The sequence below is a fragment of the Coregonus lavaretus genome, assembly GCF_964263955.1.
Source record: "Coregonus lavaretus genome assembly, contig: HAP1_SCAFFOLD_808, whole genome shotgun sequence".
NCBI lineage: Eukaryota > Metazoa > Chordata > Actinopteri > Salmoniformes > Salmonidae > Coregonus > Coregonus lavaretus.
In genome coordinates, this window is record NW_028162377.1 from 117,756 (window position 1) to 189,844 (window position 72,089).

The 72,089-nt window shown below is 44.8% G+C and overlaps 2 protein-coding genes across 2 annotated transcripts in view; one reads left to right on the forward strand and one right to left on the reverse strand.

The window, feature by feature from the left end:
- The first annotated feature begins 5,788 nt into the window (after positions 1 to 5,788).
- On the forward strand, positions 5,789 to 42,588 carry LOC311119316 (uncharacterized protein). The gene is made up of 9 exons (XM_084194036.1): positions 5,789 to 5,903; positions 17,651 to 17,729; positions 21,753 to 21,884; positions 24,470 to 24,562; positions 25,229 to 25,305; positions 36,562 to 36,622; positions 37,559 to 37,675; positions 40,760 to 41,139; positions 41,580 to 42,588. The coding sequence occupies exons 2-9, from the start codon at positions 17,652 to 17,654 to the stop codon at positions 41,764 to 41,766; spliced, it is 1,125 nt and encodes a 374-aa protein (XP_084050162.1). The 5' UTR covers positions 5,789 to 5,903; position 17,651; the 3' UTR covers positions 41,767 to 42,588.
- A 16,915-nt stretch (positions 42,589 to 59,503) lies between these two features.
- LOC311119314 (epithelial membrane protein 2-like) overlaps positions 59,504 to 72,089 on the reverse strand; it is a 52,338-nt gene continuing 39,752 nt past the window's right edge. Inside the window, exons 4-5 of the mRNA XM_084194034.1 lie at positions 65,198 to 65,338; positions 59,504 to 60,573 (exon numbers count right to left, since the gene is read on the reverse strand). Coding sequence (XP_084050160.1) covers positions 60,404 to 60,573; positions 65,198 to 65,338 — 311 coding nt within the window. The 3' untranslated portion in view covers positions 59,504 to 60,403. The remainder of the gene's footprint in view (positions 60,574 to 65,197; positions 65,339 to 72,089) is intronic.

Sequence of the window (72,089 nt, forward strand, 5' to 3'; positions counted from 1 at the left end):
TCTATATACGATTTGCACCAAATAAATAGTATACTCAGGGAGACAAACCAGGGAAACGTCTTACTTATAAAGCTGAGGGTTCTATACGATCTGCCCCAAATAAATACTATACTCAGGGAGACAAACCAGGGAAACGTCTTACTTATAAAGCTGAGGGTTCTATTTACGATTTGCCCCAAATAAATACTATACTCAGGGAGACAAACCAGGGAAACGTCTTACTTATAAAGCTGAGGGTTCTATATACGATTTGACCCCAAATAAATACTATACTCAGGGAGACAAACCAGGGAAACGTCTTACTTATAAAGCTGAGGGTTCTATACGATTTGCACCAAATAAATACTATACTCAGGGAGACAAACCAGGGAAACGCCTTACTTATAAAGCTGAGGGTTCTATATACGATTTGCCCCAAATAAATACTATACTCAGGGAGACAAACCAGGGAAACGTCTTACTTATAAAGCTGAGGGTTCTATATACGATTTGCCCCAAATAAATACTATACTCAGGGAGACAAACCAGGGAAACGTCTTACTTATAAAGCTGAGGGTTCTATATACGATTTGCACCAAATAAATACTATACTCAGGGAGACAAACCAGGGAAACGTCTTACTTATAAAGCTGAGGGTTCTATATACGATTTGACCCCAAATAAATACTATACTCAGGGAGACAAACCAGGGAAACGTCTTACTTATAAAGCTGAGGGTTCTATACGATTTGCACCAAATAAATACTATTCTCAGGGAGACAAACCAGGGAAACGCCTTACTTATAAAGCTGAGGGTTCTATACGATTTGCCCCGCAAATAAATACTATACTCAGGGAGACAAACCAGGGAAACGTCTTACTTATAAAGCTGAGGGTTCTATATACGATTTGCACCAAATAAATACTATACTCAGGGAGACAAACCAGGGAAACGTCTTACTTATAAAGCTGAGGGTTCTATATACGATTTGCACCAAATAAATACTATACTCAGGGAGACAAACCAGGGAAACGTCTTACTTATAAAGCTGAGGGTTCTATATACGATTTGCACCAAATAAATACTATACTCAGGGAGACAAACCAGGGAAACGTCTTACTTATAAAGCTGAGGGTTCTATATACGATTTGCACCAAATAAATACTATACTCAGGGAGACAAACCAGGGAAACGTCTTACTTATAAAGCTGAGGGTTCTATATACGATTTGCCACAAATATATACTATACTCAGGGAGACAAACCAGGGAAACCTCTTACTTATAAAGCTGAGGGTTCTATATACGATTTGACCCCAAATAAATACTATACTCAGGGAGACAAACCAGGGAAACGTCTTACTTATAAAGCTGAGGGTTCTATATACGATTTGCACCAAATAAATAGTATACTCAGGGAGACAAACCAGGGAAACGTCTTACTTATAAAGCTGAGGGTTCTATACGATCTGCCCCAAATAAATACTATACTCAGGGAGACAAACCAGGGAAACATCTTACTTATAAAGCTGAGGGTTCTATATACGATTTGCCCCAAATAAATACTATACTCAGGGAGACAAACCAGGGAAACGTCTTACTTATAAAGCTGAGGGTTCTATATACGATTTGACCCCAAATAAATACTATACTCAGGGAGACAAACCAGGGAAACTTCTTACTTATAAAGCTGAGGGTTCTATACGATTTGCACCAAATAAATACTATACTCAGGGAGACAAACCAGGGAAACGCCTTACTTATAAAGCTGAGGGTTCTATATACGATTTGCCCCAAATAAATACTATACTCAGGGAGACAAACCAGGGAAACGTCTTACTTATAAAGCTGAGGGTTCTATATACGATTTGCCCCAAATAAATACTATACTCAGGGAGACAAACCAGGGAAACATCTTACTTATAAAGCTGAGGGTTCTATATACGATTTGCCCCAAATAAATACTATACTCAGGGAGACAAACCAGGGAAACGTCTTACTTATAAAGCTGAGGGTTCTATATACGATTTGACCCCAAATAAATACTATACTCAGGGAGACAAACCAGGGAAACGTCTTACTTATAAAGCTGAGGGTTCTATACGATTTGCACCAAATAAATACTATACTCAGGGAGACAAACCAGGGAAACGCCTTACTTATAAAGCTGAGGGTTCTATACGATTTGCCCCGCAAATAAATACTATACTCAGGGAGACAAACCAGGGAAACGTCTTACTTATAAAGCTGAGGGTTCTATATACGATTTGCACCAAATAAATACTATACTCAGGGAGACAAACCAGGGAAACGTCTTACTTATAAAGCTGAGGGTTCTATATACGATTTGCACCAAATAAATACTATACTCAGGGAGACAAACCAGGGAAACGTCTTACTTATAAAGCTGAGGGTTCTATATACGATTTGCACCAAATAAATACTATACTCAGGGAGACAAACCAGGGAAACGTCTTACTTATAAAGCTGAGGGTTCTATATACGATTTGCCACAAATAAATACTATACTCAGGGAGACAAACCAGGGAAACGTCTTACTTATAAAGCTGAGGGTTCTATATACGATTTGCACCAAATAAATACTATACTCAGGTAGACAAACCAGGGAAACGTCTTACTTATAAAGCTGAGGGTTCTATATACGATTTGCACCAAATAAATACTATACTCAGGGAGACAAACCAGGGAAACGTCTTACTTATAAAGCTGAGGGTTCTATATACGATTTGCACCAAATAAATACTATACTCAGGGAGACAAACCAGGGAAACGTCTTACTTATAAAGCTGAGGGTTCTATATAGGATTTGCACCAAATAAATACTATACTCAGGGAGACAAACCAGGGAAACGTCTTACTTATAAAGCTGAGGGTTCTATATACGATTTATACGATATACGATCCCTGCCGGCCATTCCCTCCCCTACCCTGGACGACGCTGGGCCAATTGTGCGCCGCCCCGTGGTATCGGCTTGAAGGGGGATATACACGGCCGTGACTATAACCGAATAGAATTATCTTGAGAGATAATATGGTCGGCATTTGATTGTGAGATATTCTAGGTCGGGTGAACAGAAGGACTCGATTTCCTGTATGTTACTACAATTACACCATGAGTCGTTAATCATGAAACACACACCTTCGCCCTTCTGCTTCCCGGAGAGATATTTATTCCTGTCTGCGCGATGAACTGAGAACCCATCTGGCTGGACCGATTTCGATAGAATATCCCCAGAGAGCCACGTTTCCGTGAAACAGAGTATGTTACAGGCCTTGATGTAAGAAATCCTTGCCCGTAATTCGTCGACTTTGTTAACCAAAGATTGAACATTAGCTAGTAAGATACTTGGAAGTGGTGGGTGGTGTGCGCGCCTCCTAAGTCGAACCAGCAGGCCGCTCCGAGTGCCTCTCCTCCACCGGCGATGTTTTGGGTCAGCCGCTGGAATCAGTTCAGTTGCCCTGGGGAGAGCAAACAAAGGATAATGCTTCGGGAAAGTCGTATTCTTGGTCGTAATGCTGGTGAGTTACCACCGCTCTGATATCCAATAGTTTTTCCCGGCTGTATGTAATGATGCAAAACACTTTCTGAGCTAATAATGTTTAAAAAAAAATACATAAAAAAAACAAAATAGTGCAAAGTTTCCTAAGAGCTAGTCGCGAGGCCGCCATCTTCGTCGGCGCCAGGATATCGATAATAGTAATATTGTTCCTTGCACCCAAACATGAGGGGTGTCTTCGTCATTGTCTTATGCTGAGGGCAGCGTCGTAGCCGTAGGCTAGGCTGTGTCACTGTGCATGGATAGCATACCTGAATAATGAACCAATGATGGGGCTCCATCCTGTCGTCAAGTTATCAAGTTATCAAGTTTTATTAGTCGTAGGCTATGTAGGACTACGGGATACACATTGGTATACATCGTCAAAACGAAATGCTTACTTGTCCCCTTGTGTGTTGGGTTTGATGTGCTTTATCGAAGAAGAAGAAGAAGTCTTGAGCTTCCTTGGCAGTGGAAAACGTGCGTGTTGTGTTCTGGAATGTCAAGATGAGTTTTTTTTACAGGTGGATTAAGCCGCATCTCAAGCTTAGTTTTTGCGTCGCTGGGATCTCACCTCGTCGTAGGTCTCCCTCTGTTTTGGCAGTTCGCCACTCAGGTCTGGGTAGATGCCGATCCTCTTCCCTGCATAGGTCGGACCCCCCCGGATTCCGCTGCAAGGGCGAACAATTCGCCGCTTGACTTCAAAAGCTGTGGCTCCATCCATACAATCGTACAGCGGAGAGCCATTAAGGATTTCTATTGGAGGAGCAGTTTCTGCCTATCTTCTTACTGTGCTGTACTTTGGGCACGTTTGAGCGGATCACTTTTGTCAAGTCGTTGACCCGTCGTTGGGTCACCGGCCTCTTCTAAAGTACGTTGCATTATGTGGATAATAATGATCAGGCTTGCACCCTACGTAACGACTGCGTGAACTTTTTACAAAAAAAAAACAGTGTGATCAAAAGGTCAGGAAGTTTTTTGACTGCAATGAACTGCAAGTTTCTGCAGTCGCTCTTCCCCAGCTTCCTCCTGCAGCCATCGCCTGCATTGTGGGAGGTTCTATTGCCAACCAATCATTACAGTGTTTTTTTGTTTGACCCACACGCGTGGACGTAAACCAAAGACATGACTGAAACAGCGACCAACTTCGCCATGATTCACGTATACACTGGATATCTACAAATGGAATGTGATATTCAGGGGCGGCAGGTAGCTTAGTGGGTAAGAGCGTTGTGCCAGTAACCGAAAGGTCGCTGGTTCTAATCCCCCCGAGCCGACTAGGTGAAAAATCTGTCGATGTGCCCTTGAGCAAGGCACTTAACCCTAATTGCTCCTGTAAGTCGCTCTGGATAAGAGCGTCTGCTAAATGACTAAAATGTAAAATATTTGAGGCTCTCTCACAAACTGAATGTACAGATACATATTTCCAGTTTGTGCGTGTGTGATATGGGGGTTGAAGACACGCTTGTTTTCGACCGTACAAATTAAAAACGTGTACAAACAATGGCAACACCATGTTGCATTGAGCCTTGCTGTTGGAAAAACCACATCAGTGTCCGACTTTCGCAGATGCACATCCCCTTGACTTTACTTCTCGACTTCCGTCTGCGGTCGGCTGCTTCAGCTTCCCCCCCTCAAACGAGCCCTTTGGCTTTACTGTCTTTAAAAAAAAAAATGTATAACCTTTTTTTTTTCTTTTTTTTACAAACAAATATCAACAAACAAAAGAGAAATAGTCACATGCAAACAAACATACATACAAACTATTTACATTTCCAGGAATCCTAAAGAAACAAATCATATTAATTAATAATACAACAAGTTTTAATTGCCTTTTCGTTTTTCATTTTAGTTAAAAGTAGTGCCATATTGTTTAAATTCATTTATAAACTTGAAAAAAGTTAGGTTTTGAATTAGACCATTTGCAAATATGAAATGTACCTAATATTATTAGCAGTTGTATTAAATATACTACATTTTTATCAATGTCAGAATTTCTTAAATAAATCATTATATCAAAACCATTAAATTGTACAACCTGTCCTGTTTTCTTTGTTACAAAGTTCTGTATGTCAATCCCAAAAATTCGACTATAAATACAGGTTAAAAAAAAACTAATGAAGAACTGTCTCCTTCTCCATTCCACAGAAATCAAGCCCACCAAGTCACGCCAGATGTTTGACGAGTTCCCGCGATATTCTTTGAGTTTTACTGATGGGTTAGTTTCCAGTAGCCCCGCCCCATTTCGCTCTTGTTTTCCTCCATTTTGGTAGCTGCTAACGTAGCTAGCTAGTTGAGAAGAAAACCCGCAGAGGAAAAAACATTGAAAACTAAAAGCATCTGCTTCGTTTTTAGAAGATCCAGACAGGTTCGTGTCACGTTTTCTAATCTTTGGAAGTATTTTCTTAATTCATTGGAAATGTTGAGCGATTGTCTGACGTGAATGTGAGATGGGATGTGCCGTAGCTACTTAGCTAGCAAGCTAACGTTCGTTTTGCTGCCTCCTGGTTGCCAAGGTAATGCTAGCGATCTAGACGAGGGAGGATTTTGAGCAAATGTGCATATTCCGAATCTTAGCCAGAATTGTGTTGGGTGTAACGGGTGGTTCAAACTGGTGACTTCACTCGCTCTGATACCTTGAAGCAGTTGTTTCCCCTTGTTCGGCAAGAGCCATGGCGTTTGTGGGGCGATAGGTAACGATACTTCGAGTGTGACTGGTTCGACCTCAAGTTGGGGGCGCATATGGAAAGTAGCAGCTACCTAACTTGCGACTGTTATTAGCTTGCAAGCTAGGTAACAAACGTGGTAGTTATTAGTCCCACGGGCCACCCATTCAACAATGTGTTGTTCCGTGACCCTAGAAACGAAACTGCAAAAATGTCAACAACATTGTGTAGATAACGTTATGAACATGAACACTTTCAAAACTTGTAAACACTCTCCGCCACATGCCCTGCTAGAGCTGCCCCATTGCTCGCCGCCATTGGACTCTGGAGCAGTGGAAACACGTCCTCTGGAGGGATGAATCACGCTTCACCATCTGGCATTCCGACGGAGGAATCTGGGTTTGGCGAACGCTACCTGCCCCAATGCATAGTGCCAACTTTATAGTTTGATGGAGGAGGAATAATGGTCTGGGGCTGTTTCTCATGGTTCAGGCTCCATAGTTCCAGTGAAGGGAAATCTTAATGCTACAGAAGACAATGACATTCTAGACGATTTTGTGCTTCCAACTTTGTGGCAACAGTTTGGGGAAGGCCCTTTTCTGTTTTAGCATGCCAATCAATCAAATGTATTTATAAAGCCCTTTTTACATCAGCAGATGTCACAAAGTGCTATACAGAAACCCAGCATAAAACCCCAAACAATTCCCCCCCGTGCACAAAGCGAGGTCCATACAGAAATGGTTTGTCGAGATCGGTGTGGAATAACTTGACTGGCCTGCACAGAGCCCTGACCTCAACCCCATCGAACACCTTTGGGATGAATTGGAACACCGACTGTAAGCCAGGCCTAATCGCCCAACATCAGTGCCCGACCTCACTAATGCTCTTGTGGCTGAATGGAAGCAAGTCCCTGCCGCAATGTTCCAACATCTAGTGGAAAGACTTCCCAGAAGAGTGGAGGCTGTTATAGCAGCAAAGGGGGGACCAACTCCATATAAATGCCCATGATTTTGGAATGAGATGTTTGACGAGCTGGTGTCTACATACTTTTGGCGATGTAGTGTACTTTGGTGATATCGTTATCAACCTAATGCATACCTACCCCTTACAAATATACAGTTTCGTGTGCTATTAGCATGCTGACACTCATTATGACAGACTGGTAGAATAGCTAGCCAACGCTAGCCTTCACTCATTATGACAGACTGGTAGAATAGCTAGCCAACGCTAGCATTCACTCATTATGACAGACTGGTAGAATTAGCTAGCCATCGCTAGCATTCACTCATTATGACACACTGGTAGAATAGCTAGCCAACGCTAGCCTTCACTCATTATGACACACTGGTAGAATAGCTAGCCTTCACTCATTATGACACACTGGTAGAATAGCTAGCCTTCACTCATTATAACAGACTGGTAGAATAGCTAGCCAACGCTAGCATTCACTCATTATGACAGACTGGTAGAATAGCTAGCCAACGCTAGCATTCACTCATTATGACAGACTGGTAGAATAGCTAGCCAACGCTAGCATTCACTCATTATGACAGACTGGTAGAATTAGCTAGCCATCGCTAGCATTCACTCATTATGACAGACTGGTAGAATTAGCTAGCCAACGCTAGCCTTCACTCATTATGACACACTGGTAGAATAGCTAGCCAACGCTAGCCTTCACTCATTATGACACACTGGTAGAATAGCTAGCCAACGCTAGCCTTCACTCATTATGACAGACTGGTAGAATTAGCTAGCCATCGCTAGCCTTCACTCATTATGACAGACTGGTAGAATAGCTAGCCAACGCTAGCCTTCACTCATTATGACACACTGGTAGAATAGCTAGCCAACGCTAGCCTTCACTCATTATGACAGACTGGTAGAATTAGCTAGCCATCGCTAGCCTTCACTCATTATGACAGACTGGTAGAATTAGCTAGCCATCGCTAGCATTCACTGGTTGTTAAGTAACGTTTGAGTGTAATGGTTGACTGGTGACTATTGTCGTAGAATTACAACATTACGTTAATCACATTTACTTTTATATTAGAATGTATTCCTATATTAGTACATTCACACGGTCTGTTCTTCTGAGAGGCGACATACTAGGGTTTTTAGAACTCTCATGTGTCTGTGTGAACTGAGATGACCCTCTGAGATTGACCTCTGACAGTCGATTTTAATAATAATAATAATATGCCATTTAGCAGACGCTTTTATCCAAAGCGACTTACAGTCATGCGCGCATATTTTTTTTTTTTGTGTGTGTATGGGGTGGTCCCGGGGATCGAACCCACTACCTTTTGGCGTTACAAGCGCCGTGCTCTACCAGCTGAGCTACAGAGGACCATTTTTACTATGGCTTGGTGATAAGACAACATTCCATTCCATGATTAGTGTCTGTGTGCTTGTCTGTCGGTGCCAGGGAGACCCAATCTCCAGTTGATTTATCCCATATGGCAGATGAATACTGGACTCCATTATTCTGAGTAAAGGGCTTAGTATCCTATGTTGCATTAGTATTTTTGTATAAACAAGCAGTAAATGAACTAGAGACAGATATTTGGCTCCATGTAAATCTTGATGTCTGTTGCATGAGAGCACAATGTACCTTTTTTGTGTAATTTCACGTATCTGTTCTTCGTCACAAGGACTCAAGACTATAAAGAGTTTGTAACCCAATCCTGTTTATTTGGGTTTTAGCTCTACACCATTGGGTGACCGTTAACGCTCCATTATTGCAGCAATTAATAAAGTTAAATTGTTTTGAGGAAATCTAAAATGTCTCTCCTTTTGATTAGAATAATTACCACGACACTATGACATGAGTGTATATCATTCACAACGTTTGGATGGGAGCTATAATCCAGTAGTAGAAAAGAAAGTAAAGCATGTGTGATGTTCACAGCTTGAATTCAGACTTGGCTCAGCTGCTTTTCAATGGGGGAAAGATTACTTCTGTAACCCCACTTCTGTGATTTTAGTTGAAAACGTCCCTTCACCTTATGGAGCTATGGACAAACGGAACAATTGACCCTTCGCTAAGCCCTGCCCCCAGAATTTTGGCCAACCAATCGCAACGCTCCAACAGATAGCAACTGTTGTCGAGTCCGATACCTTGGACAAGCTCACGTTTGAAACACATGAAGGGCAGTGGGGGGGAAACAGAGTTTAAAAAAAAATGATGGCTAAATAATTGTGCACCAGGGGTACTTGCTACTGCGATTCCTGAAATGCACAGCCTCTTGGAGTATTATTTGGGTTTTTTTCCAGATTCCAAAATTGTGAGGTATTCACACTGCAGTGTTTCAGACAGCACTATGCCCGCTCTTTAAAGAGAAAGTGAGGTATTCACACTGCATTGTTTCAGACAGCACTATGCCCGCTCTTTAAAGAGAAAGTGAGGTATTCACACTGCATTGTTTCAGACAGCACTATGCCCGCTCTTTAAAGAGAAAGTGAGGTATTCACACTGCAGTGTTTCAGACAGCACTATGCCCGCTCTTTAAAGAGAAAGTGAGGTATTCACACTGCATTGTTTCAGACAGCGCTATCCCCGCTCTTCCAAAGAGAAAGTGAGGTATTCACACTGCATTGTTTCAGACAGCACTACCCCTGCTCTTCCAAAGAGAAAGTGAGGTATTCACACTGCAGTGTTTCAGACAGCACTATGCCCGCTCTTTAAAGAGAAAGTGAGGTATTCACACTGCATTGTTTCAGACAGCGCTATCCCCGCTCTTCCAAAGAGAAAGTGAGGTATTCACACTGCAGTGTTTCAGACAGCACTATGCCCGCTCTTTAATGAGAAAGTGAGGTATTCACACTGCATTGTTTCAGACAGCACTATCCCCGCTCTTCCAAAGAGAAAGTGAGGTATTCACACTGCATTGTTTCAGACAGCACTATCCCTGCTCTTCCACAGAGAAAGTGAGGTATTCACACTGCAGTGTTTCAGACAGCACTATCCCCGCTCTTCAAAGAGAAAGTGAGGTATTCACGCTGCAGTGTTTCAGACAGCACTATCCCCGCTCTTCAAAGAGAAAGTGAGGTATTCACACTGCAGTGTTTCAGACAGCACTATCCCCGCTCTTCCAAAGAGAAAGTGAGGTATTCACGCTGCAGTGTTTCAGACAGCACTATCCCCGCTCTTCAAAGAGAAAGTGAGGTATTCACACTGCAGTGTTTCAGACAGCACTATCCCCGCTCTTCCAAAGAGAAAGTGCTGTATTTTTTTCCCCCCGTGCTGCGATAGAGCAGTGTTTGAACTAAGGCTAAGCTAGCTAACTAGCTACACTTTGAAACGACGGCGATTATGTGAATGCTTCCATACAGCCATTACACAGTAGGTAATGTAGAGTATAGCACAGATCATTTTTCAACCAACCTTTACTCGGCGATACTTACTCAATTCTAGAGTGGAAGGCAACACGTCTTCTAAACTTCCATGTTGTCAAGTTGCAGGGGGTTCGTTTGAATTCTGAAAATGCTCCGTAATTGAATTAAATGTTTTTTGCTTCATGAAGGAATCCAACAACGTGTGCTCCGCCATTTTGTCTATTTCAAAGCTTCTCTCGTTGATGGAGACAGGTGAGTGTCTTGGTGGAATGCAACACTCTGGGGTGGAGACCCACCTGTCTCAATCCATGAGAGAAGCTTCGAAAAATAGACAAGATGGCGGCGTACACAATTGTTGAATTACTTCATGGATTGTGTTTTAATTTCATTGTGTATTAAAAACATAGTTTGAGATCATTGTGAGGGGATTCCGCCAGCGGTTAGAAGGGGGAATTGGGCTTCCCGGGAAAAATGTTGTCAGAGATTGCACCAGTAACCAAAGGGGGGTGGGGCTTGGCGAAGGGGCAATTGTAACTAAGTTGTAACATGGCATCCTCAATGTTGGTAGGGGAAATGACCCCAAATGCGCTATGATTTTGCAATTTTAAATTTTTTGATTTAAAAATATTACAAGTCTTTAACCACACAGTGTTAATATTCATAAAATGATCTACTTAATGATGAGACGTTGCAGTTTTGTTTCCGATGTCACGGGAATGCCTTTTCTGAAGCCTTTTTTGGTGGGTGACCTTGGACTATAGGTCACGCCCCCATCTCCAGCGCCCGCATCACTCCACCACATGGCCTCAAACTGCACCATTTCATTTCTCTCCGTCGCCCACAGGCACTTTCAACATTTTACATAATAAAAGCATTTGACCGTCCCATTGTGTTAACGGTGGAGGATTTGGTTGATTTCCAGTTTTTAAAGTGTATACGTTTTTTTTTTTCAAGATGATTGATTGAGAAAAGTATTGTCCAACCCGTCAGTTATCTCACTGCGCTTTCATAGGCCGTGTCTTGAAATATGCAGACAGACAGACGGATTAAAAGTACATTCACGTTGGACATTACTTCTGACAGCCAACTTTCTAGCTCCGCCCATAACCTCTGGACTTTATAGCGTTCCCAGAAGGCGTGGATTATTGAGTCATTGTTAGTTTTCCCACTTAAGACATGACTCTGCCCGTTGTGCTGTAGAATTTGAGAATTTAGTGTCTTGTGTAGTAATACATTCTGTACATTGGTTTATACTGGATTAAGCGTCCATTTTGGTTAACTGTAATTATCGTTAGTTATGTTCCAACATTCCCTCCATCTTGTGCCAATATCAGTTATTTTGTCTTGGTTCCAATAGTTTATATTTTATTCTAAGAGATTGTCCGTTGAATGGGCTATCTGCAAGATGTTATATCTTACCGATCATATGAATATCCTTTTCTGACTCTAGGGTTCCCTCATGATTACTTTGATGTCCAAAATATTTTTTTAAATCGAAATGTGTTGATATTAAACTTTTTTAAAAAGTTGCGTGTATTTGAAAATATCGGTCAGTCCAAAATTCCTTTTTTAATTCTGCCGTGGAAATCCATTTATTTCCTGTTACCCAGTCATTTACGGTTTCTGTGCCTTTTTAATTTTCCGTGTAGCACTTTTTAGTTATTTCCAACTCATTTTCTCATGGCTCTCTCTGCAGCAATCAATCACATTTAAAGCCAGATCGTTGTTGAAGATGTTCATAATGGCCCGCAGGGTCAAATAATAATCACAGTGGTTGTAGAGGGTGCAACAGGTCAGTACCTCAGGAGTAAATGTCAGTTGGCTTTTCATAGACGAGCAGACACGGTGAGCAATATGTTTGGAACCTCGAATCGCAATAAAATCCCAGTATCGAATCGCAATACATATACAATGGTGAAAATCGCAATACATATACAATGGGGAAAATCACAATACATATAGAATGGGGAAAATCACAATCATATATACCGTATTGGTCCGAATATAAGACGACCCTGATTATAAGACGACCCCCCGTTTTTCAACACAAACATTTAGAAAAACAGATTTGCAGACTAGATTTGCCGAACAAAGAACTTCATTTTATTTTAAAATAACAATATTAAAAACACAGTGAATTAAACACAAAGGCAAACTATGTACAGTATGATTCAAAATTAATATCAAGCAATAATAAAGCAACATTTTTAAATAACAGAGAAAATACAGGCCACACATTTAACTAAACTTAACAAAAATTCGCCAAACTTCTCCTCCGATGTCTCTCTATCCCTCACACACGTCCTCTGCCCCGCTGTGTTCGCTCTCGCTGTCATCGCTCCCCAGCTGCTCCGCTTCCACCGGCTCCTCCCAAAGCACGTCGTCCTCGCTGCCGTCCAATGCATTTGAGATGCAACATTTTTTAAAGCCATCGATGATGCTCTGTGAGGGAATAGCATCCCATGCATGCAGGATCCATTCACACAGTAGACGGACTGACGGCTTCTGTATTTTCCCGGTCGGTGTGAGTGCGTGGTTGCCAGACAGGAGCCACTCTGTGTATTTTTTTCGCAGGTTATCCTTGAAAGGCTTGTTCACAACTACGTCCAACACCTGTAGCTGGCTTGTCATTCCCCCTGGTATGATCACAAGATCCCCGTTCATTGCTCGCACCTGACTTTTCACGGGCTCAGTCAGATGTCCGCGGAACGCATCCAGAACGAGCATGTTCCTCCTCTTCCTCAGTCCCCCGTAGCGTGCGCCCCACACAACCTTTAGCCAGTCCACTACAAGCCCCGACTCCATCCAGCCCTTCTCCTGGGCGCGCACAATAATGCCAGCTGGCATTGGGTCCTTTGGCACAGTCTTACGCTTAAGAATGACATACGGGGGGAGTTTGCTGCCACCAGCGAGACATGTCAACATGACAGTGACGCGGCTCTTCTCGTTGCCCGTTGATTTCACCAACACAGACTTTTCTCCCTTTCTATTGACAGTCACCGATGTTGGCATGTCGAAATAAACGGGTGTCTGATCAGCATTGCCGATCTGATCCAGCGGGTAGGAGTGCTTCTTCCTCAGGTTGATAATAAAGCGCTGAAACGAAAGCAGCTTCTCTCCGAAGTCTGACGGCAGGCGTTGGGCCAAACTCGTTCTCCGTCTAAGTGACAGTCCATTACGCCGCATCATCCTACGACACCAGCCGAGGCTGGCTTTAAATCCAGTGATGTTGAGCTCTCTGGCGATTTCCAGGGCCTTAACCTGGATGACAGCTCTGGTAATGGGCATTCCCTCAACTCTTTTTTCCCTGACATATTCAAAAACCCTCCGGTCAACCTCAATGAAACGACCACTTTGAGGACCACGGAAGGATTTTCGCTGACTGTTAGCATCTTTTAGACGTTGTTTTTCTGCTCGCCATCTTCTTACATTACACTCAGTGACCCCGAATGTCTTGGCAGCTTGGCAGTTGTTAGATGACTCTGCCTTATTGACAACCATTATTTTGAAATTGGCATCATAGCTCCTCCGCTGTTGTTTATTGACCTGGCCCACTTTTGAGCCACTTGTCTCTAAATGGTCAGCCTGTCTTTCCATCTTTAAACACCGGTAACGGGCTGGTTGTTAAGGACGCCTCTTCCCTCCGTCCGGAACGAATTTTTGGCGCCATCTGTGCCCGCGAATGTGTATTGACATTTAAAGGGAGCGCCGAAGAAGAGAAACTGCGCTCTGAATACTAGACCCCGAATATAAGACGACCCGACTTTTTTGGACCTATTTCGAGGGGAAAAAAGGCCGTCTTATATTCGGACCAATACGGTATATATAATATGGCACAGTGGTCTAAGGCACTGCATCGCAGTGCTAGCTGTGCCACTAGAGATCCTGGTTCGAATCCAGGCTCTGTCGTAGCCGGCCGCGACCAGGAGACCCATGGGGCGGCGCACAATTGGCCCAGCGTCGTCCAGGGTAGGGGAGGGAATGTCCGGCAGGGATGTAGCTCAGTTGGTAGAGCATGGCGTTTGCAACGCCAGGGTTGTGGGTTCGATTCCCACGGGGGGCCAGTAATGAAAAAAAAAATAAGGTAAAAATAAATGTATGCACTCACTTAACTGTAAGTGGCTCTGGATAAGAGCGTCTGCTAAATGACTAAAATGTAAATAATAATATCATATCGTCAGGTCTCTTTCTCTCCATGCGGGGTCGTTGCGGGGTCGTTGCGGGGTCGTTGGGGTCAGGGTTCACTATCTTAAAATAATGTTCTCTGTCGCTCGCTCAAACGCTATAGGACTAGGCAGTGGTTATTTTAGCATGTCAATCTTGGTGGGGCAAACTCATTGGGGAATGCATAACAGCAAAGCCACTACACAACACTAAACAATACATTAATTGCACTATAACGGTGACAAACGGTGCCCACAAACTGTTAGGGCCTCCATAAAGCTGTCCCAACAGCAGATTCCCAACACCTTACCACCGATACACCTGGCTATCAGAGGAGCCTTGTCTGCCTTTAAAAAAAAACATGGATGACTTGCTTAAACAAATGTGGTTTCTACTGACAATTGAGATGTCCAAACTACGGCATAAGGGGATGACGAGCGGATAAGAGGCAATCCGTAATTTCGATTTAAGACCTTAATGAGCGAGCTGGGACGGACGTAGTCAATATAACTATTTGTTCAGCACTTTTGAAATGTGCAGCGACAGAATTCAGAACATGGGCCGTTCTTACAGTATTCTCCCTGTACACCAAGTCAGAACCGTAGGATAAATAAAGGGGGCATATAAGCAGACAATGAAAGCTCTTACAATATTCAATGATGACATTTCTCTAAAACAGGCTATAGGCTACATGTGCACCACCAAGTCAGAACAGTAGGCGAAATTAAGAGGGTAAAATGGACCACATTATTAGGGTGAGGCACATGGGCTACTAACAGCTTACTACACAACATACACTTATGTATACTGTAGCTAAGAAAGTAATACTATCTCCCTGGCATATTACATCATGTATGCAGCAGCATACAATACATTTTTGGACTCAACTTGTTGTGCTGTGCTCACTTGAACAGGAAGGTGGAGCTGCGGTCCTTTGTGGGCAAATTTTGTCATCAAATTTTGTCATCAAAGTCTTTTGCATTCTCTGGATTTATGGTGCTTTCAAGACAACTAAGAACTCTGGGGGAAAAAAACAAGGTCGAATCATGACGACTTCAGTGATCTTCAGGTCGGAGCTCTAGAAAGAGGCCCGAGTTCCTGACTTGCAATTCCGAGTTGGACGACCGTTAAAAATATATATTCCCAGTCAGAGCCTCGTTTTTATTTCAAGTTCCCAGTTGTCTTGAACTCACTGAAGTCTGAGATTTCCCAGTTCCGAGTTCCCAGTTGTTTTGAGCGCGGCAGAAGTCATGCTGGATTGACAGCACGGCCAATGTGGAATGTTTATCATTTTTTAAGCTTGGAAAAGAGACCCTTAAACCCAGACTTGGACCACACATCCACTCCACTGAATAGCAGGCTAGTGATTGCTTTGCAATGCTTGCAGTTAGCCACTGATTCCTTCCAAACCACTCCATTGTTGAATTTGCGAATTTCCAACTTGTTGTGTAACGTTTATGTCCGATGAGCACCGATACGTTTTCTCTAATTTCTCTTCGTTATTTCTCTTCATATGACAAGGATTGAAAAGGATTTACCAGTAGATTGTCGACTTGATTCATGATGGTGACCGCTAGCTTGGTGGCCTGGGCTAGTCTAGCAGCTAGGGCCATTTCCTTCAGGCCTATTGATGTACACTGAACTAAAATATAAATGCAACATGTAAAGTGTTGGTCCCATGTTTCTTGAGCTGAAATAAAAGATCCCAGATCTCTCAAATGTTGTGCTGCAATTGTTTTGGGGTTCCTGATAGTGAGCATTTCAACCTTTGCCAAGATAATCCGTCCACCTGACAAGTGTGGCAATATCAAGAAGCTGATTTAAACAGCATGATCATTACACAGGTGCACCTTGTGCTGGGGACAATTTTTAAAGGCCACTCTAAAAATGTGCAATGTTTTGTCACGCAACACAATGTCACAGATGTCTCAGGGTTTTTGAGGGCGTGTGCAATTGGCATGCTGACTGCAGGAATGTCCAGCAGAGCTGTTGCCATAGAATTTAATGTTCATTTCTCTACTGTAAGCCGCCTCCACCGTCGTTTTAGAGAATTTGGCAGTACGTCCAAACGACCTCAAAACCGCAGACCAGGCCCACCCACGGCTCCGCCCCCTGCCTAGTCATGTGAAATCCAGATATTAGGGCCTAATGATTTTAGTTCAATTGACTGATATCCTTGGAAATTGTCGCATGTTGCGTTTTTTTGTAATTTTTTTGGTTCAGTATAGTTACATATTTCAATATGGACAGTCCGGGGTTATTTTACCCCCCTGATCTTGATGATGAAGGACCATACCAGACGCTTTTCGAATAACATAAATAGTCAGATTAAATAATAACAGTTCACTAACATTATTCATACAAAGTGTGGAGGGGGGAAATTGCCGCAGTAGATTGGCCGTGGTAAACAGTGAAATACTTTCTTTCTGTTGTACAGAGTGCTTGTAAAATAGATATATCTTTCTGTTGTACAGAGTGCTTGTAAAATAGATATATCTTTCTGTTGTACAGAATGCTTGTCAAATAGATATATCTTTCTGTTGTACAGAGTGCTTGTCAAATAGATATATCTTTCTGTTGTACAGAGTGCTTGTCAAATAGATATATCTTTCTGTTGTACAGAGTGCTTGTCAAATAGATATATCTTTCTGTTGTACAGAGTGCTTGTCAAATAGATATATCGCCTTTTAGTCTGTTCAAAAAGGACTACATTGTTCCGTTGACAGAACCAACCAAAGGGTGGTGTACGGTAGCGAAGGAACATCTAATAGAAGTGGTCTTAGGCAAACCACCTAGGATTAGTTTACCCCACGTGAACCACGCAGAACTATAACTAACTGTTTGGGTCCGTGTAGCAGAACTATAACTAACTGTTTGGGTCCGTGTAGTTGAACTATCACTAACTGTTTGGGTCCGTGTAGTTGAACTGTTCTGTTCTGTCTGCCAGGATGAGGAAGAGGACGAGAGAGCTTGAAGACGGGTCACCTGACTCTGACCAGCCAACCAAGATGTTCTCCAAGTATGAGGTAAGCAGCCTGGTCATATTCTGTTGGCGTGACTCTTTAATTTTGGCTTTCTGTTGTGGAATGTTTTGGTACGTTGTGCCCTGCTGAACACAACCCTGGTACATCTGGGATGGCTGCTGAACACAACCCTGGTACATATAGGATGGCTGCTGAACACAACCCTGGTACATATAGGATGGCTGCTGAACACAACCCTGGTACATATAGGATGGCTGCTGAACACAACCCTGGTACATCTAGGATGGCTGCTGAACACAACCCTGGTACATCTAGGATGGCTGCTGAACACAACCCTGGTACATCTATGATGGCTGCTGAACACAACCCTGGTACATCTAGGATGGCTGCTGAACACAACCCTGGTACATCTAGGATGGCTGCTGAACACAACCCTGGTACATCTAGGATGGCTGCTGAACACAACCCTGGTACATCTAGAGCCCTGAAATGAGACGGTGACTCTGTAGAGCCCTGAAATGAGACGGTGACTCTGTAGAGCCCTGAAATGAGACGGTGACTCTGTAGAGCCCTGAAATGAGACGGTGACTCTGTAGAGCCCTGAAATGAGACGGTGACTCTGTAGAGCCCTGAAATGAGACGGTGACTCTGTAGAGCCCTGAAATGAGACGGTGACTCTGGAGAGCCCTGAAATGAGACGGTGACTCTGGAGAGCCCTGACATGAGACGGTGACTCTGTAGAGCCCTGAAATGAGACGGTGACTCTGTAGAGCCCTGAAATGAGACGGTGACTCTGTAGAGCCCTGAAATGAGACGGTGACTCTGTAGAGCCCTGAAATGAGACGGTGACTCTGTAGAGCCCTGAAATGAGACGGTGACTCTGTAGAGCCCTGAAATGAGACGGTGACTCTGTAGAGCCCTGACATGAGACGGTGACTCTGGAGAGCCCTGAAATGAGACGGTGACTCTGTAGAGCCCTGAAATGAGACGGTGACTCTGTAGAGCCCTGACATGAGACGGTGACTCTGTAGAGCCCTGACATGAGACGGTGACTCTGTAGAGCCCTGAAATGAGACGGTGACTCTGTGGAGCCCTGAAATGAGACGGTGACTCTGTGGAGCCCTGAAATGAGACGGTGACTCTGTAGAGCCCTGAAATGAGACGGTGACTCTGTAGAGCCCTGAAATGAGACGGTGACTCTGTAGAGCCCTGAAATGAGACGGAGACTCTGTAGAGCCCTGAAATGAGACGGTGACTCTGTAGAGCCCTGAAATGAGACGGTGACTCTGTAGAGCCCTGAAATGAGACGGTGACTCTGTAGAGCCCTGAAATGAGACGGTGACTCTGTAGAGCCCTGAAATGAGACGGTGACTCTGTAGAGCCCTGAAATGAGACGGTGACTCTGTAGAGCCCTGAAATGAGACGGTGACTCTGTAGAGCCCTGAAATGAGACGGTGACTCTGTAGAGCCCTGAAATGAGACGGTGACTCTGGAGAGCCCTGAAATGAGACGGTGACTCTGGAGAGCCCTGAAATGAGACGGTGACTCTGTAGAGCCCTGAAATGAGACGGTGACTCTGTAGAGCCCTGAAATGAGACGGTGACTCTGTAGAGCCCTGAAATGAGACGGAGACTCTGTAGAGCCCTGAAATGAGACGGTGACTCTGTAGAGCCCTGAAATGAGACGGTGACTCTGTAGAGCCCTGAAATTCACTCACAAAGACGACGAAGGAGCATCACGCTCTCCCTCTCCTCCATGTAAAGAAATTAGACTGCAACCAACCACAGCGCACACAGGCACCGGGAGGCGGGACAGACAGCAGACTGTCAAACCAGCAGTGTTTCCCTGTCATCAATGGCTTTGTGACTGACAGGCGCCTGTCCTATCAATAGATGAATGGTGAAATAGAACTCAACAGCTTTTACATCACGTTGCAAAGAGTTTACAGTAAACAGTTCCCGTTGCAAAACGTTTTGCTAGGGTGTACCACTAATGAATACACCCCAGGTGTGTCCAGGTGCAGGGTCAGGTGTGTGTATTAACCAGGTGTGTGTGTATTAAACAGGTGTGTGTTCTCCCCAGGTCCAGGGTCAGGTGTGTGTGTATTAACCAGGTGTGTGTTCTCCCCTGGTCCAGGGTCAGGTGTGTGTGTGTGTGTATTAACCAGGTGTGTGTTCTCCCCAGGGTCAGGTGTGTGTGTATTAACCAGGTGTGTGTTCTCCCCAGGTCCAGGGTCTGGTGTGTGTGTATTAACCAGGTGTGTGTCCTCCCCAGGTCCAGGGTCAGGTGTGTGTGTATTAACCAGGTGTGTGTATTAACCAGGTGTGTGTATTAACCAGGTGTGTGTTCTCCCCAGGTCCAGGGTCAGGTGTGTGTTCTCCCCAGGTCCAGGGTCTGGTGTGTGTATTAACCAGGTGTGTGTATTAACCAGGTGTGTGTTCTCCCCCAGGTCCAGGGTCTGGTGTGTGTGTATTAACCAGGTGTGTGTATTAACCAGGTGTGTGTTCTCCCCCAGGTCCAGGGTCAGGTGTGTGTGTATTAACCAGGTGTGTGTTCTCCCCCAGGTCCAGGGTCTGGTGTGTGTATTAACCAGGTGTGTGTTCTCCCCAGGTCCAGGGTCAGGTGTGTGTGTGTATTAACCAGGTGTGTGTTCTCCCCAGGGTCAGGGTCAGGTGTGTGTGTATTAACCAGGTGTGTGTTCTCCACAGGTCCAGGGTCAGGTGTGTGTATTAACCAGGTGTGTGTTCTCCCCCAGGTCCAGGGTCAGGTGTGTGTGTATTAACCAGGTGTGTGTTCTCCCCCAGGTCCAGGGTCTGGTGTGTGTGTATTAACCAGGTGTGGGGTCTCCCCAGGTCCAGGGTCTGGTGTGTGTATTAACCAGGTGTGTGTTCTCCCCCAGGTCCAGGGTCAGGTGTGTGTGTATTAACCAGGTGTGTGTTCTCCCCAGGTCCAGGGTCACGTGTGTGTGTATTAACCAGGTGTGTGTTCTCCCCAGGTCCAGGGTCAGGTGTGTGTGTGTGTATTAACCAGGTGTGTGTTCTCCCCAGGTCCAGGGTCACGTGTGTGTGTATTAACCAGGTGTGTGTTCTCCACAGGTCCAGGGTCAGGTGTGTGTATTAACCAGGTGTGTGTTCTCCCCCAGGTCCAGGGTCAGGTGTGTGTGTATTAACCAGGTGTGTGTATTAACCAGGTGTGTGTTCTCCCCCAGGTCCAGGGTCTGGTGTGTGTGTATTAACCAGGTGTGGGGTCTCCCCAGGTCCAGGGTCTGGTGTGTGTATTAACCAGGTGTGTGTTCTCCCCAGGTCCAGGGTCAGGTGTGTGTGTGTGTGTATTAACCAGGTGTGTGTTCTCCCCAGGTCCAGGGTCAGGTGTGTGTGTATTAACCAGGTGTGTGTTCTCCCCAGGTCCAGGGTCTGGTGTGTGTGTGTATTAACCAGGTGTGTGTGTATTAACCAGGTGTGTGTGTATTAACCAGGTGTGTGTTCTCCCCAGGTCCAGGGTCAGGTGTGTGTGTATTAACCAGGTGTGTGTGTATTAACCAGGTGTGTGTTCTCCCCCAGGTCCAGGGTCTGGTGTGTGTGTATTAACCAGGTGTGTGTTCTCCCCAGGTCCAGGGTCAGGTGTGTGTGTATTAACCAGGTGTGTGTTCTCCCCAGGTCCAGGGTCTGGTGTGTGTGTATTAACCAGGTGTGTGTTCTCCCCAGGTCCAGGGTCAGGTGTGTGTGTATTAACCAGGTGTGTGTGTATTAACCAGGTGTGTGTTCTCCCCCAGGTCCAGGGTCAGGTGTGTGTGTATTAACCAGGTGTGTGTGTATTAACCAGGTGTGTGTTCTCCCCCAGGTCCAGGGTCAGGTGTGTGTGTATTAACCAGGTGTGTGTGTGTATTAACCAGGTGTGTGTGTATTAACCAGGTGTGTGTGTATTAACCAGGTGTGTGTATTAACCAGGTGTGTGTGTGTGTGTATTAACCAGGTGTGTGTGTGTGTGTATTAACCAGGTGTGTGTGTGTGTGTATTAACCAGGTGTGTGTGTGTGTGTATTAACCAGGTGTGTGTTCTCCCCCAGGTCCAAGGTCTGCTCCAGCAGGAAGTGCATAGTGCCATGAAACAGTCTGAATCCAAGATGGAGTCTCTACTAGAGAGGGTCCAGCTACTGGAATGTGAACCCAAATATGACCTCGCCATACGCAAGCTGGAGGTAGTTATCTGGGTCCATCTGGAATGTTCCTCCCCCTCGCCTGTAACGTGACTTCAGATCAAGTGTTTACTGTGTGTGTGTGTGTGTGTCTGTAGTTTGTGTATCTGTAGTTTGTGTGTGTGTGTGTCTGTAGTTTGTGTGTGTGTGTCTGTAGTTTGTGTGTGTGTGTCTGTAGTTTGTGTGTGTTTGTGTGTGTCTGTAGTGTGTGTGTGTGTGTAGTTTGTGTGTGTATAGTTTTTGTGTATGTGTGTCTGTAGTGTGTCTGTAGTGTGTGTGTGTCTGTAGTGTGTGTGTGTCTGTAGTGTGTGTGTGTGTCTGTAGTGTGTGTGTGTGTGTGTGTAGTGTGTGTGTGTGTGTAGTGTGTGTTCACTAGCAGCCTGTGTTGTTTGGAAGCCATGACATGTTGACCACACCGCGAGCGTTGCTAAATCAACGTGCACGTTATTCAAATCGTTTCATCCAGACCGCTCGCGTGCGTATCAACGAGCGTCTCGCTAATATAGAACTTGGTTCTATTTGTGACGTTTGATGCGCTGCAAGTCCTCTCCTCTCCCATCTCCTCATTGGTTTATAGGAGCATCTACCCACGTGGGTGATGGAAAGATGAACTGAGGTCCGCGCTCCAGTCCAGTTGGTGGCGGTGATGCACCTTAAAGTTGGTTGCCAAATGCCAAATAAAGTCCAAAGAAGAAGACTGAAGGAGGAGAGATTACCCTTCTTTATCTCTCTCTCCCCTCTTTCTCTCTCTCTCGCCCCCTCTTTCTTTCTCTCTCTCCCCCCTCTTTCTCTCTCTCTCCCCCCTCTTTCTCTCTCTCTCCCCCCTCTTTCTCTCTCTCTCCCCCTTCTTTCTCTCTTGCCCCCCTCTTTCTTTCTCTCTCCCCCCCTCTTTCTTTCTCTCACCCCCCCTCTTTCTCTCTCTCTCCCCCCTCTTTCTCTCTCTCTCCCCCCTCTTTCTCTCTCTCTCCCCCCTCTTTCTCTCTCTAATATTAATAATAATAATATGCCATTTAGCAGACGCTTTTATCCAAAGCGACTTACAGTCATGCGTGCATACATTTTTGTGTATGGGTGGTCCCGGGGATCGAACCCACTACCTTGGCGTTACAAGCGCCGTGCTCTACCAGCTGAGCTACAGAGAACCACGTCTCTCTCTCCCCCCTCCAAAGAAGAAGAAGACTGACGGAGGAGAGATTACCCTTCTTTCTCTCTCTCCCCCCTCTTTCTCTCTCTCTCTCTCTCTCCCCCTTCTTTCTTTCTCTCTCTCCCCCCTCTTTCTCTCTCTCTCTCTCTCTCCCCCTTCTTTCTTTCTCTCTCTCCCCCCTCTTTCTCTCTTTCTCTCTCTCTCCCCCCTCTTTCTCTCTCTCTCCCCCCTCTTTCTCTCTCTCTCTCCCCTCTTTCTCTCTCTCTCCCCCCTCTTTCTCTCTCTCTCCACCCTCTTTCTCTCTCCCCCTCCCTCTTTCTCTCTCTCTCCCCCCCTCTTTCTCTCTCTCTCTCCCCCCTCTTTCTCTCTCTCCCCCCTCTTTCTCTCACCCCTCTTTCTTTCTCTCTCTCCCCTCTCTCTCCCCCCTCTTTCTCTCTCTCTCCCCCTCTTTCTCTATCTCTCCCCCCTCTTTCTCTATCTCTCCCCCCTCTTTCTCTCTCTCTCTCCCCCCTTTCTCTCTCTCTCCCCCCCTTTCTCTATCTCTCTCCCCCTCTTTCTCTATCTCTCACCCCCTCTTTCTCTGTCTCTCTCTCTTTCTCTCTCTCCCCCCTTTCTCTGTCTCCCCCCTCTTTCTCTCTTTCTCTGTCTCTCCCCCCTTTCTCTCTCCTCTCTCTCCCTCAAATATGAATTGTCACATGCTTGGCAAACACCAGGTGTAGACTTATAATAATATAATAATAATATGCCATTTAGCAGACGCTTTTATCCAAAGCGACTTACAGTCATGTGTGCATAAATTTTTTGTGTATGGGTGGTCCCGGGGATCGAACCCACTACCCTGGCGTTACAAACGCCGTGCTCTACCAGCTGAGCTACAGAGTGAAATGCTTCTTACAGGCCCTTCCCAACAATGCAGAATACAATCAATAATCCTCATAGAACAACGTCATTTAGTAACAGGGGGAATAAACCCCCAATCTGTCTGTCTCTCTCTCTCAGGCCCCAATCTGTCTGTCTCTCTCTCTCAGGCCCCAATCTGTCTGTCTCTCTCTCTCAGGCCCCAATCTGTCTGTCTCTCTCTCTCAGGCCCCAATCTGTCTGTCTCTCTCTCTCAGGCCCCAATCTGTCTGTCTGTCTCTCTCAGGCCCCAATCTGTCTGTCTCTCTCTCTCAGGCCCCAATCTGTCTGTCTCTCTCTCTCAGGCCCCAATCTGTCTGTCTCTCTCTCTCAGGCCCCAATCTGTCTGTCTCTCTCTCTCAGGCCCCAATCTGTCTGTCTGTCTCTCTCAGGCCCCAATCTGTCTGTCTCTCTCTCTCAGGCCCCAATATGTCTGTCTCTCTCTCTCAGGCCCAAATCTGTCTGTCTGTCTCTCTCAGGCCCCAATCTGTCTCTCTCTCTCAGGCTCAGGGAGTAAACCCCCAATCTGTCTGTCTCTCTCTCTCAGGCTCACATCAAGAAGGTGAAGAGGAGAGGGGATGCAGCCATCTCTTACGTCAGGATGCTGGGGACCCCAGGAGGCACACTGACACACAATCAGGTAGGGGACACACACACACAGACACACAGACACACACACACACACACAGACACACACACACACACACACACAGACACAGACACACACACACACACACACACACACAGACACACACACTCACACACAGACACACTCACACACAGACACACTCACACACAGACACACTCACACACAGACACACTCACACACAGAGACACAGACACAGAGACACAGACACACACACACACACACACACACAAAGACACACACACACAGACACACACACACAGACACACACACACAGAAAGACAGACACACACACAGACACACACACAGACACACACAGACACACACACACAGACACACACACAGACACACACACACAGACACACACACACAGACACACACACACAGACACACTCACACACAGACACAGACACACACAGACACACACACACAGACAGACACACACACACACAGACACTCACACACAGACACACACACACACACAGACACACTCACACACACACACACAGACACACACACACCCTCTCTTGCAGACAACACTGTAGAGACACTGTCATGATCACACGGACATGATCGCTGACATAATTCCCACACCATTTTTTGCACATTTACGTCATGATAATGCATCTTTGTGAAAGATAATTGTGTGTGTTTCTCCAGAGGATGCTGGGTTCTGGTTCTGTGGACCTGACTGAGACGGAGACTGAGAGAGGACTGAGTTCTGTGGACATTAACAGGTAGACACACACACACACACCACAACACACACACACCACAGCACACACACACACACACCACAGTACACACACACACACACACACCACAACACACACACACACACACCCACACACACCACAACACAGTGCACACACACACACCACAACACACACACACACACACACCACAACACAGTGCACACACACACACACACACCACAACACAGTGCACACACACACACACACACCACAACACAGTGCACACACACACACACACACCACAACACAGTGCACACACACACACACACCACACAGCACACACACACCACACCACACCACACCACAGTAGGTCCTGTACCGCTGAGAAATCCCATCTAGTTTTCACCCCTGGCTCTGACAGGGGGTCGTGTTCCCCCATCTAGTTTTCACCCCTGGCTCTGACAGGGGGTCGTGTTCCCCCATCTATGATAGTAAATATATTCAACATATAGCTCAGTACACACAGTAGGGATTTATAATACATTTATATGGGTCTTTCTTTAAGTTCAGGGGTGCCAGTGAGTTTTATAATACGTTTATATGGGTCTTTCTCTAAGTTCAGGGGTGCCAGTGACTTTTAACTGTGGTGGACAACCTGTTAGAGCTGTTGATAAGTCATTGGTAATAATCTGCCATTTTATTTATGTTATTGAGATAATAAAAAGAGGGTCATTCAATATAAAATCACGAGTTGATTTAAAACCCTTTATCGTGATTTAAAACCCTTTATCGTGATTTGAAACCCTTTATCGTGATTTAAAACCCTTTATCGTGATTTAAAACCCTTTATCGTGATTTAAAACCCTTTATCGCGCTTGGAGCCTATAGAATTCTGAAAGAGTCGCTTTAACATGACGATTTTAATAAAAACCATAATCCACACTGTCATTAACGGGGTCTTCGATAATGATGCGTAATACTTGTTGTGTCGTGTTGCTCGTTTGGTGTCCAGGTGATTTTTATTTTACGCTGGGACATTTTATAGCTACATCAGCTGATTCAAGAAAAGGATTCTCTGAATTGATAAAGAGCTGGTGTGATACCAGATCAACAGCCAAAAGTGCGGGAAATAATGTTGATCTCGAGGATCGGACAGGACGCTTTTTACGTGTCTCGTTGGTCAAGATAATTACGTTGTTGATCATCTCAGACCGCCTGAACAAAATTTCACGTAATTGCGTCAGATGCTGCATTATGTTCTGTGGGGGGGAGATGGGTTTAGAAAATGTTCTAATGGGACTATCCAAGTCTTCACCCCTCCTAAACAGAAACTCTCTGACAGTTTCAGACTAGCCAAGTCTTCACCCCTCTAAACAGAAACTCTCTGACAGTTTCAGACTAGCCAAGTCTTCACCCTTCTAAACAGAAACTCTCTGACAGTTTCAGACTAGCCAAGTCTTCACCCCTCCTAAACAGAAACTCTCTGACAGTTTCAGACTAGCCAAGTCTTCACCCCTCCTAAACAGAAACTCTCTGACAGTTTCAGACTAGCCAAGTCTTCACCCCTCCTAAACAGAAACTCTCTGACCGTTTCAGACTAGCCAAGTCTTCACCCCTCCTAAACAGAAACTCTCTCTGACAGTTTCAGACTAGCCAAGTCTTCACCCCTCCTAAACAGAAACTCTCTGACAGTTTCAGACTAGCCAAGTCTTCACCCCTCCTAAACAGAAACTCTCTGACAGTTTCAGACTAGCCAAGTCTTCACCCCTCTAGACAGAAACTCTCTGACAGTTTCAGACTAGCCAAGTCTTCACCCCTCTAAACAGAAACTCTCTGACAGTTTCAGACGAGCCAAGTCTTCACCCCTCTAAACAGAAACTCTCTGACAGTTTCAGACTAGCCAAGTCTTCACCCCTCTAAACAGAAACTCTCTGACAGTTTCAGACTAGCCAAGTCTTCACCCCTCCTAAACAGAAACTCTCTGACAGTTTCAGACTAGCCAAGTCTTCACCCCTCTAAACAGAAACTCTCTGACAGTTTCAGACTAGCCAAGTCTTCACCCCTCTAAACAGAAACTCTGACAGTTTCAGACTAGCCAAGTCTTCACCCCTCTAAACAGAAACTAACTCTGACAGTTTCAGACTAGCCAAGTCTTCACCCCTCTAAACAGAAACTCTCTCTGACAGTTTCAGACTAGCCAAGTCTTCACCCCTCTAAACAGAAACTCTCTGACAGTTTCAGACTAGCCAAGTCTTCACCCCTCCTAAACAGAAACTCTCTGACAGTTTCAGACTAGCCAAGTCTTCACCCCTCTAAACAGAAACTCTCTGACAGTTTCAGACTAGCCAAGTCTTCACCCCTCTAAACAGAAACTCTGACAGTTTCAGACTAGCCAAGTCTTCACCCCTCTAAACAGAAACTCTCTCTGACAGTTTCAGACTAGCCAAGTCTTCACCCCTCTAAACAGAAACTCTCTGACAGTTTCAGACTAGCCAAGTCTTCACCCCTCTAAACAGAAACTCTCTGACAGTTTCAGACTAGCCAAGTCTTCACCCCTCTAAACAGAAACTCTCTGACAGTTTCAGACTAGCCAAGTCTTCACCCCTCTAAACAGAAACTCTCTGACAGTTTCAGACTAGCCAAGTCTTCGCCCCTCTAAACAGAAACTCTCTCTGACAGTTTCAGACTAGCCAAGTCTTCACCCCTCCTAAACAGAAACTCTCTCTGACAGTTTCAGACTAGCCAAGTCTTCACCCCTCTAAACAGAAACTCTCTGACAGTTTGACTAGCCAAGTCTTCACCCCTCCTAAACAGAAACTCTCTGACAGTTTCAGACTAGCCAAGTCTTCACCCCTCTAAACAGAAACTCTCTGACAGTTTCAGACTAGCCAAGTCTTCACCCCTCTAAACAGAAACTCTCTCTGACAGTTTCAGACTGGCCAAGTCTTCACCCCTCCTAAACAGAAACTCTCTCTGACAGTTTCAGACTAGCCAAGTCTTCACCCCTCCTAAACAGAAACTCTCTCTGACAGTTTCAGACTAGCCAAGTCTTCACCCCTCCTAAACAGAAACTCTCTCTGACAGTTTCAGACTAGTCAAGTCTTCACCCCTCCTAAACAGAAACTCTCTGACAGTTTCAGACTAGCCAAGTCTTCACCCCTCCTAAACAGAAACTCTCTGACAGTTTCAGACTAGCCACGTCTTCACCCCTCCTAAACAGAAACTCTCTCTGACAGTTTCAGACTAGCCAAGTCTTCACCCCTCTAAACAGAAACTCTCTGACAGTTTCAGACTAGCCAAGTCTTCACCCCTCTAAACAGAAACTCTGACAGTTTCAGACTAGCCAAGTCTTCACCCCTCCTAAACAGAAACTCTCTGACAGTTTCAGACTAGCCAAGTCTTCACCCCTCTAAACAGAAACTCTCTTGACAGTTTCAGACTAGCCAAGTCTTCACCCCTCTAAACAGAAACTCTGACAGTTTCAGACTAGCCAAGTCTTCACCCCTCTAAACAGAAACTCTCTGACAGTTTCAGACTAGCCAAGTCTTCACCCCTCCTAAACAGAAACTCTCTGACAGTTTCAGACTAGCCAAGTCTTCACCCCTCTAAACAGAAACTCTCTGACAGTTTCAGACTAGCCAAGTCTTCACCCCTCTAAACAGAAACTCTGACAGTTTCAGACTAGCCAAGTCTTCACCCCTCCTAAACAGAAACTCTCTGACAGTTTCAGACTAGCCAAGTCTTCACCCCTCTAAACAGAAACTCTCTTGACAGTTTCAGACTAGCCAAGTCTTCACCCCTCTAAACAGAAACTCTCTGACAGTTTCAGACTAGCCAAGTCTTCACCCCTCTAAACAGAAACTCTCTGACAGTTTCAGACTAGCCAAGTCTTCACCCCTCTAAACAGAAACTCTCTGACAGTTTCAGACTAGCCAAGTCTTCACCCCTCCTAAACAGAAACTCTCTGACAGTTTCAGACTAGCCAAGTCTTCACCCCTCTAAACAGAAACTCTCTGACAGTTTCAGACTAGCCAAGTCTTCACCCCTCTAAACAGAAACTCTCTGACAGTTTCAGACTAGCCAAGTCTTCACCCCTCTAAACAGAAACTCTCTCTGACAGTTTCAGACTAGCCAAGTCTTCACCCCTCCTCTAAACAGAAACTCTCTGACAGTTTCAGACTAGCCAAGTCTTCACCCCTCTAAACAGAAACTCTCTCTGACAGTTTCAGACTAGCCAAGTCTTCACCCCTCTAAACAGAAACTCTCTCTGACAGTTTCAGACTAGCCAAGTCTTCACCCCTCTAAACAGAAACTCTCTGACAGTTTCAGACTAGCCAAGTCTTCACCCCTCCTAAACAGAAACTCTCTGACAGTTTCAGACTAGCCAAGTCTTCACCCCTCTAAACAGAAACTCTCTGACAGTTTCAGACTAGCCAAGTCTTCACCCCTCTAAACAGAAACTCTCTGACAGTTTCAGACTAGCCAAGTCTTTGCCCCTCTAAACAGAAACTCTCTCTGACAGTTTCAGACTAGCCAAGTCTTCACCCCTCCTAAACAGAAACTCTCTCTGACAGTTTCAGACTAGCCAAGTCTTCACCCCTCTAAACAGAAACTCTCTGACAGTTTCAGACTAGCCAAGTCTTCACCCCTCTAAACAGAAACTCTCTCTGACAGTTTCAGACTGGCCAAGTCTTCACCCCTCCTAAACAGAAACTCTCTCTGACAGTTTCAGACTAGCCAAGTCTTCACCCCTCCTAAACAGAAACTCTCTCTGACAGTTTCAGACTAGCCAAGTCTTCACCCCTCCTAAACAGAAACTCTCTCTGACAGTTTCAGACTAGTCAAGTCTTCACCCCTCCTAAACAGAAACTCTCTGACAGTTTCAGACTAGCCAAGTCTTCACCCCTCCTAAACAGAAACTCTCTGACAGTTTCAGACTAGCCACGTCTTCACCCCTCCTAAACAGAAACTCTCTCTGACAGTTTCAGACTAGCCAAGTCTTCACCCCTCCTAAACAGAAACTCTCTGACAGTTTCAGACTAGCCAAGTCTTCACCCCTCTAGACAAACTCTCTGACAGTTTCAGACTAGCCAAGTCTTCACCCCTCTAAACAGAAACTCTCTGACAGTTTCAGACTAGCCAAGTCTTCACCCCTCTAAACAGAAACTCTCTCTGACAGTTTCAGACTAGCCAAGTCTTCACCCCTCTAGACAGAAACTCTCTGACAGTTTCAGACTAGCCAAGTCTTCATCCCTCTAAACAGAAACTCTCTCTGACAGTTTCAGACTAGCCAAGTCTTCACCCCTCTAAACAGAAACTCTCTCTGACAGTTTCAGACTAGCCAAGTCTTCACCCCTCTAAACAGAAACTCTGACAGTTTCAGACTAGCCAAATCTTCATCCCTCTAAACAGAAACTCTCTGACAGTTTCAGACTAGCCAAGTCTTCACCCCTCTAAACAGAAACTCTGACAGTTTCAGACTAGCCAAGTCTTCACCCCTCTAAACAGAAACTCTCTGACAGTTTCAGACTAGCCAAGTCTTCACCCCTCCTAAACAGAAACTCTCTGACAGTTTCAGACTAGCCAAGTCTTCACCCCTCCTAAACAGAAACTCTCTGACAGTTTCAGACTAGCCAAGTCTTCACCCCTCTAAACAGAAACTCTCTGACAGTTTCAGACTAGCCAAGTCTTCACCCCTCCTAAACAGAAACTCTCTGACAGTTTCAGACTAGCCAAGTCTTCACCCCTCTAAACAGAAACTCTCTCTGACAGTTTCAGACTAGCCAAGTCTTCACCCCTCTAAACAGAAACTCTCTGACAGTTTCAGACTAGCCAAGGCTTCACCCCTCTAAACAGAAACTCTCTCTGACAGTTTCAGACTAGCCAAGGCTTCACCCCTCTAAACAGAAACTCTCTGACAGTTTCAGACTAGCCAAGTCTTCACCCCTCTAAACAGAAACTCTCTCTGACAGTTTCAGACTAGCCAAGTCTTCACCCCTCTAAACAGAAACTCTCTGACAGTTTCAGACTAGCCAAGTCTTCACCCCTCTAAACAGAAACTCTCTGACAGTTTCAGACTAGCCAAGTCTTCACCCCTCTAAACAGAAACTCTCTGACAGTTTCAGACTAGCCAAGTCTTCACCCCTCCTAAACAGAAACTCTCTGACAGTTTCAGACTAGCCAAGTCTTCACCCCTCTAAACAGAAACTCTCTGACAGTTTCAGACTAGCCAAGTCTTCACCCCTCTAAACAGAAACTCTCTCTGACAGTTTCAGACTAGCCAAGTCTTCACCCCTCTAAACAGAAACTCTCTGACAGTTTCAGACTAGCCAAGTCTTCACCCCTCTAAACAGAAACTCTCTGACAGTTTCAGACTAGCCAAGTCTTCACCCCTCCTAAACAGAAACTCTCTGACAGTTTCAGACTAGCCAAGTCTTCACCCCTCTAGACAGAAACTCTCTGACAGTTTCAGACTAGCCAAGTCTTCACCCCTCCTAAACAGAAACTCTCTGACAGTTTCAGACTAGCCAAGTCTTCACCCCTCTAAACAGAAACTATCTGACAGTTTCAGACTAGCCAAGTCTTCACCCCTCTAGACAGAAACTCTCTGACAGTTTCAGACTAGCCAGATTGACGTTCAATCGAACAGTAACTGGATGCCTGTCTGCCTGCTTTAACATAACAAGCCACGGCCACGTGACTGACTGTCTGTAGGAGCGAACCATTTTTGTAACCAAAAATATAAACGCAACATGTAAAGTGTTGGTCCCATGTTTCATGAGCTGAAATAAAAGATCCCAGAAATGTTCCATACGCACACAAAGCTTATTTCTCTCAAATTCTGTGCAGAAATATGTTTACATCCCTGTTAGTGAGCATTTCTCCTTTGTCAAGATAGTCCATCCACCTGTAAGGTGTATTGTATCAAGAAGCTGATTAAACAGCATGATCATTACACAGGTGCACCTTGTGCTGGGGACAATAAAAGGCCACTCTAAAATGTGCAGTTTTGTCACACAACACAATGCTACAGATGTCTCAAGTTTTGAGGGAGCGCGCAATTGGCATGCTGACTGCAGGAATGTCCACCAGAGCTGTTGCCAGAGAATGTAATGTTATTTCTCTACCATAAGCCGCCTCCAAAGTTGTTTTAGAGAATTTGGCAGTACGTCCATGAAACATGGGACCAGCACTTTACATGTTGCATTTATATTTTTGTTCAGTGTATAGTAATATATATATATATGCATACAGTACCAGTTTTCTTTATTTTACAGTTGAAGTCAGAAGTTTACATACACCTTAGCCAAATACATTTAAACTCAGTTTTCCACAATTCCTGACATTAAACCTAGTAAAAATTCCCTGTCTTAGGTCAGTTAGGATCACCACTTTATTTTAAGAATGTGAAATGTCAGAATAATAGTAGAGAGAATGATTTATTTCAGCTCTTATTTCTTTCATCACATTCCCAGTGGGTCAGAAGTTTACATACACTCAATTAGTATTTGGTAGCATTGCCTTTAAATTGTTTAACTTGGGTCAAACATTTCGGGTAGCCTTCCACAAGCTTCCCACAATAAGTTGGGTGAATTTTGGCCCATTCCTTCTGACAGAGCTGGTGTAACTGAGTCAAGTTTGTAGGCCTCCTTGCTCGCACACGCTTTTTCAGTTCTGCCCACACATTTTCTATTGGATTGAGGTCAGGGCTTTGTGATGGCCACTCCAATACCTTGACTTTGTTGTCCTTAAGCCATTTTGCCACAACTTTGGAAGTATGCTTGGGGTCATTCTCCATTTGGAAAACCCATTTGCGACCAAGCTTTAACTTCCTGACTGATGTCTTGATATGTTGCTTCAATATATCCACATAATTTTCCTTCCTCATGATGCCATCTATTTTGTGAAATGCACCAGTCCCTCCTGCAGCAAAGCACCCCCACAGCATGATGCTGCCACCCCCGTGCTACACGGTTGGGATGGTGTTCTTCGGCTCGCAAGCGTCCCCCTTTTTCCTCCAAACATAACGATGGTCATTATGGCCAAACAGTTCTATTTCTGTTTCATCAGACCAGAGGACATTTCTCCAAAAAGTACGATCTTTGTCCCCATGTGCAGTGGCAAACCGTAGTCTGGCTTTTTTTATGGCGGTTTTGGCGCAGTGGCTTCTTCCTTGCTGAGTGGCCTTTCAGGTTATGTCGATATAGGACTCGTTTTACTGTGGATATAGATACTTTTGTACCTGTTTCCTCCAGCATCTTCACAAGGTCCTTTGCTGTTGTTCTGGGATTGATTTGCACTTTGCGCACCAAAGTACGTTCATCTCTAGGAGACAGAACGCGTCTCCTTCCTGAGCGGTATGACGGCTGCATGGGCCATGGTGTTTATACTTGCGTACTATTGTTTGTACAGATGAATGTGGTACCTTCAGGCGTTTGGAAATTGCTCCCAAGGATGAACCAGACTTGTGGAGGTCTACAATGTTTTTTCAGAGGTCTTGGCTGATTTCGTTTGATTTTCCCATGATGTCAAGCAAAGAAGCACTGAGTTTGAAGGTAGGCCTTGAAATAAATCCACAGGTACACCTCCAATTGACTCAAATTATGTCAAATAACAGAAGCTTCTAAAGCCATGACATAATTTTCTGGAATTTTCCAAGCTGTTTAAAGGCACAGTCAACTTAGTGTATGTAAACTTCTGACCCACTGGAATTGTGATACAGTGAATTATAAGTGAAATAATCTGTCTGTAAACAATTGTTGGAAAAATTACTTACTTGTCAAAACTATAGTTTGATAACAAGACATTTGTGGAGTGGTTGAAAAACGACTTTTAATGACTCCAACCTAAGTGTATGTAAACTTCCGACTTCAACTGTATATATGTGTGTGTGTGTGTGTGTGTGTGTGTATATATATATATATATATATATATATATATATATACACACACACACACACACACACACACACACACACACACACACACACACACATATATACATACATACATATATACTGCTCAAAAAAATTAAGGGAACACTCAAACAACACAATGTAACTCCAAGTCAATCACACTCCTGTGAAATCAAACTGTCCACTTAGGAAGCAACACTGATTGACAATAAATTTCACATGCTGTTGTGCAAATGGAATGGACAACAGGTGGAAATTATAGGCAATTAGCAAGACACCCCCAATAAAGGACTGGTTTTGCAGGTGGTGACCACAGACCACTTCTCAGTTCCTATGCTTCCTGGCTGATGTTTTGGTCACTTTTGAATGCTGGCGGTGCTTTCACTCTAGTGGTAGCATGAGACGGAGTCTACAACCCACACAAGTGGCTCAGGTAGTGCAGCTCATCCAGGATGGCACATCAATGCGAGCTGTGGCAAGAAGGTTTGCTGTGTCTGTCAGCGTAGTGTCCAGAGCATGGAGGCGCTACCAGGAGACAGGCCAGTACATCAGGAGACGTGGAGGAGGCCGTAGGAGGGCAACAACCCAGCAGCAGGACTGCTACCTCCGCCTTTGTGCAAGGAGGAGCAGGAGGAGCACTGCCAGAGCCCTGCAAAATGACCTCCAGCAGGCCACAAATGTGCATGTGTCTGCTCAAACGGTCAGAAACAGACTCCATGAGGGTGGTATGAGGGCCCGATGTCCACAGGTGGGGGTTGTGCTTACAGCCCAACACCGTGCAGGACGTTTGGCATTTGCCAGAGAACACCAAGATTGGCAAATTCGCCACTGGCGCCCTGTGCTCTTCACAGATGAAAGCCGGTTCACACTGAGCACATGTGACAGACGTGACAGAGCCTGGAGACGCCGTGGAGAACGTTCTGCTGCCTGCAACATCCTCCAGCATGACCGGTTTGGCGGTGGGTCAGTCATGGTGTGGGGTGGCATTTCTTTGGGGGCCGCACAGCCCTCCATGTGCTCGCCAGAGGTAGCCTGACTGCCATTAGGTACCGAGATGAGATCCTCAGACCCCTTGTGAGACCATATGCTGGTGCGGTTGGCCCTGGGTTCCTCCTAATGCAAGACAATGCTAGACCTCACGAGCAGTGTATATATACATACATACATATACAGTACCCATCAAAAGTTTGGATAGTCCTTACACAGCCTGGAGGTGTGTTGGGTCATTGTCCTGTTGATAAACAAATGATAGTCCCACTAAGGCCAAACCAGATGGGATGGCGTATCACTGCAGAATGCTGTGGTAGCCATGCTGGTTAAGTGTGCCTTGAATTCTAAATAAATCACAGACAGTGTCACCAGCAAAGCACCCCCACACCATAACACCTCCTCCTCCATGCTTTACGGTGGGAAATACACATGCGGAGATCATCCGTTCACCCTCACCGCGTCTCACAAAGACAAGGCAGTTGGAACCAAAAATCTCAAATTCGGACTCCAGACCAAAGGACACATTTCCACCGGTCTAATGTCCATTGCTCGTGTTTCTTGGCCCACGCAAGTCTCTTCTTCTTATTGGTGTCCTTTAGTAGTGGTTTCTTTGCAGCAATTTGACCATGAAAGCCTGATTCACACAGTCACCTCTGAACAGTTGATGTTGAGATGTGTCTGTGACTTGAACTCTGTGAAGCATTTATTTGGGCTGCAATTTCTGAGTCTGGTAACTCTAATGAAATTATCCTCTGCAGCAGAGGTAACTTTGGGTCTTCCATTCCTGTGGCGGTCCTCATGAGAGCCAGTTTCATCATAGCGCTTAATGGTTTTTGCGACTGCACTTGAAGAAACGTTCAAAGTTCTTGAAATGTTCCGTATTGACTGACCTTCATGTCTTAAAGTAATGATGGACTGTCGTTTCTCTTTGCTTATTTGAGCTGTTCTTGCCATAATATGGACTTGGTCTTTTACCAAATAGGGCTATCTTCTGTATACCTCCCCTACCTTGTCACAACACAACTGATTGTCTCAAACGCATTAAGAAGGAAAGCAATTCCAGAAATTAACTTTTAAGAAGGCACACCTGTTAATTGAAATGCATTCCAGGTGACTACCTCATGAAGCTGGTTGAGAGAATGCCAAGAGTGTGCAAAGCTGTCATCAAGGCAAAGAGTGGCTTTTTGAAGAATCTCAAATATAAAATGTATTTTGATTTGTTTAACACTTTTTTGGTTACTACATGATTCCATATGTGTTATTTCATAGTTTTGATGTCTTCACTATTCTACAATATAGAAAATAGTAAAAATAAAGAAAAACCCTTGAATGAGTAGGTGTGTCCAAACTTTTGACTGGTAGTGTACTAATATCTATAATCCATGTTCTTCAGGTCAGATTCTGATGAGGAGGACAGGAAGAAGAAGAGTGTAGATGGCTTCTGGCAGAAAATGGTAACCTACAAACACACACACACACTACACACACACTCTACACATACACACACACACACACTACACATACACACACACTCACTCTACACACACACACACACTACACACACACACTCTACACACACACACACACTCTACACACACTCTACACATACACACACACACACACTACACATACACACACACTCACTCTACACACACACACACACACACACACACACACACACTCTACACATACACACACACACACACACTACACATACACACACACTCACTCTACACACACACACACACTACACACACACACTCTACACACACACACTCTACACACACACACACACTCTACACACACACACACTAAACACACACACACACACTCTACACACACACACACTACATAATATAATAATAATAATATGCCATTTAGCAGAAGCTTTTATCCAAAGCGATTTAGTCATGTGTGCATACATTTTTGTGTATGGGTGGTCCCGGGGATCGAACCCACTACCTTGGCATTACAAGCACCGTGCTCTACCAGCTGAGCTACAGAGGACCACTCACACTACACACACACACACACCACACACACTACACACACACTACACACACACACACTACACACAAACACTACACACACACTCTACACACTACACACACACACACACACAGCACACTACACACACACACTACACACACACAGCACACTACACACACACACTACACGCACACACACTACACACACACACACACCTATACACTACACACACACACACTACACACACACTACACACAAACACTACACACACACTCTACACACACACACACTACACACACACACACACACACTACACTCACTACACACAAACAAACACCCCAACTACTGATGACGTGCTGACACTAACAGCTCGTCTGTGATTGGTTGTTTGTCTCTCCTAGATGTCCAATAAGAAGGCCCCAGACAGGAAAATTGAAAAGGAGAGGAATGGAGAGAAACACAACAGCCCTCCTTCTACCTCTCCTCCTCCTTCTCCCGTTCTCTTTCCTCAAGTACCGGTACGGTTCAGCTGCGCTCTTACCTCTCTGCACTCTATCTGTCACTCCCAATGTCTTCTGAAAGTGGTTATTAATGGGCTTGGTCCAGCAACGATATAGTCTTCTGATAGTGGTTATTAGTGGGCTTGGTCCAGCAACGATATAGTCTTCTGATAGTGGTTATTAGTGGGCTTGGTCCAGCAACGATATAATATTCTGATAGTGGTTATTAGTGGGCTTGGTCCAGCAACGATATAATATTCTGATAGTGGTTATTAATGGGCTTGGTCCAGCAACGATATAGTCTTCTGATAGTGGTTATTAATGGGCTTGGTCCAGCAACGATATAGTCTTCTGATAGTGGTTATTAATGGGCTTGGTCCAGCAACGATATAGTCTTCTGATAGTGGTTATTAATGGGCTTGGTCCAGCAACGATATAGTCTTCTGATAGTGGTTATTAATGGGCTTGGTCCAGCAACGATATAGTCTTCTGATAGTGGTTATTAATGGGCTTGGTCCAGCAACGATATAGTATTCTGATAGTGGTTATTAGTGGGCTTGGTCCAGCAACAATATAGTCTTCTGATAGTGGTTATTAATGGGCTTGGTCCAGCAACAATATAGTCTTCTGATAGTGGTTATTAATGGGCTTGGTCCAGCAACAATATAGTCTTCTGATAGTGGTTATTAATGGGCTTGGTCCAGCAACAATATAGTCTTCTGATAGTGGTTATTAATGGGCTTGGTCCAGCAACAATATAGTCTTCTGATAGTGGTTATTAATGGGCTTGGTCCAGCAACAATATAGTCTTCTGATAGTGGTTATTAATGGGCTTGGTCCAGCAACAATATAGTCTTCTGATAGTGGTTATTAATGGGCTTGGTCCAGCAACAATATAGTCTTCTGATAGTGGTTATTAATGGGCTTGGTCCAGCAACAATATAGTCTTCTGATAGTGGTTATTAATGGGCTTGGTCCAGCAACAATATAGTCTTCTGATAGTGGTTATTAATGGGCTTGGTCCAGCAACAATATAGTCTTCTGATAGTGGTTATTAATGGGCTTGGTCCAGCAACAATATAGTCTTCTGATAGTGGTTATTAATGGGCTTGGTCCAGCAACAATATAGTCTTCTGATAGTGGTTATTAATGGGCTTGGTCCAGCAACAATATAGTATTCTGATAGTGGTTATTAGTGGGCTTGGTCCAGCAACAATATAGTCTTCTGATAGTGGTTATTAATGGGCTTGGTCCAGCAACAATATAGTCTTCTGATAGTGGTTATTAATGGGCTTGGTCCAGCAACAATATAGTCTTCTGATAGTGGTTATTAATGGGCTTGGTCCAGCAACAATATAGTCTTCTGATAGTGGTTATTAATGGGCTTGGTCCAGCAACAATATAGTCTTCTGATAGTGGTTATTAATGGGCTTGGTCCAGCAACAATATAGTCTTCTGATAGTGGTTATTAATGGGCTTGGTCCAGCAACAATATAGTCTTCTGATAGTGGTTATTAATGGGTTTGGTCCAGCAACAATATAGTCTTCTGATAGTGGTTATTAATGGGCTTGGTCCAGCAACAATATAGTCTTCTGATAGTGGTTATTAATGGGCTTGGTCCAGCAACAATATAGTCTTCTGATAGTGGTTATTAATGGGCTTGGTCCAGCAACAATATAGTCTTCTGATAGTGGTTATTAATGGGCTTGGTCCAGCAACAATATAGTCTTCTGATAGTGGTTATTAATGGGCTTGGTCCAGCAACAATATAGTCTTCTGATAGTGGTTATTAATGGGCTTGGTCCAGCAACAATATAATATTCTGATAGTGGTTATTAGTGGGCTTGGTCCAGCAACAATATAGTCTTCTGATAGTGGTTATTAGTGGGCTTGGTCCAGCAACAATATAGTCTTCTGATAGTGGTTATTAGTGGGCTTGGTCCAGCAACAATATAGTCTTCTGATAGTGGTTATTAGTGGGCTTGGTCCAGCAACAATATAGTCTTCTGATAGTGGTTATTAGTGGGCTTGGTCCAGCAACGATATAGTCTTCTGATAGTGGTTATTAATGGGCTTGGTCCAGCAACGATATAGTCTTCTGATAGTGGTTATTAATGGGCTTGGTCCAGCAACGATATAGTCTTCTGATATTGGTTATTAATGGGCTTGGTCCAGCAACGATATAGTCTTCTGATAGTGGTTATTAATGGGCTTGGTCCAGCAACGATATAGTCTTCTGATAGTGGTTATTAATGGGCTTGGTCCAGCAACAACAGTCTTCTGATAGTGGTTATTAATGGGCTTGGTCCAGCAACGATATAGTCTTCTGATAGTGGTTATTAATGGGCTTGATCCAGCAACGATATAGTCTTCTGATAGTGGTTATTAATGGGCTTGGTCCAGCAACGATATAGTCTTCTCGTAGTGGTTATTAATGGGCTTGGTCCAGCAACAATATAGTCTTCTGGTAGTGGTTATTAATGGGCTTGGTCCAGCAACAATATAGTCTTCTGATAGTGGTTATTAGTGGGCTTGGTCCAGCAACAATATAGTCTTCTGATAGTGGTTATTAATGGGCTTGGTCCAGCAACAATATAGTCTTCTGATAGTGGTTATTAATGGGCTTGGTCCAGCAACAATATAATATTCTGATAGTGGTTATTAATGGGCTTGGTCCAGCAACAATATAGTATTCTGATAGTGGTTATTAATGGGCTTGGTCCAGCAACAATATAGTCTTCTGATAGTGGTTATTAATGGGCTTGGTCCAGCAACAATATAGTCTTCTGATAGTGGTTATTAATGGGCTTGGTCCAGCAACAATATAGTCTTCTGGTAGTGGTTATTAATGGGCTTGGTCCAGCAACAATATAGTCTTCTGATAGTGGTTATTAGTGGGCTTGGTCCAGCAACAATATAGTCTTCTGATAGTGGTTATTAATGGGCTTGGTCCAGCAACAATATAGTCTTCTGATAGTGGTTATTAATGGGCTTGGTCCAGCAACAATATAGGAAGATGTAATAAGTAATTTTCTTTATTTTCTGTCTTTCTTTCTCTGTAACTCTCAAACCGTGTCACCTCTCCCTTGTCTTCTGCGTAGAAGGTGGAGGCTTCAGCAGTACCTGTGACCGGACCACCAGTCATGTCTCCAGCTCCTGAAGTTCCAGTTAAAACGGAGAGCGCGGTGAAGATGGAAAACACTGTTAAGACGGAGGACTCCTCCTCTTCCTCTCCTCCCGTCTCCCCTCGTCTTCCTGTTGCTCTCCGTGTTCCTCCCACTCAGAGTGAGCTGCTGTTCCGTCTCCCTCCTCTCCCCCCGACCCCCTTCCCCTCCTCCCTCCCCCTGGAGGCAGCCTCCCACTCCATCCCCCAGAAGCCCCTAGTGCACCTGGCCCGTATCCGAAACCCTTCCCCCTGTCTGGTCATCCACTGGAGGGTCACCGAGGAAGACCCCGCAGCGCCAGACATGGACAGTTACAGGTACGGATGCACACAGAGCCGCCCGGCTCTCACACTGAGGGCTAACTTTAGCCTCCCCTAGCTAACGATCTGTGAAAGTGAATGGGGACAAGTGTGCTATTTTGGTGATTATGATTACCATTAAAAAAAAGAAACATAAAGGAATGTCTCCTCCCCCTCCCTCTCTCTCCTCCCCCTCCCTCTCTCTCCTCCCCCTCCCCCTCTCTCCTCCCCCTCCCCCTCTCTCCTCCCCCTCCCTCTCTCTCCTACCCCTCCCTCTCTCTCCTACCCCTCCTCCTCCTCCCTCTCTCCTCCCTCTCCCCCCTCCCTCTCTCTCCTCCCCATCCCCCTCTCTCCTACCCCTCCCTCTCTCTCCTACCCCTCCCTCTCTCTCCTACCCCTCCTCCTCCTCCCTCTCTCCTCCCTCTCCCCCCCTCCCTCTCTCCTCCCCCTCCCCCCAGTATCTACATCTCACAGGACTCCTACCCCTCCTGGAGGAATGTGGGTGTGGTCAAGGCCCTGGCCCTGCCCATGGCTGTCACGGTAACCAAGTACCAATCGGGTACCACCAACGTCATCGTGGTCGGCAAGGACCGGTATGGTCGCTATGGACCCTACAGCGACGTACAGACTGTGGTCCTGGCATAGATAGATACGTGTTGGGGTTCTGTCTATCTAGATTGAAGGCCACTCTGGCCCCCGAGGTGAGAGGTGAAAGGTTACTGTCTTTAACCCCTGAGATCTAGTGGTCGCTGGAGTCGGCTGTTCTCGCTGCTACATCTAAAAGGGGAAACAGAAACAGTGTTTTATGTGTTTTCAATAGCATTACCAATCCAATGAAGGATCCACAACAACCGGGCCGAGCGTCTGCGGGTTTTTCGCTCCACCCTTGTCTTGATTGATGCTTTAAGGTCACTAATTAGTTAGGAACCTGAATATACAGACATAGTGATACAGATTTTTTAAATTTTTGTCATTTAGCAGACGCTCTTATCCAGAGCGACTTACAGTTAGTGAGTGCATACATTTTCATACTGCCCTGGGAAATGAACCCACAACCCTGGGGTTGCAAGCGCCACGCTCTACCAACTGAGCTACAGATCTGTCCTAGTTGAGTCAACTGTGTTAGTGATGTTTTGTAGATCTGTCCTAGTGGAGTCAACCGTGTTAACGATGTTTTGTAGATCTGTCCTAGTGGAGTCAACCGTGTTAGTGATGTTTTGTAGATCTGTCCTAGTGGAGTCAACCGTGTTAGTGATGTTTTGTAGATCTGTCCTAGTGGAGTCAACCGTGTTAGTGATGTTTGGTAGATCTGTCCTAGTGGAGTCAACTGTGTTAGTGATGTTGGTCATGACTACCAGTCACACCTGTCTACAGGGATATGACCCTTTCCACTGTTAGATCTTGTTTCATCACTTTCATTCTTAAAGGTTTTACCTCCGTTTTAATAATAAAAACATCTCAACGTTTCCTAACTTGTCTTCTTGTGATGTTTGTGTCTTTGATGATATGAAAACTGTAGATTTTTCTGTAACTCTATCCGTTCTGGAGCCTTATAAACTCCGGGTTACCGATGGTGTTAACCAATAATCATGTAAGGTTGTATACGTGTGAGACCTAATGTTTGCTCAAAAGTCACATCTATGAATAATTCCAGGTGGTTGTATAGAGGAGGGAGAACCCATTCCTGTTGTATGAGACTGTCAGGAATTATCAAGATTACATTGTGGGGATCAATCCCTCTGTAAAAGTATGCGATAATTCTGGGGGACTAGTCAAGACTACATATACAGGAAGGGGTGATTCAAGGTGTTGTTGTGTGAAGCTATTTTGAATGACTTGTTAAATTGACTTGTTCTATAGAAGAGGTGGCTAAGGGATTTTTAACATTACCAACCATGGGGGGGCAAATCCTCACAAGAGGTCCCAGAATTTACTGGGGAACGAGAAATACTTGATGTAATTAAAATGGAATCCAGGGATAGAAGAAATCTCCATTATATAACCAGGTGGAGGGAGAGGTATGGTTTTGAGGGACGTCTAGACGCAGATAAACTCGAATCCATGCTTAAACAGATACATAAGGTGTGTAAAGGAGAAATAAGTAGTGAGAGAGAGAGAGAGAGAGTAGGAGGGGGCCAGTACCCACTGATAGCCTTACCTAATCTATTGGCTGGGGAATGAAAGGGGCCCCAGCAACCTTAGATGTATACAGTAATAATAATAATATGCCATTTAGCAGACAGGCCATGAACACAGAGGACGTGGCCAGAGCGGTAGAAGGAATGACCCACCCCAAAACAGGAATAGTAAGGTTTGGGCTGCCGTTAAGAGGGCAGTGGGTTTCAGGGGATTCCCAGAGGACACTTTTGCCATGGGCCGATCACGGAGAGTATGTTGGGAAAATAACTGAATTGTGGAATAGCCTCAGAGAGACATGCAATCCATCATGAGCAGAATAACAGACAGGACAGAACCAAGAAAGAAGAGGAAGATGCAGAGTAACTAATTGCCACTCTGGGAGAGATGGCGGGTAGAACTAGAAACCCAGGAGAGAGAGGAGATAAGGCAGGAAAGAGTGAAGGCCACGGGGGGGGGGGGGGAGAATAGGGGCTTTAACTGTAACAAGGGAGGGCACTTCGCCAAAGAATGTGAGGCCCCGTGTAAATACTGTGGCAAGATGGGCCATAACTTTTCCCGCTGCAAACATAAAGGAGAGGGCAAGAAGGGAAACCGGGGAGAGAAAAGAGAGAAGAGCGAGAGAGAAGTCCATCCCCCAGCTTTGAGCGTGAGGAAGAGGAAGATAAGGCGTGACTAGTCCTTGAGGGAGAAAGAGTAGACTCTAGTGAGGGGGAGACTACGGAACCCATTGATCCAAATTGTGAGGTGTTTGAATTGGCTACTATTGACTTAGCACTTCAACAGGAACAGAAACCTTATTTGACATTGACAGTAATGGGTAAGAAAATTAAATTCCTTTGTGATACGGGAGCCTGCAGGACAGCAATCTGTGCAACAGACAAGCCAGATGGAGTCAGGATTGATGGGAAGAAAATCATAGTGCGATCTGCCTCTGGTCATCAATTTATTGAAAGGTTATCAGCCCCAATAACCCTAAAACATGACCAATCAGGAGGAGAGGCAACCATACCCATCCTGATATCTAAGCTGTGTCCGGTAAATTTACTAGGGCGTGATGTAATGACTAAATTGAATGTGGCCGTCATTTCCACTGAGAGGGGAATGAAAGCACACATAGTCAGAGACAATATGGTGGTCTGTGGGGAAGGGGAGCCATGTTATTGGTATAGGCAAGATTTGTTTAGGGGGGGAATAACTGATATTCCCCGAACCTTGATGGAACTTGCTGGTGATGTAGTACCAGGCCCCACTAAAATGTCCCCCGATGACCTACACTGTACTCTCTGGTATAACCAACACCCAGGTCCAGATGCAATCTATGAGGAAGCATTATTTAAAAACCACAGAAAGGACTATAGCCTTGAAATGGTTTCACTATGACAACACCCACGCAGCAGTGGAGGTGGAACTAGGGCCCCAAAGTTCAGGGAAAGATGGAGCCCACGTGTGTCCCTAGCAAAGGAGCCAGCAGAGGACTGGAAATACATGGGCCAGTGGGTATCCAAGGGTAAGAGGATCACTGATTGGGTCAATATTGTGAGTGGCGATCAACACAGCCCATCCACAGATAGTACATTTAGATGAGAATAGCAGATGCTGAGGAGAGGAATACCTGTTGACAGAACAACAGGAGTCAGACTTAAAAAAGAAGTTCCAGAGCATTTGTGGTCCCGGGGTCCAGCAGACGTAGGATTAATAAAAAGGGGTAATTCCAGTACAGGTGATACCCAAATCTAATCATAGGCCGTATCAGAAGCAATACCCTATGAAACCAGAAGCAATAAAAGGTTTGCAGTTTACCAAGAGCAGATTGGGAGGGACCTTGAGGGAGGGCCAATTCCCGGGGAGATAGTGAGGCCAGAAACAAAGGTGCAGTGTCCTGGAAATCACAGTCTGTTTATTTTTTTTTTCAGTTCTGCTGGGAGTACATTGGATGATGGGGTTTTGTGTTGAATTAGAGACAGTGAGACTATTAGTCAATACCTAGGAGAGAAGAGAGGTTACGGTAGCAAAGACAGACAAGAAGGAAACGGTAATAGTGGAGACAGGAGTGAGTGGAAGTGTTACAATTGTGACAAAACGGGACATTTTGCTAGAGAATGTGAGGAACCGTGTAGTTACCGTGCAAGGAAAGGGCACCAGTTAAGAAACTGTAGGCAGAAGGGGAAGAGAGAAATCAGGAGTCCTCATGACCTGGCTGTTTGGTTGTTGTTTTTTAATTGGGGTTTTCAAATAAAAAACAACACACCTAGTATGATGTTTATAAAGCCTTGTTGTTTCAATTTTGGAGGGTTTTCAGCAGGTCAAGGGTGATAGGTCTTAGAGGAGCACGCACAGTGAATTTTATGGAGTTTTTTAGCTTCTGGCTGAGTTTGGGGTATATATGATTTCTTATGAGAATGAATGTCATGAGGACTTAATGAACACTTGGGATAAGTAACATTTATGAAATATTTAGAATAATGGTAATGTTTGGTATACTATGGGATGGAACAGTTCGTTGAATAATTTCAATTGCCTCTGAACTCTGTTTTAACTTTCTGGTGTTAATTAATCATCCACACTGGTAAATTTTAAAGGCATGAGAGGAGGACTTTAAGATAGTTTATTTTACTAAGTTGAGGGTAATTTATAATACTGTAAAAAGTGTGAAGAAGATTATAATTTGGTAATAATATATATGATTTGAACCATAGAATAACAGAAGAGAGAGAGCTTTCCCTGAATGAGGGATACCTGTTGCTAGTCAATTGTACTAATCTTGGATTACTTTTACGGGATAGAAGTAAATTGAGGTATTATCAAATGTTGTCATTTAAATTTCATTATTAGTATGCTTTAATAAACAACAAGTTGGTATTTGAAACTAAATGTTAATGCAATGAGCTGCAGTAATCAGAGGAAGGCACAATCTAATGTGAAACAGCTATTACCTAGATCATTTATTTAGTAATGAGATCAGGAAGATAGGAGCAATAAAGAAGCAAGGGACAGTCTCAAAAATAAATAAGGGATGGCAATTGGATGATAAATTACCAATATTACCTAAGTGATTGTTTAGGTAGGTGGTAATATTGACACATGGGCAGTGACATGTGTCAAGAGGAGGGATGGATGGTAGAGCAGATTAGACAACACTTTGTTGCATTACTAATTATAAAAATAAAAATAAAAAATCACCAGGGCAGACAAAGGGCACCTCAGGGTGAGTATCCTCCGGCTAAGTACCCCTTCCAGCAATTGGAAATGGATTTTATAGAGTTATCACGGAGTGAAGGAAAGACATTTAGAGGAACCCCAGATAAAGATGGGTTGTCCCCCTTTGAGAAAGTGTTTGGAAGACCTTACAGTTGGCAGGACCAGACAGGCAGACATATAACTAGAGAGCACCCTAGCAGAACACGTGAGAAGGTAGTGTATTAACCACACCTGTATGCCAGAGGTTTTGTGCCCCACAGGTGAACTAAAGGAGAAGGTAACGCACTCCATCCAACCAGGTGACTGGGTGTGGATCCAATCCTTAAAGAAGAAAAACTGGAAGCAGCCCCGTTGGGAAGATCTATATCAGGTCCTGTTGGTGACGGCCTTCGCTGTAAGAATCGCCGAAAGATCCACCTGGGTGCATGTCACACACTGCAAAAAGGTAAACCCAGTTACACCTGACGAACAAACACAGAGTTAGGAGAAAGAACCGATCACCACTAGGGCTCGGGGGTTGGCTCCTTAACGAAGATTCCCTTACCCTGTCTGATCATCCCTGTGTGAGTTCGATAGAAGGTAAAGCAATGGGTTGGCCTCTGGCGTCTGACATGTTCTCATGGCGAGGGTGGGGATTCACAGGTCTCCTGACGGTAGGTAGCTGTCTGATTGTGGGGGCCATATTCCTAACACACTCAAACCCTCCTGATCCGCCAGAAGTAGTAGTTAACCTAACACAAGTTGATAAAATAATACCTGAGCACAGTCTACGAAGGCATAGGAGACAGCTAGACGTAGGGAAAGGGGAAGTACTAGGGACTTTAGGGAAGGACATCACCATATGTATGTCACCATGTACATCCTGGGACTATGTAGTTGCTCATACCAAGCGGGGGGGATATGTCAATCTCCATACACAGTTTAAGGACAGGTGTAGTATTGTGAAAGTAGGGAATTACCAGAAAATGGCAGTGCGACCCATATAAGGGTAGGTACTGTCTGAAAGTCTGAATTACGCTAAAACAGGTTACAGACCTGAACAAGTGAGATAACCTCTTCAACTGGGGCACCCTATATTGTAAACCTCTCTGAGGGAGGTAGTGAGACCGGGGCTGTGGTGAAGATTGTGCACCCTATAGACCTGAAGGAAGTAGTACAGGTGGAGACGGGGTGTAGAAATCTGGACCTGTGGTTGGAATGGGTTCAGTATACGGCAAGAACTATGTCTAAAGAGGACTGTTATGCCTGTGGGACAGCCAAACCAAGGTTAACAACTACTCCGTTCTCCTTGACAGGCTTTAATTCTCTGTCAGGTTTATCCTCCATGATTAAATTGTTCAAGCCACCTGGGAATGTGGTGATGGAGTCTTGTAGTAACTTGCACTATCTGTATCCCCCGATAACAAAGTCACCCCGACCTAGGTTGCCTCCGTTTGAAGTCTCAGGGGATTCTTATTGTTTTTCTAGGACTAGTAAGATAGGTTACAGGGTAGGGCATCTTAGCTCCTGCTCCCACACAGATAATGTCACAACTAAAGAGACCATGACTAATCTCTCCTCTTTGTTGCAGCCAGAGGATTTTAGGAACCAAAACCAGGCCCGTGCTGACATCTGATGGTTGTGTGGTGATAACAGATTGTGAACTCACCTACATATGTAAACAATCAAACGTGTCAGAGACTGGTGAGTTGTCACGTAGAAAGTAGGACCTCCTCCCGGGATCCTTTGATGAAAGGATACAGTGGGGGAAAAAAGTATTTAGTCAGCCATCAATTGTGCAAGTTCTCCCACTTAAAAAGATGAGAGAGGCCTGTAATTTTCATCATAGGTACACGTCAACTATGACAGACAAAATGATGAAAAAAAATCCAGAAAATCACATTGTAGGATTTTTAATGAATTTATTTGCAAATTATGGTGGAAAATAAGTATTTGGTCAATAACAAAAGTTTCTCAATACTTTGTTATATACCCTTTGTTGGCAATGACACAGGTCTAACTTTTTCTGTAAGTCTTCAAGGTTTTCACACACTGTTGCTGGTATTTTGGCCCATTCCTCCATGCAGATCTCCTCTAGAGCAGTGATGTTTTGGGGCTGTCGCTGGGCAACACGGACTTTCAACTCCCTCCAAAGATTTTCTATGGGGTTGAGATCTGGAGACTGGCTAGGCCACTCCAGGACCTTGAAATGCTTCTTACGAAGCCACTCCTTCATTGCCCGGGCGGTGTGTTTGGGATCATTGTCATGCTGAAAGACCCAGCCACGTTTCATCTTCAATGCCCTTGCTGATGGAAGGAGGTTTTCACTCAAAATCTCACGATACATGGCCCCATTCATTCTTTCATTTACACAGATCAGTCATCCTGGTCCCTTTGCAGAAAAACAGCCCCAAAGCATGATGTTTCCACCCCCATGCTTCACAGTAGGTATGGTGTTCTTTGGATGCAACTCAGCATTCTTTGTCCTCCAAACACGACGAGTTGAGTTTTTACCAAAAAGTTCTATTTTGGTTTCATCTGACCATATGACATTCTCCCAATCCTCTTCTGGATCATCCAAATGCACTCTAGCAAACTTCAGACGGGCCTGGACATGTACTGGCTTAAGCAGGGGGACACGTCTGGCACTGCAGGATTTGAGTCCCTGGCGGCGTAGTGTGTTACTGATGGTAGGCTTTGTTACTTTGGTCCCAGCTCTCTGCAGGTCATTCACTAGGTCCCCCCGTGTGGTTCTGGGATTTTTGCTCACCGTTCTTGTGATCATTTTGACCCCACGGGGTGAGATCTTGCATGGAGCCCCAGATCGAGGGAGATTATCAGTGGTCTTGTATGTCTTCCATTTCCTAATAATTGCTCCCACTGTTGATTTCTTCAAACCAAGCTGCTTACCTATTGCAGATTCAGTCTTCCCAGCCTGGTGCAGGTCTACAATTTTGTTTCTGGTGTCCTTTGACATCTCTTTGGTCTTGGCCATAGTGGAGTTTGGAGTGTGACTGTTTGAGGTTGTGGACAGGTGTCTTTTATACTGATAACAAGTTCAAACAGGTGCCATTAATACAGGTAACGAGTGGAGGACAGAGGAGCCTCTTAAAGAATAAGTTTCAGGTCTGTGAGAGCCAGAAATCTTGCTTGTTTGTAGGTGACCAAATACTTATTTTCCACCATAATTTGCAAATAAATTCATTAAAAATCCTACAATGTGATTTTCTGGATATTTTTTTCTCAATTTGTCTGTCATAGTTGACGTGTACCTATGATGAAAATTACAGGCCTCTCTCATCTTTTTAAGTGGGAGAACTTGCACAATTGGTGGCTGACTAAATATTTTTTTTCCCCACTGTATATATTGATGAGATAGGAGTACCTCGAGGGGTTCCAGAAGAATTCAAAGCTAGGAATCAGATCGCAGCTGGGTTTGAATCAAGTATTTTCTGGTGGTCAACAATTAATAAAAGCTTAGATTGGATAAATTATATTTACTATAACCAACAAAGATTTATAAACCACACTCGTGATGCAATAAAGGGATTAGCTGAGCAGACAGCGGCAACTAGCTTAATGACATGGCAGAATAGAATAGCTTTAGATATGCTTTTGGCTGAGCGGGACGGGGTTTGTGTTCTGTTTGGATCTATGTGCTGTACTTTCATCCCCAAACAATACAGCACCGGACGGGTCCGTGACCAAAGCGCTTCAGGGACTCACCACGCTGGCGAACGAACTGGCTGAGAACTCTGGTATTGATAGCTCCCTAAACGGTTGGTTTGATAACATATTTGGTAAATGGAAAACTATTGTTGTAACTATTCTGGGTGCAGTTATAGCTTCTATGGGTATACTTGTTCTTTGTGGATGTTGTCTTATTCCCTGTGTCCGAGGTTTGGTGAGCAAGGCGATGGAGAGGGCGGTTTCCCAACAGATGGTGAGATACGGCCCAATCCCGGACTCCGACCTAAGGAATGAAGGATATGACCTACCAGGCTTGGTGGAGGACGACGACGATCCAGATAGTTTGAGACTGGATGTTTTCCTAGAACTATAAATCTCTAGTTTAAAAGTTATTGTAATGATCTTTTGTGTATTAAAGTCTCGTTTTAAGTATGATGTACTAGTTACCATTGCTAAAAAGTAACGTTACACTTTTAATCATGGGGCAACCCTGATGAACCTGTAATGTTTTTATATGCAAACCAACGTATATACTTCAATGAGTGTGATTCATTTCTATAACAACATATATTTTGTATGTGTGTAATATTTAGTCAAAGGGTGGAATTGATAGATTAATTATTAATGACTAATTATTACACCCTGAATCTGTGTATAATGTGTTAGAAATGTGTGAGTGTAGGACCAGTAAAGGCTATGGCATTGAGCCACTATTTAGCAATGTGAGTAAGAGTTAGGCCAGACAACAAAGACAACTGAGAAACTAAGATAAAGAGGCCTCCCAATTTAGGGAGGGGAGAAACTGTTATGAAAACATGGTGCAGAATATTGTGAGAACGGCAATAACTGAGTAATGCAGGGAGTAGGATATGTGTGTGTGTGTGTGTGTATGTATGCATGTGTGTATATGTGTGTGTGTGTGAACTGATGGTCAGTAGAGCAGTTTTAGAGTGGAAAACTACAGCCCACCTACAGAGGGGAGGGATTTATTTTTGTATGAAGTATAAAAGATGGACTCTGAAACTGTGATGGCAGAATTGTCAATGAATAAATATCTCTGACTATGCAGACCGGGACTCTGGCCGTTACTTAAATCCCAAAAGACTTACAACCTTTTGGGAGACGCACAGAGACACTAAAATAGTTTGTTAAATAATTCACGTAACAAGTTACCAGACCCTTGAATAGAGACCATCCCTCCAGGACTGGAGTTACCAGACCCTTTGAATAGAGACCATCCCTCCAGGACTGGAGTTACCAAACCCTTTGAATAGAGACCATCTCTCCAGGACTGGAGTTACCAGACCCTTTGAATAGATACCATCTCTCCAGGACTGGAGTTACCAGACCCTTGAATAGAGACCATCTATCCAGGACTGGAGTTACCAGACCCTTGAATAGAGACCATCTCTCCAGGACTGGAGTTACCAGACCCTTTGAATAGAGACCATCTCTCCAGGACTGGAGTTACCAGATCCTTTGAATAGAGACCATCTCTCCAGGACTGGAGTTACCAGACCCTTTGAATAGAGACCATCTCTTCAGGACTGGAGTTACCAGACCCTTGAATAGAGACCATCTCTCCAGGACTGGAGTTACCAGACCCTTTGAATAGAAACCATCTCTCCAGGACTGGAGTTACTAGACCCTTGAATAGAGACCATCTCTCCAGGACTGGAGTTACCAGACCCTTTGAATAGAGACCATCTCTCCAGGACTGGAGTTACCAGACCCTTTGAATAGAGACCATCTCTCCAGGACTGGAGTTACCAGACCCTTGAATAGAGACCATCTCTCCAGGACTGGAGTTACCAGACCCTTTGAATAGAGACCATCTCTCCAGGACTGGAGTTACCAGACCCTTTGAATAGAGACCATCTCTCCAGGACTGGAGTTACCAGACCCTTTGAATAGATACCATCTCTCCAGGACTGGAGTTACCAGACCCTTTGAATAGAGACCATCTCTCCAGGACTGGAGTTACCAGACCCTTGAATAGAGACCATCTCTCCAGGACTGGAGTTACCAGACCCTTGAATAGAGACCATCTCTCCAGGACTGGAGTTACCAGACCCTTGAATAGAGACCCTCTCTTATCCAAGATGGCGAATTAGTGCAGTTCTGTTTTTGTCGTGTGTCTGTAAATAGCCTGTAAATACCCTGTTTTTTTTGTATTTTTCGTACATATTTCCCTATCAGACTTTTCATCCTTCTACAAAATATACTTTCCTGCAACCCGCCTCACTCAATGTGGAACGGATTCTATTATTGACTTACCTTTTATATAGAATCTCCAGTTGAAACTAGCTAGCCAGCTAACTAGCTACTTGCTATTAGCCACAGTTAGCGGTATTTCACCCAGAACATTGGATTTTTTTTCTGCGGGATTAATTTAGTCACTGGATATTAATCACCGGATATTCGGCCAGTCTGCACAGCGCGTTATCGACCCAGAACATATCAGTTTTTCTGCCGGAATCACTGAATCACTGGACCTTTAACTCCGGATTCATCGCTACCAGCTAGCTTAAACTAAATGGACGCTGTGGTCTGGCTAATCATCCTGAGCTAGGCCCATCTCCCGGCTATCTACCTCTCTGTCAACCGGACGGGACCACCTAGTGTTGACACGGAGCCCCGCCGATCCTACACGACTGGTCTGCCGACGAAATCGTCTGATGTGGTTACGACGACGTCGACCACGAAGATTCCATCTGCTAGCCCCGGCCCGCTAGCACACGCTAGCCGTGGCCTCTTACCTGCTAGCGCTTTAGCAGCCTCCGAACTATCCTATTGCTGTTCACCGGACCTTATGATAACTCAGCTATACAGCTGATGTCTGCTGGACTGTTCCTTTTTACGGTACTACATCCTGTTTATGTTTAGCCTCAGCCCAAACATGGTTAGCTTATTGTTGTTTTGGTTATTTCTAATTGTACTATTTCACTGTAGATCCCCCAGCCCAGCTAAACCTGCCTTAGATAGCTCCTTTGTCCCACCCCCCAGACACGCAGAGACCGACTCAATTGGTGCCTCTAGTGATACTATCTCTTTAATTGTTACCCAACGCTTAGGTTTACCCCCACTTTACTCATATCCTTCCATATCCTTGTCTGTACATAATGCCCTGAATCTTTTCTACAACACCCGGAAATCTGCCCCCTTTATTCTATGTACCCAACGCACTAGAAGACCAGTTCTTAAAGCCTTTAGCCGTATCCTTATTCTAGTCCTCCTCTGTTCCTCTGGTGATGTAGAGGCTAACCCAGGCCCTGCAGCCCTCAGTATCACTCCTACTCCCCAGGCGCTATCATTTGCTGACTTCTGTAATCGCAAAAGTCTTGGTTTCTTGCACGTAAACATCAGAAGTCTACTTCCTAAGTTTGAGTTATTCACTGCGTTAGCACACTCCGCCAACCCTGATGTTCTAGCAGTGTCTGAATCCTGGCTCAGGAAGGCCACCAAAAATTCTGAAATTTCCATCCCCAACTATAACATTTTCCGTCTAGATAGAACTGCCAAAGGGGGTGGAGTTGCAATCTACTGTAGAGATAGCCTGCAGAGCTCTATCATACTATCCAGGTCTGTGCCCAAACAGTTTGAGCTTCTACTTCTAAAAATCCACCTTTCCAGAAATAAGTCTCTCACTGTTGCCGCTTGCTACAGACCCCCCTCAGCCCCCAGATGTGCCCTGGACACCATATGTTAATTGATTGCCCCCCATTTATCCTCAGAGTTCGTACTGCTTGGTGACCTAAATTGGGATATGCTTAATACCCCGGCCATCCTACAATCCAAACTAGATGCCCTCAACCTCATGCAAATTATCAACGAACCTACCAGGTACAACCCTAAATCCGTAAACATGGGTACCCTCATAGATATCATCCTGACTAACATACCCTCTAAATACACCTCAGCTGTCTTCAACCAGGATCTCAGCGATCACTGCCTTATTGCCTGCGTCCGTAACGGGTCCGCGGTCAAACGATCACCCCTCATCACTGTCAAACGCTCCCTGAAACACTTTAGCGAGCAGGCCTTCCTAATTGACCTGGCCCAGGTATCCTGGATGAATATAGATCTCATTCCGTCAGTAGAGGATGCCTGGTTGTTCCTTAAAAGTAATTTCCTCTCAATCTTAAATAAACATGCCCCATTCAAAAAATACAGAACTAAGATCCGATATAGACCCTGGTTCTCCTCAGACTTGACTGCCCTTGACCAGCACAAAAACATCCTGTGGCGTACTGCATTAGCATCAAATAGCCCCCGCGATATGCAACTTTTCAGGGAAGTTAGGAACCAATATACACAAGCAGTCAGGAAAGCAAAGGCTAACTTTTTCAAACAGAAATTTGCATCCTGTAGCACGAACTCCAAAAAGTTTTGGGACACTGTAAAGTCCATGGAGAATAACAGCACCTCCTCCCAGCTGCCCACTGCACTGAGGCTAGGAAACACTATCACCACCGATAAATCTACAATAATCGAGAATTTCAACAAGCATTTTGCTACAGCTGGCCATGCTTTCCATCTGGCTACCACTACCCCGGCCACCAACTCTGCACCCTCCGCTGAAACTTGCCCATGCCCCCCCCGCTTCTCCTTCACACAAATTCAGACAGCTGACGTTTTGAAAGAGCTGCAAAATCTGGACCCCTACAAATCATCTGGGCTAGACAATCTGGACCCTTTCTTTCTAAAACTAGCCGCCGAAATTGTCGCAACCCCTATTACTAGTCTGTTCAACCTCTCTTTCATAACGTCTGAGATCCCCAGAGATTGGAAAGCTGCCGCGGTCATCCCCCTCTTCAAAGGGGGTGACACTCTAGATCCAAACTGCTACAGACCAATATCCATCCTGCCCTGCCTTTCGAAAGTATTTGAAAGCCAAGTTAACAAACAGATCACCGACCATTTCGAATACCACCGTACCTTATACGCTATGCAATCCGGTTTCCGAGCTGGTCATGGGTGCACTTCAGCCACGCTCAAGGTCCTAAACGATATTATAACCGCGATTGATAATAGACAGTACTGTGCAGCCGTCTTCATCGACCTGGCCAAGGCTTTCGACTCTGTCAACCACCGCATTCTTATTGGCAGACTAAATAGCCTTGGTTTCTCAAATGACTGCCTCGCCTGGTTCACCAACTACTTCTCAGATAGAGTTCAGTGTGTCAAATCGGAGGGCCTGTTGTCTGGACCTATGGCAGTCTCTATGGGGGTGCCACAGGGTTCAATTCTTGGGCCGACACTTTTCTCCGTGTATATCAATGATGTCGCTCTTGCTGCTGGTGACTCTCAGATCCACCTCTACGCAGACGACACCATTTTGTATACATCTGGCCCTTCATTGGACACTGTGTTAACAAACCTCCAAACGAGCTTCAATGCCATACAACACTCCTTCAGTAGCCTCCAACTGCTCTTAAACTCTAGTAAAACTAAATGCATGCTTTTCAATCGAACGCTGCTGGCACCCGCCCACCCGACTAGAATCACCACTCTTGACGGGTCTGACCTAGAGTATGTGGACAACTACAAATACCTAGGTGTCTGGTTAGACTGTAAACTCTCCTTCCAGACTCACATAAAGAATCTCCAATCCAAAGTTAAATCTAGAATCGGCTTCCTATTTCGCAACAAAGCCTCCTTCACTCATGCTGCCAAACATGCCCTCGTAAAACTGACTATCCTACCGATCCTTGACTTCGGCGATGTCATTTACAAAATAGCCTCCAACACTCTACTCAGCAAATTGGATGTAGTCTATCACAGTGCCATCCGTTTTGTCTCCAAAGCCCCATATACTACCCACCACTGTGACCTGTACGCTCTTGTTGGCTGGTCCTCACTACATGTTCGTCGTCAAACCCACTGGCTCCAGGCCATCTATAAATCACTGCTAGGCAAATCCCCGCCTTATCTTAGCTCATTGGTCACCATAGCAGCACCCACCCGTAGTCTGCGCTCCAGCAGGTATATCTCACTGGTCATTCCCAAAGCCAACACCTCCTTTGGCCGCCATTCCTTCCAGTTCTCTGCTGCCAATGACTGGAACGAATTGCAAAAATCTCTGAAGCTGGAGACTCTTATCTCCCTCACTAACTTTAAGCATCAGTTGTCAGAGCACCTTACCGATCACTGCACCTGTACACAGCCCATCTGAAATTAGCCCACCCAACTACCTCATCCCTATATTGTTATTTATTTTGCTCTTTTGCACCCCAGTATCTCTATTTGCACATAATCTCTTGCACATCTAGCATTCCAGTGTTAATACTATTGTAATTATTTTGCACTATAGCCTATTTATTGCCTTACCTCCATAACTTGCTACATTTGCACACACTGTATATATATTTTCTGTTGTATTTTTGACTTTATGTTTTTTACCCCATATGTAACTCTGTGTTGTTATTATCGCACTGCTTTGCTTTATCTTGGCCAGGTCGCAGTTGTAAATGAGAACTTGTTCTCAACTGGCTTACCTGGTTAAATAAAGGTGAAAAAAAAATATGGAAATGATTTTTTTGAATAGAGACCATCTCTCCAGGACTGGAGTTACCAGACCCTTGTACTAGTAGAGTACCTACACCTGTATTCATTAAAGCGTCTCTCAGTAGGAGTGGTGACCTAGGATCAGGTGTCCCCTGGCCATTTCATGTTATTCCATCATGATCTAAAAGTCCAAACTGATCCTAGATCACCACTCCTACTCAGACGCTATGTGAATACAGGCAGTGAGCTGTGGTTCACCAGCAGGTGGCACCAGATCACCAGAAACTGTGTTAGTGATGTTGGTAGATCTTTCAGTCTCTTTCACATGATCAGCAACTAGCGCTTCATTCCTAGGCCGTGTCCCGAGTCTACACCCTTTGTCCAGGAGTGTACGCTTGCGCACTCCGCATAGGATTGGTGTATGCATTGGCCGGAGGCTGGGAGTTTCCACCATTTTTGTTAAATCCATGCGAGAAAGTGTGCAAGACAAGTGTACACTTGGGGGATAAGTGTGGAGACTTGGGGATGCAGACATTGACATAGACAGTTACCAGGACCAATGATCACAGGAGACAAGAAAAAATACATTTAATAAGACCACGCTCTGAAGACCACGCATGTAATGATGAGCCCAGTCCGGGGTGGGAGGGCTCTGTCTCTATGGAAACAACAAAGCCAAACAGAAGCTGCCTTTGGGGTCAAATAGAATTCCAATAGAATGCTATAAAATTCCAATAGAATGATATAAAATTCCAATAGAATGCTATAGAATTCCAATAGAATGCTATAGAATTCCAATAGAATGCTATAGAATTCCAATAGAATCCAAGGTAGCATCAAATCAAATTGTGTAGAAAGAGCCTTCGGTAACATCTTATTATCGTTTCCATCAGAAACCCGTTTCCACATTCTACTGGTGTTACGCCGTGAGGGAATTATACTTCATTTACAAACGCATCAACAGAGACTAAATGCTTTTTAGTCTTCAGAATAAAAGCATGTCTGTCTTCCTTTAAATCTCTTTTAGTTTGGCCTGTAGCATGTTAAAGGGGGTTGCCTGGGTGCTGTTCATTACGGATAAAAACGTTGCGAAACAAGAGAGAATCGGGGAGATGCAGCCAGATCTTGTCAAATAAGAAACGTTCATTTTAGTGTTTCAGGTAGTTCAAGTTCAAGGTAGAACCTTGCCTGTTTTCAAAAAGGTTTCAAACACGCCATGGTGTGCCCTACTGAACACCGCCAAGCTGTCTCCTGGGTCTGTGGCGTAAACGATCCATCTTAACAATATTAAAGACAACTTTGGTCTGTTTCATCGGAAAATCAAGCAACTTCAACCACAGATCTCAAATCTGTAAATAATATACAGCCTCACGATGTGTACATGTGTTCTAATCTCATACGGCTCTCTTTCTGCCTCATACAGTGCATTCGGAAAAAGTATTCAGACCCCTTGATTTTTTCCACATTTTGTTACGTTACAGCCTTATTCTAAAATGGATAAAATTGTTTTGTTTTTTTCCCTCATCAATCTACACACAATACCCCATAATGACGAAGCAAAAAACAGGTTTTTAGAAATATCACATTTACAGTTGAAGTCGGAAGTTTACATACACTTAGGTTGGAGTCATTAAAACTCGTTTTTCAACCACTCTGCAAATTTCTTGTTAACAAACTATAGTTTTGGCAAGTCGGTTAGGACATCTACTTTGTGGATGACACAAGTAATTTTTCCAACAATTGTTTACAGACAGATTATTTCACTTATAATTCACTGTATCACAATTCCAGTGGGTCAGAAGTTTACATACACTAAGTTGACTGTGCCTTTAAACAGCTTGGAAAATTCCAGAAAATGATGTCATGGCTTTAAAAGCTTCTGATAGGCTAATTGACATCATTTGAGTCAATTGGATGTGTACCTGTGTATGTATTTCAAGGCCTACCTTCAAACTCAGTGCCTCTTTGTTTGACATCATGGGAAAATCAAAAGAAATCAGCCAAGACCTCTGATTTTTTTTTTGTAAACCTCCAAAAGTCTGGTTCATCCTTGGGAGCAATTTCCAAACGCCTGAAGGTACCACGTTCAACTGTACAAACAATAGTACACAAGTATAAACACCATGGGACCACGCAGCCGTCATACCGCTCAGGAAGGAGACGTGTTCTGTCTCCTAGAGATGAACGTACTTTGTTGTAAATTGTAAAACTTCTGATTTGTCTTTTTTTTTTTTTTTAAACTTTTTCTGAACTCTGACATATCACATGTAACGGACCACCTAAAGAGCAGCTCTACGTCAAAATGTCAGATAGAACCCAAGGTCAAGACTTCCTGCAGAGCAGCAGGACATTTTCAGCAACAAAAAGAGTGATCAAATTAAGACCCTACATATGGATCCTGTTAGAACACACAGACTGTCAGACTGTGGGACATCATGAAGATCCTGTTTTTAACACACAGACTGTCAGACTGTGGGACATCATGAAGATCCTGTTTTTAACACACAGACTGTCAGACTGTGGGACATCATGAAGATCCTGTTTTTAACACACAGACTGTCAGACTGTGGGACATCATGAAGATCCTGTTTTTAACACACAGACTGTCAGACTGTGGGACATCATGAAGATCCTGTTTTTAACACACAGACTGTCAGACTGTGGGACATCATGAAGATCCTGTTTTTAACACACAGACTGTCAGACTGTGGGACATCATGAAGATCCTGTTTTTAACACACAGACTGTCAGACTGTGGGACATCATGAAGATCCTGTTTTTAACACACAGACTGTCAGCCTGTGGCTATGGGAAATCATCACTATAGTGGGTGTATTGTTACAGTGAAGCCTCAGACACACATTCCTTTAGTGGGTTTCATTTAGTTTTATTCAAGTTTGAACAGTTTTATCATCCCACCCCTGTTCTTTAATGTTCTAGATATTAACATCTCAGCATCTTTCACCAGACAGACCGGCAAGCAGAGAGACTCACAGACAGACCAATTCACAGGCAGGCCGGCAGACAGACCAACTCACAGGCAGGCCGGCAGGCAGACCAACTCACAGGCAGGCCGCCAGGCAGACCAACTCACAGGCAGGCCGGCAGACAGACCAACTCACAGGCAGGCCGGCAGGCAGACAGACAGACCAACTCAAAGGCAGGCCGCCAGGCAGACAGACAGACCAACTCACAGGCAGGCAGACAGACAGACAGACCAACTCACAGGCAGGCAGACAGACAGACCAACTCAAAGGCAGGCCGCCAGGCAGACAGACAGACCAACTCACAGGTAGGCAGACAGACAGACAGACCAACTCACAGGCAGGCCGGCAGACAGACAGACCAACTCACAGGCAGGCAGACAGACAGACCAACTCAAAGGCAGGCCGCCAGGCAGACAGACAGACCAACTCACAGGCAGGCAGACAGACAGACCAACTCACAGACAGGCCGGCAGACAGACGGACAATCCTACATATTCCACCTTGTCTTCTACACCAGGTGTACTCTATGGACTAGGACTAACATAGCTAGGTGTTGTATTGCTCTCTTCCTGAAGCAGAATCCTCAGGGGGCGGGGCTTACTGGGCTACGTTCCAACAGTCCTATAGAGCGTCCTCTCCTTGGCTCCTTGTCAAGGTTTGATAGGGGGTTGGATAGGGTTTCCAGGGTATATTATGGGGTGTTGCTGTGTCTGTGTTTCCACAGCGCTAGATACATGAGGGGTTTGATAGGGTTTCCAGGGTATATTATGGGGTGTTTGCGTCTATTTGCGTTTCCTCAGCACCAGATACATGAGTCCACTGATGAGGGTCATGGGGAAGCTGACCCAGGCCAGGACGTAGGACGAACCGTATCCCCCCTTCCTTAGAGACTCCTCCGTAAAACCCTCTCTCTCCGCCGTGTAGATGGACGCTCCGATCATCACACACAGGCCTGCGGGGAGGGGGGGGGGGGGAGGAGGAGTTAGGAACTAGGATAGGAAGGTCGTAGGGTACAGAACCCCTACAACTGACAGGACGTTTAAACCGGAACACTGCAACGGCCTGCTTTACAGTGACCTTCAGGAGTATTCGTACTCCTTGACATTTTACACATCGTTACAGCCTGAATTAAAAATGGATTAAAAAAAAAACTAAAATCTCATCCATCTACACACATTACCCCATAATTTATTGAAAATGAAATACAGAAATATCTAATTTACACTCGTATTCACACCCCTGAGTCAACACATGTTAGAATCACCTTTGGCAGCGACTACAGCTGTGAGTCTTTCTGGGTCTCTAAGCACTTTGCACATTATATATTTTTTAAGATTCTTAAAGTTCTGTCAAGTTGGTTGTTGATCATTGCTAGACAGCCATTTTCAAGTCTTGCCATTAGATTTTCAAGCCGATTTAAGTCAAAACTGTAACTTGGCCACTCAGGAACATTCAATGTCGTCTTGGTAAGCAACTCCAGTGTATATTTGGCCTTGTGCTTTAGGTTATTGTCCTGCTGAAAGGTGAATTCATCTCCCAGTGTCTGGTGGAAAGCAGACTGAACCAGGTTTTCCTCTAGGATTTTGCCTGTGCTTAGCTCTATTCTGTTTCTTTTTATCCCCCCAAAAAACTCCCTTGTCCTTGCCGATGACAAGCATACCCATAACATGATGCAGCCACCACCATGTTTGAAAATATGAAGCGTGGTACTCAGTGACGAGTTGGATTTGCCCCAAACATAACGCTTTGTATTTAGGACATAAAGTTCATTCTTTCCACTCTGTCAATTAGGTTAGTATTGTGGAATAACTACAGTGTTGTTGATCCCATCCTCAGTTTTCTCCCATCACAGCCATTCAACTCTGTAACTGTTTTAAAGTCACCATTGGCCTCATGGTGAAAATCCCTGAGCGGTTTCCTTCCTCTCCAGCAACTGAGTTAGGAAGGACTCCTGTATCTTTGTAGAGACTGGGTGTATTGATACACCATCCAAAGTGTAATTAATAACTTCACCATGCTCAAAAGGGTATTTTGGTATTTATTTTGTATTTTATTCAGGATCCCCCATTAGCTGTTGCAAAAGCAGCAGCTACTTTTCCTGGGGTCCACACAAAACATGACATAATACAGAACATCAATAGACAAGAACAGCTCAAGGACAGAACTACATAAATGTTTTAAAAATGGCACACGTAGCCTACATATCAATACATACACACAAACTATCTAGGTCAAATAGGGGAGAGGCGTTGTGCCGCGAGGTGTTGCTTTATCTAGTTTTTTTAAACCAGGTTTGCTGTTTATTTGACAAATATATGTTTGACAAATATATGGAGATGGAATGTAGTTCCATGCAGTAATGGCTCTATATAGTACTGTACGCTTTCTTTAATTTGTTCTGGATTTGGGGACTGTGAAAAGACCCCTGGTGGCATGTCTGGTGGGGTAAGTGTGTGTGTCAGTGCTGTGTGTAAGTTGACTATGCAAACAATTTGGAATTTTCAACACAATGTTTGTTATAAAAAGAAAAAGGGATATTCAATGTCTGCTTTTTTTTTGTACCCATGTACCAATAGGTGCCCTTCTCCGCGAGGCATTGGAAAACCTCCCTGGTCTTTGGGGTTGAATTTGAAATTCATTGCTCGACTGAGGGACCTTACAATTATCTGTATGTGTGGGGTACACTATTAAACACTATTATTGCATGACGAGTGAGTCCATGCAACTTATTATGTGACTTGTTAAGCACATTTCTACTCCTGAACTTATTTAGGCTTGCCATAACAAAGAGGTTGAATGCTGATTGACTCCAGACATTTCAGCTTTTCATTTTTTTTTTTTTTTTTTATATTCCACTTTGACATTATGGGGTATTGTGTGTAGGCCAGTGACACAAACATTTTAATACAGGCTGTAACACAACAACATGTGGAAAAAGTCAAGGGGTGTGAATACTTTCTGAAGGAACTAATACCCTATGTTGCCAGATGCAATTACAGTGTAGGTACATTGGTTTATAGCAAGGAAAACCTGGCGCAGACGTATATCCTTTGAGTGGTATTTTAGCATGAACAGTATTGGCACTCACCAGACAGTAGGAAAACCTGACGTAGACGTATATCTGGCGGTATATATTAGCATGAACAGTATTGGCACTCACCAGACAGTAGGAAAACCTGGCGTAGACGTATATCCTTTGAGTGGTATATTTTAGCATGAACAGTATTGGCACTCACCAGACAGTAGGAAAACCTGACGTAGACGTATATCCTCTGAGTGGTATATATTAGCATGAACAGTATTGGCACTCACCAGACAGTAGGAAAACCTGACGTAGACGTATATCTGGCGGTATATATTAGCATGAACAGTATTGGCACTCACCAGACAGTAGGAAAACCTGGCGTAGACGTATATCCTCTGAGTGGTATATTTTAGCATGAACAGTATTGGCACTCACCAGACAGTAGGAAAACCTGGCGTAGACGTATATCCTTTGAGTGGTATATTTTAGCATGAACAGTATTGGCACTCACCAGACAGTAGGAAAACCTGGCGTAGACGTATATCCTTTGAGTGGTATATTTTAGCATGAACAGTATTGGCACTCACCAGACAGTAGGAAAACCTGGCGTAGACGTATATCCTCTGAGTGGTATATTTTAGCATGAACAGTATTGGCACTCACCAGACAGTAGGAAAACCTGACGTAGACGTATATCCTTTGAGTGGTATATTTTAGCATGAACAGTATTAGCACTCACCAGACAGTAGGAAAACCTGACGTAGACGTATATCCTCTGAGTGGTATATTTTAGCATGAACAGTATTGGCACTCACCAGACAGTAGGAAAACCTGGCGTAGACGTATATCCTCTGAGTGGTATATTTTAGCATGAACAGTATTGGCACTCACCAGACAGTAGGAAAACCTGGCGTAGACGTATATCCTCTGAGTGGTATATTACCATGAACAGTATTGGCACTCACCAGACAGTAGGAAAACCTGACGTAGACGTATATCCTCTGAGTGGTATATTTTAGCATGAACAGTATTGGCACTCACCAGACAGTAGGAAAACCTGGCGTAGACGTATATCCTCTGAGTGGTATATTTTAGCATGAACAGTATTGGCACTCACCAGACAGTAGGAAAACCTGGCGTAGACGTATATCCTCTGAGTGGTATATTACCATGAACAGTATTGGCACTCACCAGACAGTAGGAAAACCTGACGTAGACGTATATCCTTTGAGTGGTATATTTTAGCATGAACAGTATTGGCACTCACCAGACAGTAGGAAAACCTGGCGTAGACGTATATCCTCTGAGTGGTATATTTTAGCATGAACAGTATTGGCACTCACCAGACAGTAGGAAAACCTGACGTAGACGTATATCCTCTGAGTGGTATATTAGCATGAACAGTATTGGCACTCACCAGACAGTAGGAAAACCTGGCGTAGACGTATATCCTTTGAGTGGTATATTTTAGCATGAACAGTATTGGCACTCACCAGACAGTAGGAAAACCTGGCGTAGACGTATATCCTTTGAGTGGTATATTTTAGCATGAACAGTATTGGCACTCACCAGACAGTAGGAAAACCTGGCGTAGACGTATATCCTTTGAGTGGTATATTTTAGCATGAACAGTATTGGCACTCACCAGACAGTAGGAAAACCTGACGTAGACGTATATCCTTTGAGTGGTATATTTTAGCATGAACAGTATTGGCACTCACCAGACAGTAGGAAAACCTGGCGTAGACGTATATCCTCTGAGTGGTATATTTTAGCATGAACAGTATTGGCACTCACCAGACAGTAGGAAAACCTGGCGTAGACGTATATCTTTTGAGTGGTATATTTTAGCATGAACAGTATTGGCACTCACCAGACAGTAGGAAAACCTGGCGTAGACGTATATCTTTGAGTGGTATATTTTAGCATGAACAGTATTGGCACTCACCAGACAGTAGGAAAACCTGGCGTAGACGTATATCCTTTGAGTGGTATATTTTAGCATGAACAGTATTGGCACTCACCAGACAGTAGGAAAACCTGACGTAGACGTATATCCTTTGAGTGGTATATTTTAGCATGAACAGTATTGGCACTCACCAGACAGTAGGAAAACCTGGCGTAGACGTATATCCTTTGAGTGGTATATTTTAGCATGAACAGTATTGGCACTCACCAGACAGTAGGAAAACCTGGCGTAGACGTATATCCTTTGAGTGGTATATATTAGCATGAACAGTATTGGCACTCACCAGACAGTAGGAAAACCTGGCGTAGACGTATATCTTTTGAGTGGTATATTTTAGCATGAACAGTATTGGCACTCACCAGACAGTAGGAAAACCTGGCGCAGACGTATATCTTTGAGTGGTATTTTAGCATGAACAGTATTGGCACTCACCAGACAGTAGGAAAACCTGGCGTAGACGTATATCTTTTGAGTGGTATATATTAGCATGAACAGTATTGGCACTCACCAGACAGTAGGAAAACCTGGCGCAGACGTATATCCTTTGAGTGGTATATTACCATGAACAGTATTGGCACTCACCAGACAGTAGCTGGACGACGGCTGTAAAAATGAATCGCTCTCCTTGTTTCAGTCTGAAGAGCTGCAGGATGAACACAAAGAACCCCACGCAGCAGAGAATGGTGGACAGGATCATAGTGGCCTGGACGGCCTGTAGATAGGCTACAGAGACACAGAGACAGAGAGAGAGACAGAGAGAGAGACAGAGAGAGAGACAGAGAGAGAGACAGAGAGAGAGACAGAGAGAGAGAGAGAGAGAGACAGAGAGAGAGAGAGAGAGAGAGAGTGAGAGAGACTGTTTATTTCACTTTTGTTTTATATATTTCACTTGCTTTGGAAACATATGATTCCCATGTCAATAAAGCCCTTGAATTGAATTGAGAGAGGAGTGTTACACAGACAGAGAGAGAGAGAGAGGAGTGTTACACAGACAGAGAGAGAGGAGTGTTACACAGACAGAGAGAGAGAGAGAGGAGTGTTACAGAGAGAGAGAGAGAGAGAGGAGTGTTACACAGACAGAGAGAGAGAGAGGAGTATTACACAGACAGAGAGAGAGGAGTGTTACACAGACAGAGAGAGAGAGAGGAGTGTTACACAGACAGAGAGAGAGAGGAGTGTTACACAGACAGAGAGAGAGGAGTGTTACACAGAGAGAGAGAGAGAGAGAGAGGAGTGTTACACAGAGAGAGAGAGAGGAGTGTTACACAGAGAGAGAGAGAGAGAGAGAGAGAGAGGAGTGTTACACAGAGAGAGAGAGAGGAGTGTTACACAGAGAGAGAGAGAGGAGTGTTACACAGAGAGAGAGAGAGAGAGGAGTGTTACACAGAGAGAGAGAGAGAGAGAGAGAGAGAGAGGAGTGTTACACAGAGAGAGAGAGAGGAGTGTTACACAGAGAGAGAGAGAGAGGAGTGTTACACAGACAGAGAGAGAGAGAGGAGTATTACACAGACAGAGAGAGAGAGGAGTGTTACACAGACAGAGAGAGAGAGAGGAGTGTTACACAGACAGAGAGAGAGAGAGGAGTGTTACACAGACAGAGAGAGAGAGGAGTGTTACACAGACAGAGAGAGAGGAGTGTTACACAGACAGAGAGAGAGAGGAGTGTTACACAGACAGAGAGAGAGAGAGGAGTGTTACACAGACAGAGAGAGAGAGAGGAGTGTTACACAGACAGAGAGAGAGAGGAGTGTTACACAGACAGAGAGAGAGGAGTGTTACACAGAGAGAGAGAGAGAGGAGTGTTACACAGAGAGAGATAGAGGAGTGTTACACAGACAGAGAGAGAGAGAGGAGTGTTACACAGACAGAGAGAGAGAGAGGAGTGTTACACAGAGAGAGATAGAGGAGTGTTACACAGACAGAGAGAGAGAGAGGAGTGTTACACAGACAGAGAGAGAGAGAGGAGTGTTACACAGAGAGAGATAGAGGAGTATTACACAGACAGAGAGAGAGAGAGGAGTGTTACACAGACAGAGAGAGAGAGAGGAGTGTTACACAGACAGAGAGAGAGAGAGAGGAGTGTTACACAGACAGAGAGAGAGAGAGGAGTGTTACACAGACAGAGAGAGAGAGAGGAGTGTTACACAGACAGAGAGAGAGAGAGGAGTGTTACACAGACAGAGAGAGAGAGAGGAGTGTTACACAGACAGAGAGAGAGAGAGGAGTGTTACACAGACAGAGAGAGAGAGAGGAGTGTTACACAGACAGAGAGAGAGGAGTGTTACACAGAGAGAGAGAGAGAGAGAGGAGTGTTACACAGACAGAGAGAGAGGAGTGTTACACAGACAGAGAGAGAGAGAGGAGTGTTACACAGACAGAGAGAGAGAGAGGAGTGTTACACAGAGAGAGATAGAGGAGTATTACACAGACAGAGAGAGAGAGAGGAGTGTTACACAGACAGAGAGAGAGAGAGGAGTGTTACACAGACAGAGAGAGAGAGAGAGGAGTGTTACACAGACAGAGAGAGAGAGAGGAGTGTTACACAGACAGAGAGAGAGAGAGGAGTGTTACACAGACAGAGAGAGAGAGAGGAGTGTTACACAGACAGAGAGAGAGAGAGGAGTGTTACACAGACAGAGAGAGAGAGAGGAGTGTTACACAGACAGAGAGAGAGAGAGGAGTGTTACACAGACAGAGAGAGAGGAGTGTTACACAGAGAGAGAGAGAGAGAGAGGAGTGTTACACAGACAGAGAGAGAGGAGTGTTACACAGACAGAGAGCGAGAGGAGTGTTACACAGACAGAGAGAGAGGAGTGTTACACAGACAGACAGAGAGAGAGGAGTGTTACACAGACAGAGAGAGAGGAGTGTTACACAGACAGAGAGAGAGAGAGGAGTGTTACACAGACAGAGAGAGAGAGGAGTGTTACACAGACAGAGAGAGAGGAGTGTTACACAGACAGACAGAGAGAGAGGAGTGTTACACAGACAGAGAGAGAGAGAGAGGAGTGTTACACAGACAGAGAGAGAGAGAGAGAGAGGAGTGTTACACAGACAGAGAGAGAGGAGTGTTACACAGACAGAGAGAGAGAGAGGAGTGTTACACAGAGAGAGAGGAGTGTTACACAGACAGAGAGAGAGAGGAGTGTTACACAGACAGAGAGAGAGAGAGGAGTGTTACACAGACAGAGAGAGAGGAGTGTTACACAGACAGAGAGAGGAGTGTTACACAGACAGAGAGAGAGAGAGGGGTGTTACACAGACAGAGAGAGAGAGAGGAGTGTTACACAGACAGAGAGAGAGAGAGGGGTGTTACACAGACAGAGAGAGAGAGGAGTGTTACACAGACAGAGAGAGAGAGGAGTATTACACAGACAGAGAGAGAGGAGTGTTACACAGAGAGAGAGAGAGAGAGAGAGGGGTGTTACACAGACAGAGAGAGAGAGGAGTGTTACACAGACAGAGAGAGAGAGAGGAGTATTACACAGACAGAGAGAGAGGAGTGTTACACAGAGAGAGAGAGAGAGAGGAGTATTACACAGACAGAGAGAGAGGAGTGTTACACAGACAGAGAGAGAGAGAGGGGTGTTACACAGACAGAGAGAGAGAGGAGTGTTACACAGACAGAGAGAGAGAGAGGAGTGTTACACAGACAGAGAGAGAGGAGTGTTACACAGACAGAGAGAGAGAGAGGAGTGTTACACAGACAGAGAGAGAGAGAGGGGTGTTACACAGACAGAGAGAGAGAGGAGTGTTACACAGACAGAGAGAGAGAGAGAGAGAGAGAGAGAGAGGAGTGTTACACAGACAGAGAGAGAGAGGAGTGTTACACAGACAGAGAGAGAGAGAGGAGTGTTACACAGACAGAGAGAGAGGAGTGTTACACAGACAGAGAGAGAGAGAGCAGTGTTACACAGACAGAGAGAGAGAGAGGAGTATTACACAGACAGAGAGAGAGAGAGAGGAGTGTTACACAGACAGAGAGAGAGAGATGAGTATTACACAGACAGAGAGAGAGGAGTGTTACACAGACAGAGAGAGAGAGAGAGAGAGAGAGAGAGGAGTGTTACACAGACAGAGAGAGAGAGGAGTGTTACACAGACAGAGAGAGAGAGAGGAGTGTTACACAGACAGAGAGAGAGAGGAGTGTTACACAGACAGAGAGAGAGAGAGGAGTGTTACACAGACAGAGAGAGAGAGAGGAGTGTTACACAGACAGAGAGAGAGAGAGGAGTGTTACACAGACAGAGAGAGAAGAGAGGAGTATTACACAGACAGAGAGAGAGAGAGGAGTGTTACACAGACAGACAGAGAGAGGAGTGTTACACAGACAGAGAGAGAGAGAGGAGTGTTACACAGACAGAGAGAGAGAGAGGGGTGTTACACAGACAGAGAGAGAGAGGAGTGTTACACAGACAGAGAGAGAGAGAGGAGTGTTACACAGACAGAGAGAGAGGAGTGTTACACAGACAGAGAGAGAGAGAGGAGTGTTACACAGACAGAGAGAGAGAGAGGGGTGTTACACAGACAGAGAGAGAGAGGAGTGTTACACAGACAGAGAGAGAGAGAGGAGTGTTACACAGACAGAGAGAGAGAGAGGGGTGTTACACAGACAGAGAGAGAGAGAGGAGTGTTACACAGACAGAGAGAGAGAGGGGTGTTACACAGACAGAGAGAGAGAGGAGTGTTACACAGACAGAGAGAGAGGAGTGTTACACAGAGAGAGAGAGAGAGAGAGAGGGGTGTTACACAGACAGAGAGAGAGAGGAGTGTTACACAGACAGAGAGAGAGAGAGGAGTATTACACAGACAGAGAGAGAGGAGTGTTACACAGAGAGAGAGAGAGAGAGGAGTATTACACAGACAGAGAGAGAGGAGTGTTACACAGACAGAGAGAGAGAGAGGGGTGTTACACAGACAGAGAGAGAGAGGAGTGTTACACAGACAGAGAGAGAGAGAGGAGTGTTACACAGACAGAGAGAGAGGAGTGTTACACAGACAGAGAGAGAGAGAGGAGTGTTACACAGACAGAGAGAGAGAGAGGGGTGTTACACAGACAGAGAGAGAGAGGAGTGTTACACAGACAGAGAGAGAGAGAGAGAGAGAGAGAGAGAGGAGTGTTACACAGACAGAGAGAGAGAGGAGTGTTACACAGACAGAGAGAGAGAGAGGAGTGTTACACAGACAGAGAGAGAGAGAGGAGTATTACACAGACAGAGAGAGAGAGAGGAGTGTTACACAGACAGACAGAGAGAGGAGTGTTACACAGACAGAGAGAGAGAGAGGAGTATTACACAGACAGAGAGAGAGAGAGGAGTGTTACACAGACAGAGAGAGAGAGAGGAGTGTTACACAGACAGAGAGAGAGAGAGGAGTATTACACAGACAGAGAGAGAGAGAGGAGTGTTACACAGACAGAGAGAGAGGAGTGTTACACAGACAGAGAGAGAGGAGTGTTACACAGACAGAGAGAGAGAGAGGAGTGTTACACAGACAGAGAGAGAGAGAGGAGTGTTACACAGACAGAGAGAGAGAGAGGAGTATTACACAGACAGAGAGAGAGAGAGGAGTGTTACACAGACAGAGAGAGAGGAGTGTTACACAGACAGAGAGAGAGAGAGGAGTGTTACACAGACAGAGAGAGAGAGAGGGGTGTTACACAGACAGAGAGAGAGAGGAGTGTTACACAGACAGAGAGAGAGAGTGGGGTGTTACACAGACAGAGAGAGAGAGGAGTGTTACACAGACAGAGAGAGAGAGAGAGGAGTGTTACACAGACAGAGAGAGAGAGAGGGGTGTTACACAGACAGAGAGAGAGAGGAGTATTACACAGACAGAGAGAGAGAGAGAGAGAGAGAGAGAGAGAGAGAGGAGTGTTACACAGACAGAGAGAGAGAGGAGTGTTACACAGACAGAGAGAGAGAGAGGAGTGTTACACAGACAGAGAGAGAGAGAGGAGTGTTACACAGACAGAGAGAGAGAGAGGGGTGTTACACAGACAGAGAGAGAGGGGTGTTACACAGACAGAGAGAGAGAGAGGAGTGTTACACAGACAGAGAGAGAGGAGTGTTACACAGACAGAGAGAGAGAGAGGAGTGTTACACAGACAGAGAGAGAGAGAGGAGTGTTACACAGACAGAGAGAGAGAGAGAGAGGAGTGTTACACAGACAGAGAGAGAGAGAGAGAGGAGTGTTACACAGACAGAGAGAGAGAGAGGAGTGTTACACAGACAGAGAGAGAGAGGAGTGTTACACAGACAGAGAGAGAGAGGAGTGTTACACAGACAGAGAGAGAGAGGAGTGTTACACAGACAGAGAGAGAGAGAGGAGTGTTACACAGACAGAGAGAGAGAGAGGAGTGTTACACAGACAGAGAGAGAGGAGTGTTACACAGACAGAGAGAGAGAGGAGTGTTACACAGAGAGAGAGAGAGAGGAGTGTTACACAGACAGAGAAAGAGGAGTGTTACACAGACAGAGAGAGAGAGGAGTGTTACACAGAGAGAGAGAGAGAGGAGTGTTACACAGACAGAGAAAGAGGAGTGTTACACAGAGAGAGAGAGAGAGGAGTGTTACACAGACAGAGAGAGAGAGGAGTGTTACACAGAGAGAGAGAGAGAGGAGTGTTACACAGAGAGAGAGAGAGAGAGAGAGGAGTGTTACACAGAGAGAGAGAGAGAGAGAGGAGTGTTACACAGAGAGAGAGAGAGAGGAGTGTTACACAGACAGAGAGAGAGGAGTGTTACACAGAGAGAGAGAGAGGAGTGTTACACAGACAGACAGAGAGAGAGGAGTGTTACACAGACAGAGAGAGAGAGAGAGGAGTGTTACACAGACAGAGAGAGAGAGAGAGAGAGGAGTGTTACACAGACAGAGAGAGAGGAGTGTTACACAGACAGAGAGAGAGAGAGGAGTGTTACACAGAGAGAGAGAGGAGTGTTACACAGACAGAGAGAGAGAGGAGTGTTACACAGACAGAGAGAGAGAGAGGAGTGTTACACAGACAGAGAGAGAGGAGTGTTACACAGACAGAGAGAGAGAGAGGAGTGTTACACAGACAGAGAGAGAGAGAGGGGTGTTACACAGACAGAGAGAGAGAGAGGAGTGTTACACAGACAGAGAGAGAGAGGGGTGTTACACAGACAGAGAGAGAGAGGAGTGTTACACAGACAGAGAGAGAGGAGTGTTACACAGAGAGAGAGAGAGAGAGAGAGGGGTGTTACACAGACAGAGAGAGAGAGGAGTGTTACACAGACAGAGAGAGAGAGAGGAGTATTACACAGACAGAGAGAGAGGAGTGTTACACAGAGAGAGAGAGAGAGAGGAGTATTACACAGACAGAGAGAGAGGAGTGTTACACAGACAGAGAGAGAGAGAGGGGTGTTACACAGACAGAGAGAGAGAGGAGTGTTACACAGACAGAGAGAGAGAGAGGAGTGTTACACAGACAGAGAGAGAGGAGTGTTACACAGACA

Coding starts and splice junctions, on each gene's coding strand:
- LOC311119316 (XM_084194036.1), top strand. CDS start 17,652: ATGAGGAAGAGGACGAGAGAGCTTGAAGACGGGTCACCTGACTCTGAC. Junction 17,730..21,752: donor AGATGTTCTCCAAGTATGAG/GTAAGCAGCCTG, acceptor GTTCTCCCCCAG/GTCCAAGGTCTGCTCCAGCA. Junction 25,306..36,561: donor AGTTCTGTGGACATTAACAG/GTAGACACACAC, acceptor CATGTTCTTCAG/GTCAGATTCTGATGAGGAGG.